The following is a 72089-nucleotide window of genomic DNA, read 5'->3' as shown; positions in this document are numbered from 1 at the left end:
TGGGAATCCTAGGACTCCCTGACTAGGGCCCCAGTTGTCCATCAGCCTCTTCTAGAGCAAGAATGGTCTCCAACATCTTGTGAAAAGAAATCAATGCAGCTACTAAACATATTTAGGTAAAGGCCTCTGGGCAACGGGCTTTATTTACACAAAATAAAATGAGACAATTGAACTACAATCAGAACATTTGTTTGGCAGGATAGGGAGATGCAAGGTGAGAAGACATGTGGATAAGGGGAAGAAAGGAGCAAACAGAGGTTTCTATTATATTTTCCAGATACTGCAGTCAGGGAAAAATGTTAGAAATGGTGCCAATTAAGTTAGGCCTGGGAAGACAGAAGTAAAATCACTTCTAACAAAGAAAACTAAATGTACAAAGATGTGGAGGAGGGCCAGCAGGAGGTGTGGGTAGCAATTATTGATATTACACTTTGTAGTTGTTAAAGGGTCTGCACACACTCCATCATTTGTCCTTTCAAGGAGGGAGGACAAGACAGAGGTCACCTGCTGATGGGTTTTCCTGCACGACTGTTTTCCAACTGTGATGACTGTCAGAAGAATTAAGGTCTGATTCCAGTAAGAACTTCCTCTTTGAATAGAGATGTGGACCTGCAGAAATCAGCCTCTCTTGCCTATAGAAAACTAAGCACTTGGATGGAGGTTAGTGATTTACCCCCTTGCAGTGGTCCAAGAGGCTTTATCAGTAGGTTGAGAGATGCTGGTCCTGGGAGCTCTGGACTCCAGGGGTGGACATAGATCACAAACTCTCCCACGACAGCACGGAACAGTGGAGACCCACACAAGGCTGGTGGATCCTACAGGGGAGGAAAATTTCTTAATAGTGAGGGTTCAAATAATTTAAGCCTTACTTGGGGCTGAGCATGGCACTCAGGGTGTTACAAGGATGCCATGTTTGATTCTTATGACAGATCTACGATGGCGGTTCTTACTTCACCTTGAGAGACTAGACTTCAGAACAGGGAGGAAACATTTCTCAGGTGCTCAGCTGGTCAGGGGTGAAACCAAGGTGCAGCTATAGCTCCAACTCATTACTCTCCTAACCAAAGGGCAAGTGAGGGCTTTCCAGCTATTTGTTTGCCATGAACCTTTTCAGGTATCTAGTAAAGTCTATGGCTCTTCCAAGAAAAATGTTTATAATGCATAAGATAAAGTGTATATGCAGGGGAGGCAAATCAGCTCAATTTCCACCCAACTACCAAAATATTGGGCTGTTGGAAAAGTCACAACACATTTTTATATAAAAAGACATTTAAAAAATATATGCCATGACTTTTCTAACTACCCAGTATAAGCAATACATGGATTTGTAGAATCTCACTGAATAAATTAAACAGTAAAAGGCTGGTATCAGGCTACAACTGAGAATTTGTAGTGACTGTAAAAAGTATTTTAAAGTATCATCCACAACTGTGGTAGTATTGATAATATCTGATTCCCACAGGTGACAGGCTGTTACTATTACTGCTTTGTTCTATTCAAAAATAGAAGAATGTGCTAAATGTCAGTTAAAATGAATGAAAATTAAAATATCATTTCCACTGAATTCATTTTCACTGAATTCATTCCACTGAATTATTTTCAGCAACCTTAGGGCTGGAATTTCCTAGGACTGACTTGACTGTGTTCTACGATCTTGGTTGACTGGCAGAGTCCTTAAAAACCAACATTTCCCTTATCTCCTTTCTATAGCTGCCTTGATTTGGTGGGATTTTAGGACCTTAAAACACCTCTGGATTGGCTGGGAAATAGCTCAGCTGAGGAGGCATTGGACTCATGTGCCTGAGGTTCCTGTTTTGATCCCTGAAGCCCCATGTTCTACAGTGGTGCTCTGGCTTTACTCTCTCTCTGTCTCATGTGAACCTCTCTCATATGTAATTAAATCAATCTCCAAAATAAAAACTTAAGTAAGTAAGTAAGTAAGTAAATAACACCTCATGGAAAAGTGTGATGCATGAAGCCTAGTAGGTCACTCTCTCGTGGAGGACAGGGAACTGAAAAGATTCAGCCCATGGGACCAGGACCAGGACTAGATCAAATTGCTAAAAGGATAAACATAGGAGAGTGAGATTAGGCCTTGGGGCAAGGGCCTCCCAATGAAGGTTTAGTGGGTGCTACAGGGTTGGGGAGTGAGAGTTCAAGGGCTCCATACTAGAATCTTTCACAGCAGGAATACCTGGTACCCAGAGGTAAAGTGGGGCCAGGAAAAGGGAGGTTGAAAGAACTGAGGGAACAGACTGACAGATTGCTCTGCTTCTGTGCTAGGGAAACAGCATAATGGTTCTGCAAGAATCTTGCATGCCCGGGCTCTGAGGTCCCAAGTTTAGTCCCCAGCACCAGCAAAAGCCAGACCTGAGCAGTGCTCTGGTCTCTCTACATTTCTTGCTCTATTTTCCCCCCCTCTCTGATAAAAATAATGAATGAATTAATTAAGTAAGTAATAATCAGATTTTTCTGCTTTCTCTCCACTGCAGAATAGTAAACAAGAAGTGTACAAACTGCCTGGAAGACAGTGCAATAGTTAGAGCTTTGCACCTAAGGACTCAAAACCCTAAGTTTGGTCCTTAGCATTGCATGTGCCAGAATGATGCTCTGGCTCTTTCTCCTCTTAATAGATCATCTTAAAGGAAGAATGAAAACAGAGAATATAGAGTAAGATCAAGTTGGTCCACTCCTGATAACCTTCCTGTGGTCTTAGATCAATCACATCCTCTCTCTGAGCAACACACACGCACACGCACGCGCACACACACACACACACACACACACACACACACACACACACACACACACGTGTGCCTTATCTATACTGAAGGAACTGAGACATGTTGAACTCAGGACATATGAAGTGGTGATCCACTGATGGCACTTGGCAGAATTCCTGAAACAGGACTACCACTCGATATTTTATTTATTTATTTATACCAGAACACTATTCAGCTCTAGCTTATGATGGTGTGGGGGGGATTGAACTGGCACTTTGGAGCTTCAGGCATGAGAGTCTCTTTGCATAACCACTATGAGATGATTGCCTTGAAAGTTATCGATAATATAATAGTTTCATATGATTTCAGCTATAGTTCCTGCAGACAGGAGGCAATTATGAGAATACCAAGGTATATTTGATAGGTGCAGTGACCCTTCCACTCCCACTCGTTGTCCTTTGGAGGAAGAGATGCTGCTGAGAAAATCCTTTCCCACCTTTCTTCTAATGATCCAACATCAATACTGTAAAGCAGCACTATCTCTGTTGTTCCAGTGAGTGATGAAGTGTGCGTCACAATGTGGCATAAAAAGACTCTTGTAGGGGGCTGGGGGCTGGTCCACCCCAGTTAAGTGCACACATATTACCATGCACAAGGACCTGGGTTCAAGCTCTCACTCTCCACCTGCAGAGAGGAAGCTTCACAAGCAGTAAAGTAGTGCTACAGGTGTCTCTATTTCTCTTTCCTTCTCTATCTCCCCTTTCCTTCTCAAATTCTTTCTGTCTTTACCCAAATAAACCAAACATTTTAAAATCTATCTAAAATTTTTAGACAAAGAAGATTCCTGTGACATGCCAGTTGATGAAGAGGTGCCAGTTGATGAAGAGGTGAAAAAAGGTCTTTACTGTTACAAGTACTGAACAAACCGGCAGAAAAAAATCCAGAGTGCTAAGTCGGAAAAGCTTAGAGATTAGACCATGCACACTCTAGTTCTTATGTTCTGTCTTCTATACAGTTGATTGTGTATGAGATTTGGAGTCATCTCAGCCACCCTGAGCTCCAGTCTCTACATCTGGAAGAAGCTTTTGCTTTACTAAAGTGTTTCCGGGATGCTGCCTCTGGGTGACTTTGGGACTGTGGCAATGGAGATACTGGCTTGCTTCTCAGCACTGCACTAGCTTGCCACAAGTTCACTGTGGGTCTTGGTGTAGTCATCAGCTCAGCAGTACAACAACATGTCAACCAGTGAACTAAGGCTTAGTTCTTCCACAGAGCTGAACAGATGTCTGGAGACTCTTTTAGAGGGAAAGACCATGCTTATGATGAAGCAAAGTGATAGCCAGCAGAATTATGTGGGGTCAGTGAGGCAAGACAGAGGAGTATTCAGGTTGGTTTTAAAGTATAGTTTTCAAAAAGCTCATTTCATATTAAATCGTAAGAACCACTTAAAAAGGTGGTTATAAGCTCTCTTTTGAGAGTCGGGTGATAGTGCAGCAGGTTAAGCGCATATGGCACAAAGCATAAGGACTGGTGTAAAGATCCCGGTTCGAACCCCCGGCTGCTCACCTACAGGGGAGTCGCTTCATAGGCGATGAAGCAGGTCTGCAGGTGTCTGTCTTTCTCTCCCTTTCTCTGTCTCCCCCTCCTCTCTCCATTTCTGTCTGTCCTATCCAACAATGATGGCATCAATAACAACAATAATAACTACAACAACAATAAAAAACAAGGGCAACAAAAAGGAATAAATAAATATTTAAACAATAAAAATAAGCTCTCATGCTCTTTCTCCTTCTCCTCCTCCTCCTCCTCCTCCTTCTTCTTCTTCACTCTCTCTCTCTCTCTCTCTCTCTCTCTCTCCCCCCCCCTCTCTATTTCCCTCCCTCGCTCCCTCCCTCCCTCCCTCCCTCTCTTTTGCGTGTAATAAAACAGCCCTTGGGGCAAAGAAACACTAAGGCTGAATGCATCTAAAAATATATTTTTCTACAACTTGATTGAAGCTGATGTAGGTGTGCTTGGCATTTGACTTGGGGAGGTCGTGCCTTTTTTTTTTCTTCTTCTTTTAATAATACTGTTTGGCAGCCTTTCACTCTATCTTACCACAGATCTTTGCCAAAACTTGAATTTACTTCCGTCAGATTAACTGTCTCCAAAAACAAACTGGCATTTCTTCTAAGGGCTCCGATTAAAAGGATAAGCTTGAGTGACACTCCCTTAAATGGCTGGATGTTCTCACAGGGCTAGGAAATCAGAATTGGAAAAGTAGCAGGGCTGAATTTAATCACCAGGCTGCACAGGCTTTTTTGGGGGGGGGCTGCAGTTTCCACAGTGTGTGTTTTGAAACTATGGTGAATTGTGACCTTGAATTAATGCCCCTCAAAAAAAAAAGAATAAAAATAAATTCTTTTCTTCTAAATCCTGACCTCCCTTTTTTGTTTGTTTGCTTGTTTTAAATATTAGTTTTAATAATTTTCCTGGTCAGATTCTGCGAATTTCCCTAAACCACTGGTGAAACAAGAGAGCTTTTTGGTTCTACAGCTGAGTGCATATGGAATTTGAATGAGTCAATGATGTACGGGCCAAAGGACTTTCTTTCTTTAACATTCCAGCAGACTGTGGAGAGAAGTCTAGGAAAGAGAGGATGCAAGAAAAAGATGAAGAAACAGTTGCCAGTTCCTCCTCACTCCTATGTATAACGTTACCACTAAAGAGTAATTGTAAAGGTGACAATAATTTTCCAAGCAGGTATTTTTTTTCTTTTTTAACTTTATTTTCAAAGTATTTATGTGAGAAAAAAAAAAGTGAGGGATAGGTGAGGAGAGAAGTAAATAGGGCTGCTGATTTTCTTAACAGGTTAAAAATTTGAATGTCCCACCAACACAAAAATAAAAATCCAGATGATGTAACATGTTAAGAATTGCACTGAAATGAGGCAGCTCCTGAGCCTTCTTGAATTCTCTCTCTCCCTTCCCTCCCCCACCCCCACCACTTCCCCTCACAATAGCCTGTCTTCTTCAAAATAACAGGACCTTGTATGAAAAGGCATTTTGAGAAAATTGGAAAACTCTCAGATGTTAGGATATATTAAACTCTTTAATCCCAATCCCATATTGATAATGGCAGCACCAAAATAGAAGACTGATAACTATTATTGACCCCTTCCCCAACTTTTGTTCTTCAATCAGAAAAGAGATAAGATCAGTACATGAGACTTTCAATTAATTCAGGGAAAAATATTTTTTTAACTCAGGTTTCCAAATTTCTCTGAGTTAAAATCAACTTGGTTTATCTAACTATGGATATGTTATTTATTTTATCATTGCCATCTCTTTGAGTCCTGGAAATAAGATTGTCATCACTCCTGTGGATAAATTATGCTGAACAGAGGTTTTAGAAGTAGACAATCGGGCCAGGTGGTGGCACACCTGGTTGGGTGTACATGTTACAATGTGCAAGGACCTGGGTTCAAGTCCCACCCTCATCTATAGAAGGGAAGCTTCATAAGCAGTATAGCAGTGCTGCAGGTGTCTCTCTTTTCTTTCCCTTTCCTTTCAATTTCTGTTTCTATCCAATCAATAATAAATAAATTAAATATTTGTTAAAAGTAGACAATCATCAACTTCAAGCCCACTGAGTCACTAAGACTGTTCCTAATCTCTTTCTTTACAAGGACAAAACACCTATGGGTCACTAGGAAACTTTTCAGGTGCACTCAAGTATGATTTAAATTGTTAGGACCGGCAAAATAGCTCACCTGCTGTGCCACGGTGCCCTTTCTCTTCCTTGGGATCCCTCCTACGCTATCTAGGAGCCCTATGTATTCTTAGAGGACCTCAGAGTCAGTCCATTCATCAAGTATGGAAGTTGGCAGAATTCTATATTAATAAATGGGCCTGTATTTAACATCACATTGTATTGTACAGAAATGTGCACGTGTGTACATATATATTAAAAGAAGACTCACATTTTTCTTCTTTTACTTGCTAGGGTGGTTATACGATCACATCTTTTGGAGACCACATCTGAAAGTAGTTTGCTTACCTTGTAAAATCTGTAGTGTTCTTAATAGTATTAATCAGACAAATCAAACTTAGTCACTGAAGGTCCTAATCAATAACTCCCCATTTCTTTCTATCTTTCTTTCTTTTTACATACACATACACACTTACTTTACCACTTAATTCTTTTTTATTTTTTTTTAATTTGGAGGACTAATGGTTTACAGTCAACAGTAAATACTGTTGTTGGTACCCATATAAGATTTCTCAGTTTTCTGCAAATTCCTCTTATCCCCAGCCTAGGTCCCTCTCCACCATCATGCACCAGGACCTAAACACCTCCCCCCACCACCACCACTCCCAGAGTCTTTTACTTTGGTGCAATACCAAAAATTCTCTTTTTTTGCATTAGCTCTCTCATAATTATTAAAAGGAAATCAAATAAAAATGCAGTCGGGAGGAGAGGAATAGTGAAATAGCTAACCTGTTGTGGCACCGGCCTTACCAGGTGCACGGTGGGGTTCAAATCCCAGCACAGCATATTGGAGTGCTGGGGTGTCTCCGTCTGCCCCTCTCTGTCTCAGAAAAATGGGCCAGAGCTGTGAAACCACACATGTGTGAAGCCACCTTAACACACACACACACAGACACACATGTACACGCGCACACACACAGAGTCGAGCAGAAAATAGTTCATCTGACTGGCCGGGTGCCTTTCTATACTGTAGCTTCCATCCTAACCCAGGTACCACATGAAAGTACAATTGTACTGGGTGTATGGTGGTGGGGGGGGTGCTGGAGCTCTAATGCTGTGGCATCATTCCCTCTCTCTGAAAGAAATGAAAACAAGTTAAGGTGCTGACTCAGAAAAACATACAGCCAGGAACTGAGACACCACCGCTTCTGCTTTCTGTTTTAATCCTATTCTTTAAGATTTGTCTTAAATGGAAAAATAAAGGGTATTTTTGTTGTTGTTGTTGTTGTTGTTATTGTTGTTGTTTCCTTTTGGCTGGGGGAAGAGGAGGCTTGTAACTAATTACTAATCATGATCAGTAAAAGCCAGTGAAGCCTAAACTAGAATCAGTGGGTAATACCCTAATAGTAAAATAGCCACTGCTCAATTATTCCTATTACCTGGTTGTTCTGATTACTTCCCTTCTTTTCATTTCTTCCCTTCATGGGCAGTTTCATATCCAGATCATCCTTTTTTGCAGAACTGCCAGCTAGGAGCAGTCTTCTGTATTGGCACAGAGACAGATTTTTCAGTCTACATGTAAAATAACTTCAGTGAAACGGAAGAATGATTTTAAACATTACTTGAAAATATGACTCAAACACACACTATTCATTTTACACAAAGATTTTCATATTGTGAAAATAATATATACTTCTGGATATACACAATTTGGAGAATATTGAAAAAGGAGGAAAATCTCCAGCATCTAAGATAACCACTGTTACATTTTGCTATATCACCTCCTAATATTTTCCCTTATACAGAGTTATAATCATATTGCATATATAATTTTATACACTGCTTTCTTGCCACCTAACGTAAACACAGGAAGCATCGTCCGTATTTATCAAATCATATAAATATATCCTAGGTCTCTGTAGAGGCATAATAGCTGATCAGCTGATGGCAGCATGCTTTTATATGTACAAAAATCTTTTAGGTCAAAGAAATACAAGATTATGCAGACAAATGAAGTCAATTCTTGATTTCAATTCTAATGGAAACTATAATTAGACTAAGAAATGTTTGCATTTTTTTCCTTTTGGTAGCTAGCTTATCTTCCAATTTTTGCCATGACTACACGAAAATAGTATTTTGTATTTGTTAAACACATATCTTCGCATAGTAAAGGGAATTGATTCAGGAACACACTAACTGGCAGAATTTTTAAAAAGTACAAAAATACATCTGTCGTCTATGTACCTTATGATGCTTCAACTATTATAGACAAAGATTATGAAAGCCATTTATGTGGAGAACATTTTCATTATGAATCATTTTGTTACAGGTTTCTGTTGATTCTAATAATATTACTAGTGTTGTTTTGTAACATGAAAGTTTAGCCAACATTTTTTTAAATGTTACTGTATCAGTGAAAATGATGATCTTAAAAAAAAAAAGGAAGGATAACTCTTAAGAATTTCATAAAGAATGAAGAAACACAAAAAATATTCATGGGCCAATTCTTGAACACAGAATGTTATATGGAGAATGACCATGAAAGAAAAAAAAATGATAATCAACTGTAGAAATAACTCTGTTGATATCATTCCCATTTTCTCACATGTACAGTTTTTCTCACCCATAAATGAAGCTGCTTGCTTTATGGCAAGGTTGTAATTATTTTAAACCAGATAAAGCTTCAAGAATTAAGAGGTGCTCCTAGGGTACATAAATGGATTTGTGCAACTTCCTGTGTTTTATGCATATGAACCACATTCGATTAATTGTATATGTGAAGATAAAATGTCTTTGAAATTTAATTCCATTTAGTCATATGTGTTTAGAAAATTCTATTGCATTTGTTTAAACTATTTGAGGAAAAAAGTTTTGCAATTGCCCTAGAATCTGAATAAAAATTGGTCTTTTTCACTTTGACAGAACAAAATAAGAATCTTAGGTTCTGTGGGGCTGCTATAAGAACTGAGCCTCTTTATCCTGTTAGTTGCATGGTCCACTTCAAATGAGGGGAAGAACTCATTAACCTGATTAATTTCCAGTCTCTTCTCTCTCTCTCTCTCTCTCTCTCTCCCTCTTTTCTTGCTTCTTTCTTTCCTCCTTTTCTTCTTTCTTTCTTCCTTACTTCATTAAAAAAAAATGATCATGGGGCCAGGTGGTGGAGCACCTGGTTAAGCACTCACATTACAGTGCTCAAGGATCCAGGTTCAAGCCCCTGGTCCCCACCTGCAGGGAGAAAACTTTATGAGTGGTGAAACAGGGCTGCAGGTGTGTCTCTCTGTCTCTGTCCCTCTCTATCTCCTCCTCCCCTCTCAGTTTCTCTCTGTCTCTACTCAATAATAATAAACAAAAATATAGTTTAAAAATGTTCATGAAACTTCTTGAATGTTTCAAGGACCTATAATCAAATTATAGGCTGTTTAACATTTTAATCTTTTTGTCCTATGGAAATTTTTATGAGCATACTTAATAGATATTCTAAGACAACACACACACACATATATACATATTTCTCAGGAATTGATAATAAAATAATTGCTTTCTAAGCAAAGTGTTCTTTATTTCCCAGAAAGTATCATATTCTTACTCCAGAATTAGACAGGAGTCAGTTCTCAGTATCTGAAAACACGTGTAACTTCTGATTAACTTAGTTGAGTCTCAGTTTCCTCATCTATAAAGTAAGAGTGTTAGTGATACACCTCTCACTTTTGTACACATAAAGAGAATCAGTTTTTGTATAACCTTTAGCAGAATTACTGATGTATAGTAAGTGCTCAATAAGGAGATGTTTTCAGTATTTTAAGATATTATTTCTATATGTGTAGTACAAATAGAATAGAACTTATGCTAAATGAAATGAAAATTGCCTTGATACATTTTGCTAGGTAACAAGGGACTATTTTAGAATTCAGGGTAACTATATTTAATACTCAGATGTCATGGGTGTTGATGTTAGTATTGATTGTTAATCATATGATATAAATTTTGAAAGAAAGAAGATATGCAATTATGCCTAAAGATTTTGGAGCTTACAGCAAAGACATTTTATGAAACACATTTTCTCTCTTTCTTTCTTTCTTTCTTTCTTTCTTTCTTTCTTTCTTTCTTTCTTTCTTTCTTTCTTTTTTGTTTTTTTCTTTGCCACCAGGGTTATCTCTGAGGCTTAGTGCCTGCATGATTCTACCAACTCTACCAATCCTAAGGTCATTTTGAAGTTTTTCTTTTGATAGACGGTGAGACAAAGAGAAAGACAGAGGAGGAAAGCATTAGAGAGAGAGACACCCGTAGTTTCATCACTCATGAATCTTTCCCCCTCTGCAAGTAAGGGCCAGGGACTTGAACACAGGCCCTAGAGCATGATAACACACGCGCTCTACTATCCCATGAAACACATTTTATATGTTACATGTGTCAGGAAATGAAGATTTTTTAAGCTGATAAACAAATGCACACAAGCACAAAACACTCTAAATATTCTAGATCCTGATATGATGGCATATGAGACTTTTAAATATATATATATGCTTTAAATTTATTTTACTAACTTATAATTTCACTTATACCATAAAAACATAGTAGGAATACCTATTTTAAAAGAGCCTTACAAAATAGCAGATAATGGACTAGTCCTATCTTGTAACTTACAGTATAGTAAAAATTTTTTAAAAATAGAGAGAAAACAGGAAAAAATATCTTTTACTTGACTTTAAAAAAATGAAACAAGACATAATTAACAAGGCTTTTGTGTGTAACTTCAAATTGTTTTATCAAAATAGGTAAATTTATCTGCTGAATATTGACTGACATGACTCTTAACAGAACTCACCAAAATATGATTCAAGAAAAGATTAGAAAGTGAACTGAGAATTAGTGATTGGCAAATGAAAGTCTAGATTAGAGTTATTGTATTGAATAGTTTCTTTAGAGTCATCCAAAAAACATAAACTTCATCTTATTAAAAAAAGAAAATCTATTAATCTGCTTTTCATAAGGGAAAACTATTCCCTCAACAGACATAATTTCCTCACCTTTTGTTTAATAGCTGAGCTTCATGTTTTAATATGGTAAATAAAGATGTGATTGGGAGTGAGGGAAGGTCAAGGCACATAGCTCTCTCTTTCTTTCCCAAAAGATCTTTTGGGGTTTCCAATCAATTCAGTCAAGAGCAAAATGAATTAATTAGTGGAAAGAGATATTTCAAATAAAACAATTAGCACTGCAATCCAATTTTATAGGGGTGGGGACTTCACTAAGTCTCCTGACTTTTGTTGAAATGAATTCAATTTCAAAGTTAATTTTAAAAATTAAAACACAACCTTGAACTTCAACAGAATTATTTAACTATTTACAGTATGTCCATTTTTAACTTACCCCTACTGAGTAAATGTATTTTATTTAGGAAAAGAAAGAAACAGGGAAAGAAAGAAATTAAACAAAGGTGTGAGTGGAGTAGCTAATTCTTTTTTAAAAATATATTTAAATTTATAAGTGATTTATAACATTATAAATTAATAGGAGTATATATTAACTGTTCCCGCCACTAAAGGTCTGTGTCCTTACCCCAGCCCCCTATATGGATGCTAAAAATTTACCCTTTCCCCTACACTTGATAAAATAGATTTAGAGTGACCAATTCTATTGAAATTCTCAGAGATATTCTGAAAACTCTCCTTAGAATTCTACATAAAGCTTGAGTAACAAAGTAGTTATTTATGTAATTACTCTCAAATGATGTGAGGGTTCTTTATTTTATTTTATTTTTTTGAAACCCAGCGTGAATTTCTTTTCTTTTTTTATTGGGAATTAATGTTTTACATTCCACAGTAAACAGAATAGTTTGTACATGCAGAACATTTCCCAGTTTTCCATATAATAATACAACCCCCACTAGGTCCTCTGTCATCCTTTTTGGACCTGTATTCTCTCCTCTACCCACCCCAGTCTTTTACTTTGGTGCAATACACCCATTTCAGTTCTGGTTCTACTTGTGTTTTCTCTTCTGATTTTGATTTTCTTTTTTCTTTTTCTTTTCTTTTTTTTTAACCAGAGCACTGTTCAGCTCTGGCACATGATGGTACGGGGGATTGAACCTGGGACTTTGGCACCTCAGGCATGAGAGTCTGTTTGCATAACCAGTATGCTATCTACCTTCTGATGATTTTGTTTTTCAACTTTTGCCTGAGAGTGACATCATCCCATATTCATCCTTCTGTTTCTGACTTATTTCACTTAACATGAATTTTTCAACCTCCATCCAAGATCAGCTGAAAATGGTGAAGTCGCCATTTTTTATAGAAGAGTAGTATTCCAGTGTGTGTGTGTGTGTGTGTGTGTGTGTGTGTGTGTGTGTGTGTGTGTGTGTGTACCACACCTTGCTCAGCCACTCATCTCTTGTTGGACACCTGGGTTGCTTCCAGGTTTTGACTATTACAAATTGTGCTGCTAAGAACATATGTGTACACAGATCTTTTCGGATGGGTATGTTGGATTCCTTTGGATATATCCCCAGGAGAGGAACTTAAGGATCTAGGGTAAGCCCATTCCTAGACTTCTAAGAGTTCTCCAGACTGTTCTCCACAGAGACTGGACCAATTGCCATTCCCACCAGCAGTGCAGGAGGGTTCCTTTGACTTCACAACCTCTCCAGCATTTGTTGCTGCTACCTTTTTTGATGTATGACATTCTCACAGGAGTGAAGTGGTATCTCATTGTTGTTTTTATTTGAATTTCTCTGACAATCAAAGACTTGGAGCATTTTTTCATGTGTTTCTTGGCCTTTTGGAACTCTAATGTGGTGAATATTCTGTCCATGTCCTCTCCCCATTTCTGGATGGGGTCATTTGTTTTCTTGTTGTTGAGTTTGGCAAGCTCTTTATATATTTTGGTTATTAGCCTCTTGTCTGATGTATGGCATGTAAAGATCTTCTCCCATTCTGTGAGGGGTCTCTTGGTTTGGGTAGTGGTTTCTTTTGCTGTGTAGAAGCTTTTTAATTTGATGTAGTACTATAGGTTTATGCTTGCCTTAAGCTTCTTTGTTATTGGATAAGTTTTATTGAAGATGCCTTTAAAATTTATGTGGAAAAGAGTTCTGCCAATATTTTCCTCTAAGTATCAGATAGTTTGTGGTCTGACATCCAAGTCCTTGATCCACTTGGAATTTAGTGGTTCAGTTTCATTCTTCTGTATGTTTCAACCCATATTTTTCCAAAACCATATGTTGAAGAGACTCTGCTTTTCCCATTTAATAGCCTGGGCACCTTTGTAAAAGATTAGATGTCCATAGGTGTGGGAGCTTACTTTTGGGCTTTCCATTCTATTCCGCTGGTCAGTGTGTCTATTCATGTTCCAGTACCAAGCAGTTTTGATGACAATGGCCCTAAAATACAATTTGAGATCTGGGAGTGTGATGCCTCCAGTTCTGTTCATTCTTCTCAAGATTGTTTTTGGTAATTCTAGGTTTTTTCTGGTTTCAGATAAACATCTATAGCATTTGTTCTATTCTTCTAGAAAATGTGGTTGGGATCTTGATGGGGATACCATTAAATTTGTAGATGGCTTTGGGTAGTATATTCATTTTGATGATGTTAATTCTTCCAACCCATGAATATGAAATATCTTTCCACTTCTTTGTGTCTTTCCCAATTTCCTTGAGTAGTGACACATAATGTTCAGTATACAAGTCTTTCACTTCTTTAGTTAGACTTATTCCTAAATATTTTACTGTTTCTGTTGCTATAGTAAAAGGAATTGATTTCTGTATTTCATCTTCATCTAACAGTGTTTGCATAGAGGAATGTCACTGACTTTTGAATGTTAATTTTGTAGCCTGACACCTTACTGTATTGCCCGATGATATCCAAAAGCTGGATTCCTTAGGTTTTTCTATGTATACTATCATGTCATCTGCAAATAGGGAGAGTTTGACTTCTTCTCTTCCAATCTGTGTTCCTTGAATTCCTTGCTCCTGCCTGATTGCTATGGCAAGAACTTCCAACACTATGTTGAATAATAATGGTGATAGTGGGCAGCCCTGTCTACTTCCTGATCTGAGAGGAAATGCTTCTAGTTTTTCACCATTGAGTATGATGTTGGCTGTAGGTTTGCTATATATAGACTCACTATCTTCAGGAATTTTCCATCTATTCCCATTTTTGTAGCATTTTGATCATAAATGGATGTTGTATTTTGTCAAAGGCTTTCTCTGTATCTATTGATATGACCATGTGGTTTTTGGTCTTGCTTTTATTGATGTGGTAGATCACATTGATTGGTTTATGTATATTAAACCAACCTTGAATCCCTGGGATAAACCCCACTTGGTCATGATGAACAATCTTTTTAATATACTGATATATCCAGTTGACTAGAATTTTGTTCAATATTTCAGAATCTGTGTTCATCAGAGATATTGGTCTGTAGTTTTCTTTTTTGGTTGTGTCCCTGTCTGCTTTTGATATCAAAGTGATGTTGGCTTCATAGAAGTTGGAAAGGTGTATTCCAGTGTCTTCAGTCTTCTGGAAGACTTTTAAAAGTAGAGGTATTCATTCTTCTTTGAAGGTTATGTAGAATGCATTTGTAAAAGCATCTGGCCCAGGACTTTTATTTTTGGGAAGGTTTTTGATAACTGTTTCAATTTCATTAGCTGTGATGGGCCTGTTCATATTATCTAGTTCCTCCTTACTTAATTTTGGAAGTTCTTAGGAATCTAAGAAATTGTCCATTTTTTCCAGGTTCTCTAGCTTCGTGGCATATAGTTGATTATAGATGTCTCACATGATATGCTGAATTTCTGCGGTGTCTGTTGTGATATCTCCTCTTCCATTTATTATCTGATTTATTTAGATCTTCTCCCTTTTTAGTTTTGTGTGTCTGGGTAAAGGTTTGTCAATCTTGTTCACTCTTTCAAAGAACCAACATTTACTTTCATTGATCTTTTGTATGGTTTTCTTATTTTCAGTGTTATTTATTTCTGCCCTAACTTTAGTGATTTCTGTCTTTCTGGTTACTTTAGGGCTCCTTTGTTCCTCTAGGTCTTTTAGGTGTGTAATCATGCTATTTGTGCTTTTTCTTGTTTCCTAATGTGTGCTGCTTGTATGGCTATGAACTTCCCTCACAGCCTTCTGTGTCCCAAATATACTGATAGCTTGTGCCTTCATTTTCATTGAACTCTTGAAACATTTTGATTTGCTCCTTTACTTCCTCTTTGACCCAGTAGTTGTTAAGTAGTATATTGTTAAGCTTCCACATTTGGGGACTATTACTAATCTTTTGTTCATTGTTAATGTTAGTTTAATTCCACTGTGGTCTGAGAAGATGTTTGAGATGATTTCAATGCTCTTGAATTTGCTGATGCTGTCTTTGTGGCCTAACATATTGTCTATCCTTGAGAATGACCCATGTGGACTTGAGTAGAATGTGTATTCCAGTTTCTTGGGATGAATGACTCTGAAAATGTCTAATAGTTCTAGTATATCTATCTACTCATTTAGCTCCCTCATGTCTTTATTGATTTTCTGCCTGGATGATCTGTCAAGTTGAGAGAGTCAGTTGTTGAAGTCCCCTACTATAACTGTGTTGCTGTTAATATATTGCTGTAGCTCTTTCAGTAGATGTTTGATGTATTTAGATGGCTTCTCATTGGGTGCATAGATGTTAATAATTGTTACGTCCTCCTGATTGACTGATCCTCTGAGCATTAAGTAGTGTCCTCCATCCCTACCTTTTTAAATTGTATTTATTTTATAGTCTGTTGTGTCAGATATGAGAACAGCTGTTCCTGCCCTTTTTTATGGGCCATTGGCTTGTATGATAGTTTTTCATCCTTTCACTTTGAGTCTGTGTTTGTCTTGTTGAGAGTTAGGTGGGTTTCCTGTAGACAGCATATTGTTGGGTTGTGTTTTCTGATCCATCTTCCTATTCTGTGTGTCTTAATAGGTGAATTCAGGCCATTGACACTTATTAATATAAAATATTTAAGATATTTTAACACCATTCTTATAGATTTTTAGAGTGTTCTGATAGATTGCATATTTATGGTGGTCTGACTAAACATATATTTATGGTTTATAGGAGACCTTTCAGCACTTATTTCAGGGCAGGCTTGGTGATAGTTGATTCTCTCAACAGTTTCTAGTCTGAGGAGGTATTTATGCCTCCATCTAGCCTGAATTACAGTCTTGCAGGGTACAGTAGTCTTGGTTGAAAGCCTTTCTCACTGAGCACTCGATAGATATCTTGCCATTCTCTTCTGGCTTGTAGTTTTTGTGTGGAGAAGTCTGTTGTTAATCTTACGGGTTTCCTCTGTAGGTGACTCTTTGTTTTTCTCTTGCAGCCTTCAGGATGCTTTCTTTATCCTTATTTCTTTCATTTCTAAATATGATATGTCTTGGTGTCTTTAAGTCTGGGCTAATTCTGTTTGGGACCCTCTGGGCTTCTTATATCTTTATGTCTTTGATGTTGTCTAGGCTAGAGAAGTTCTCAGCTATTATGTTCTGAAGAATGATTTCTTCCCTTCCCTCTATTTCTTCCTCTGGTAAGCCAATTTTTGTATATTATTTCTTTTGATGTCATCCTATAGATCTCTGTTCTTGTTTTCAGTATCACTTAATCTCTTTTTGAGATCTCTTACTTCTTTTTTAGTTGACTCTAATTTGTCCTCGATCTTTCTAATTTTGTCTTCAGTCTCATTTATTCTATTCTCTCTCCTCTCTACTGTTTTCTGGAGTTCAACTATTTTGTTACCCTGTTCTGATACTATTTTAGCTTGTTCAGCTAGTTGTGTTTTTAGATCAGCTATTTCATCTTTCAGTTCTCTAATAACCTTGAGATAATTAGTGTTTTCTTCCAGAGTCCCATTTATTGTTTCTGCATTTCTGATGACAATTCTTTCAAACTCTTTACTCACTCCTGTGATTATTTCCTTAACTAGTGTTTGGATGTTGACCTCATTATTTTGTGCTTCAACCTTTGTGGGGTTTTTAGCTGGACTCTTGTCCTGGTTCATTTCTCCAATATTTCTTCTTGTTGCTTTTGCCATTTTATATAGTATGTTATGAGGTCCCTCTCTCAGTACTTTTCAAATTACTGATCACTCTTGCCTGGATTGACTTGTGTCTAAGTAAGGTAATTAAGGGTTCACAGTTGTGTAAATTGACAGTTGTTTCAATAGTATTTTAATCCCTGAGTTGGAGCTCAGTGGCTTAAAAGCCTCTTTTGTTCTTTTTCTTCCCTGTATGCTATGGGAGCCTGAGAGCTTTTAAACTATAAGTAGGCTTCTTAGCTTAATCACTGACTCTTGACTAAGATATAAAGCAGGGTGGGGTATTATAATACAGTGGTTATGCAAAGAGACTCTCACAGTCCCACTGCTAGGCTACAGAGTTATAGATCTTCTGCTGAGTTTTCTGGTTAGTTCTCTGTCCCCTGCTGTCAGCACAGGGCCTTCCCCTCACCCCTCCTGTGCTGCTCCAGATTCTGAAGGCAGTAGCAATGGAGACTCACAACTGCATTTGGTGAGTCTTAGGTGAGTCCTCTCCTCCCTTCAGTTGTTTTCTTTCTGATGAAACAGACTGGAGGTGATGTCTTAAGTGGTGAACTGCAGAACTGTTACCAGCCACTTAATCTCTCCCTAGGCTCCTCTCTGTCCATGAGCCACATGTGTTTGCACTCACCAGCGATTTGGTGGGTTCATGAAGTCATTCTAGTCCTGTCTAGTTGTAGTTCCAGGTGGTCTCCTTTGTTATTCCTAGTTGACCCTGGAGAGGAGAGGAGAGAAACACAGCTGCTGCTGCTCTGTAGACCCACCTCCGATTTCTTTAATTTTTTTTTTATGTAAGACAAAAATGAATACAAAATAAGTCCTGTATGTTTGTTTGGTTGCTTGCTTTTTTTGAGAGGAGAGATGGATGGAATGCCTTTTTTAAAGCAATACTTCTTAGGGGGAACAAACACTGAATTTTTGTATCTGACAAAATTAGCTTCCATTCAATTTTTTTTAGTCATGAGATACTTTTACTTATTTATTTTTTCCAAATCATTTTACTTGGAGTGTATGTGTGTGAGGGGGGAATTAGTGGTATACAGCAGAGTGGTACATAGTATAACTAAACAAAGTTATTATTATTTTTTTTAACAAACCTATAGTTTATTGTATTGAGGGATTTAGACTAAAAATTTTAAGCCTTGGGCATGAGACTCTTTTTGCATAACTATTATGCTATCTACCCCACCCTTAGATAAAACTCTTAAAAATTTTAAGCTTAATGGAAAAGTGCCATTAAGTATTATTGATCTTTTAAAGGAAGCCAAGGTTGCAAACATAAGCAAAACAGAAGAGTTGGTATCAACAACAGATGGGAAACCCAACCAAACCAGCCAGCATTAGACCTAATGAATAGCTGGTGAGGATGAACTGCAGAGAAATGCACATTTTGATAAAGAGTTGCATGTGGGTTCTGGTTTAAATCTGATTGGTGGCCGGATCTTGGGCAGCCATTCCTAGTTTGCAGACTATCACAGGGAGATGGGCGATTGATTATTCCTGTATCAATATTTGTACTGTAATTCATTAACCTCAACCCTCATCCCTGATAAAGAACAAGAAAAAGGAATATGACAAGACTGTTAGATCAAAAACCTAAGCAATACAGTACTTACCCTCCCCTTATACATACCCATAACCATTAACAAATAAAGAACAATTTTAGTTTTTAGTGAATGCAAACTTCCCTACTCTGGAGTTATTTCTGACCATGCTGGTTTCAGTTTTTTCTGATGGACTGACAGGAGTATTCCTAACAACACCACTAACTGGTCTATTAGTACTTTTTACTTTAATTTAAAACCAAAGGGAGGGAGGGCAGTTTTAAAAGCACCTACAATCTGCTATGTGTGAGCAGAACTGAATTTTTCCCCCAAAATTGGATTAATTAGCATTATCAGAAAAACAAAAGGAACAAAGCCACCAGTAAGTAGTGCATTAATCATATTGCTAGTAATTAGTGCCACAACAGAAATACAAGACAAAACAAAGAAGTTGGAAATAATTCTGAAACTAATCATATTTTGTCGGTATCACTGACTGAAAGTGGGCAAACTTGCTCATGTACAAAAAGGGCAAGAGGAAAATACATTCTTGAAAGTCACATAAAATTGAAAGGCTCAACCACATTAATCTAGAACCCCAGAGAAAAGGAGAGATTGCTATATTTATAGAATCCAACAGTCAGCATTATTATTTATTTTAAGGCAGCAAAGGAAGAAGGTGACAGAGAGAACAAGAGAGAATTTGAGGAACAGATTGTATTTTCATGTTTCAAAAAGAACTTATGCTATTATAAAAAAACTAGTGCTAGGTCTAGCCAAACTTCTAATACGCAGGATTATTTTGAAACACAGAAATAGTGATAGCTTATGGTATTGGGGAGGCTTAAGCTTGAATTTTAAGCCTCAAGCATCAGTCTTTTTGCATAACCATTATGCTATCTACCCCACCCTCAAATAAAACTCTTTAGTTTTATTTAAGTTCTTAGTGATATTCTCTTTTGGCTTAAATATAGGATTGAATGACACTAGAGAAACCTATCTCAGGATGACAAAAACATTAAACTAATCATAATTTTGAAAGAGTGGAACAAGTCATAAGGTCGATTTCTTGGCCTTTGGTATTTCTGTATCAGCTTCTATTCCAAGAATCCTTTATAAAAGCATTTCCTATAAAAGTGCTGATTCACTTAGCAATTTAAAATTGAGTGCAGTGGATTCTTAAAGAATAAGGATGCTAGGAAGACTGAAATCTTACTTCTGGTTCTAAATAGCCCACATAATGTCATTTACTTCCTGTGCTTCGATTTTCTTACTCCTTACCTCCCCACCCCAACCCCCCCCCCAAAAAAAAAAGAAGAAAAGAAAGGAAAAGAAAAATCAGCAAAATAAGTATCTAGTCTGAGTGTTATCTACCAATATTCTCAAAAATGTCTCTGGAGTGTGTTATGTTGGTGAGGGGGTAGAAAGGAGGGTGGACAAAGAGTTTAATGTTTCTCTATTATTTTTTTTAATAAGAAAAAACTTGGGCTAGATGTGGTCTGTTGAATCATGACCACGGACATGGAAGAAGGGTATTGAGTGGGCACCAGGGACCCAATGCAGAATGGTGTACATATACCTAAAGTGGTGGTAGAATTAGTGGCAATATCTATCACAGAAGGATGAGAGATAGATGATGATGGATATATGGATAGATAGATAGATAGATAGATAAGTAAATAAATTAATACAGTAGAGTTACGCACTGGAAGTGGTGGCTGATCATGCTGACTAGCAGATTTTCATCTTAGGGTCTCTTAAGTCTAGAGAAAGAAGATAGAATTTCTCAATGACTTAACAGAAGTGAAGAAGCTGCCTGAGGACTTCCAATCTTATATTTCTCCTCAACTTCCCACCCTCCTACTCAAGCTTCTCTAAATATATATACTGTCTTGGACCTTTTCATTTTCACTTCTCCTGCCTTATTCTCACCATACTTCTATCCCCACTGGATTATCTCTTTCTATTCTTTGCCTATCCCTGAAATGTATTTTCTCTTCACAAACCTTGTGTACTTTCCCACTGTATTTCTTAGACCTCTAGCAAATGAGTCTGGGGTGCAGCTACCATCCAGTGCCCTCTTCCTCTCATTTTAATCAAGTTACTTTTCAGTTCATTGATTTTTTCCCATTTATATGATAAGAATAGTAACATTTACTATCTTAGATAGTCTAAACCTTTCAGGTAAAAGAAAATATATTTAACAGAACACATTCTTGCTTAATGTGACCAATTACAAATAGCCAAAATGTTATTATAATGATCTCTGCCATGTTAAAAAAAAAGAAGCTTTAGACACGAAGTTCCATGATAAACCATATGCAAAATATTAATGTGATAATAGAAATCTAGAAATTATAAAGGAAAGCATCAATATCTCAAATAAAATAATAAGTCATAAATGCTAGTATAAACAAAAAAATAAGTAAAGTTAGACTATCACAACATACCAGGGAGAATTTTGCCCACTAAATGTCAGGATAAGTCCGATTTACTAAGTATACAAATAACCCTTCAAAATTAGTTTAAAATACAAAACACTCAATATCAATTTGGCAAAGGACACATAGACAATTTTTAGAAAATAACATTAAGTGACCAGTAAATGGGCTTTTAAAAAATGTTCAATTCTCCCAATTATAGAAATGCAGATCAGAATAACATTTTATTTTCATTAACCAGATAAACATTTAAATATTCACCAATGCTATTGTTGTTATGAACACAAAGACATAAATATTCACTCACATATACATTAAGCAAAATATTTATTGAATTCTACTCTGAGCACTGACAATGGAAAGACAAATTTAAGATAACTTTTAGGAAAGCAATTTAGAAATATCTAACAAGTTTAAAATGCAAACATCTTAGACTTAAATCTATGCTTCTAAAACTCATGTTACTCATGATAAGAATGGAGATCATTATTGAAAGGGAATCCAGGTCTCTTGAGTGTCTTTGCTCTGGGAAATTATTTGGGGTAAATTGAGGCAAAATAAGGGTGTATTTACACAATTAATATACTATTGGAATATTTATAATAAAAAGACTACAGATAGCAAGATTATTTTCAGACTCTTTCTTATAGGAAAGATTGGTGTAGTATACCATATTGTTTTTATATTTATCATAGTACAATTCATAACATTTTGCAGGTCATAAAAAGTAATATATGACCAAATTAGACGGGCAGCTAAGACACACCACTCCTGGGTCTTATTTTTAGCAACAAACAAAAAGACAGATGAAAGGCGGGGGGGGGGGGGGGGGGGGTGTCGGGCTGTACCGCAGCAGGTTAAGCGCAGGTGGCGCAAAGCACAAGGACCGGCATAAGGATCCCGGTTCGAACCCCCGCTCCCCACCTGCAGGGGAGTCGCTTCACAAGCGGTGAAGCAGGTCTGCAGGTGTCTATCTTTCTCTCCTCCTCTCCGTCTTCCCCTCCTCTCTTCATTTCTCTCTGTCCTATCCAACAACAACAACAATAAAACAACAAGGGCAACAAAAGGGAATAAATAAAATAATAAAATAAATATAAAAAAATTAAAAAAAAAAAAAAAAGAAAGGCGGGGCGGGGATCACCTAAAAACTCACCAATTTACAACAATGACTTCGCGAGTCTCCATTGCTTTTGCCCCTGAGAGGTTGGAACAGCAGTAGGGAGATTCTATATTGTCATCAAGAGCACAGGACTGGCCTAGTGACTCAGGATAAAAATCTACCCTCCCAGTGGTCTAGAGCTATGACTATGGAGTAGGAACTTTTTCATGTTGCTCTCCTGATAAATGAAGAAAAACAATGAAAAGTCACCTGGAATCTCAACAAAATAGAGTCAATATTTCTTCAGAAACTCACTAAGCCACAGGTGAGTATATACTGTGGCCAATGGGTGGAAAAGGAGTGAGGAAGAAACTGTTGGAATTCAAGAAGCCAAATTTGGTGAGGGCTGGCTCCAGACTGGAAGTGAAACAGCCTAACACTTTCCCAGGGGTAAGAAAGAACAAGGATAGCATTCCAGTTCTTCATTGGAGCTCATCTCTTCCACACCAGTGTCTATTAATTCAATGTTTGGAAGAATCTACACTTAGTGACTAAGTGGGGAGAACTGGGGGGGGGGTCCAACCCTAATTTGTGTAACCAAAATGTTTCCTTTTCTGAGTCTCTGTTTTCCTGTTTTCATTCCTTACTTCTGTTTTCTCTCTTGTCACTCCTATCTTGTCTTTCTTCTATTATTATTATTATTATTATTATTATTATTATTATTATTATTATTATTTTCCAGAGTACTGCTCAGTTCTGGTTCATGGTGGTGAGAAGGATTGAGCCTGGGATTTTTGAAGCCTCAGGAATGAGTGTCTCTTTGCATAATCATTGTATTATCTATACTTCACCTTGTTTTATCTCTTTCTAAAATTTTTTATATTTATTTATTTTCACTTTTGTTACTCTCATTTTTTTAATTGTTGTTGTAGTTGTTGTTGTTATTGATGTTGTCATTGTTAGACAGGACAGAGAGAAATAGAGAGAGAAGGGGAAGACGGAGAGAGGGAAAGAAAGATAGACACTTACAGACCTGCTTCACCGCCTGCCTGTGAAGGGACTCCCCTGCAGGTGTGGAGCCAAGGGGCTTGAACTGGGATCTTTATGCCGGTCCTTGCACTTCACTCCATGTGCGCTTAACCCGCTGTGCTACTGTCAAACTCCCTATTTTATCTCTTAACCATAAGTGAGTGATTAAACTTTAAAAAAAAAAATCTATTATAGTTAAAAAAAAAAAAAGCTTCTAATTGGCTCAGGCTCTCATAGCTCACAGGGAAGATGAATCACAAGACAAATCACCAGCAGCATAACAAGGGTTAACAGCCACTGTACTTCACCTCAGGGATTGAGTCAAAACAAAAACAAGATATGAAATTTATAACTGTGAACTCTTAAGTACCTTCCTTAGACACAAGTCAGTCCAAGCAAGTGTGATCTGCAGATTGTAAATTAATGAGGGAGGGTCCCTTCAAGAGTAGAAGCTGTATGCAACATAAGAAGGGGCCATCTTGTTGTTTTGTTCATCCACTTCTTTCTTCAATTTGAATGCAGAGACCGTACCTCCCATCTTCCAAAAGTAGTTGTGTTACCATTAGACTAACAGCTCCAACCATTCCTGAAACACACCAGAAGCCACCATATATAAACAACAATGCCCAGGACACAAATTTCAAAAGACATCCAATAAAATGAATGGTCAAACTGAAAAGTAAACATTGCAGAAAAATCAATATGTGTATGAGTATGTATGTATCATGCATATTATAAACAAATATATGCTGATAATAAAGCTAAGATATACTGAGAATAACTTAAATATATAGCATATAGATATATGCCATCTAGAATTATACCAACTTACAAAAATAAGAACTACATATTTATTTTTATATAAATGTCAATGATTAAAAATTTTTAGAAGGGCTTGGGAGAAATAGCTACCACTTGTCACCTTTGAAGAATGTTAATAAGGGTGGGGCAAGGCAGTGGTGCAGCTGGTGAAGTGCACAAGTTACAGTGTGCAAGGACCCACATTCAAGCCCCTGGTCCCCACCTAGAGGGGGAAAGCTTCATGGGTGGTGAAGCTAGGCTGCTGGTATCTCTCTGTCTCCTCCTCCATCTCAATTTATCTCTTTCTCTATCCCATAAAATAAAAGAATGTTAATAAGGTTTAAGAAAAATAGGATATTCCATGTTTTCAATATATATATACTCTGCCCTGTTGAATTTTTACAGTGCTATTAGAATCTTAAAACATATTTACAAAATATACAACAGAAATGAACATTCCATCTTTGTAAAAATTCATTTCAAAAATGGATAAAGAAATTTATTGGTTTATGTAGTTTCTAGAAAAAATCATAAGAAAAATTGGAAATCATTTCTCATAATCCCACTATATATTTTGTACTGAAATACAAAATTCTAGAAATAATTAAAAGGAGTTGTAAATGGAGACTCATCAAGTTTGGGGAAATTTTCTTGTTTATATGTTTGAATTTGTGAAATTAAAATTGAGAGCTAATTATAATTATGTTTTTAAAAATAAGATTGAAAAAAGATAATAGGTTCCTAGTCTTAGCAAAGCTGAGGAACTCTTTGTAAAGTACCTTACCATTTTAACAACAAAAGGTTGTGTTTTTCAATTGCTTTAAATACGACCCAGAGGCCATAAAATATTAAACAAAGGGCAGGTGACTTCTGTAGCCTGGGATCCCTTCGGGGGCAGTCAAGTGGATTAGAAAGAGTATGGGCTGTGAATACAGACCTAGTTTCATTGGAGGTGAGTCACCTGAAGCAGAATATGTTATCTCTCTGAGTTTCATTTTCTTTTTTTTTTTTTTTCTGTCTTTCTTTCTTCCTTCCCTTCTTTATTTTATTTTATCTGAAATGAAAAGGGAAGGAAATTATGACTTTTCCTATCTGGGTTTATAAAGACTTCTCTGAATAGAGCTAGGATAAACACTTATAACTTGTTTTGCATGTCTACTTGAGTCAAGATAGAGTAAAAGGAACTAGATATTCTTTCTTAGTTGAAAGAACCAAAACAAAAAAAGATAAAGTACATGAAAAAATAGTTTTCAGTATTCTGACTTCAGACACAGCACAGCAATCCAGTAAAGCAAAGCTCTACTACTGCCCCATGGTACTGCATCTCTACCTGTAGGGGGAACTTCACAAGTGGTAAAGCAGTACTGCAGATGTCACTCTCTGTCCTTCTCTCCTCATTTCCCCTCATTTTCCCTGTCTCTATACAGTAAATAGATAAATATTTAAGACATTAAAAAAGAGAAGCATGACTTGACATTATATTTAGTGTAAGACACACCATTTAAAATATAGAGATAAAAAATAAATGAACAAATTTGAAAGATATTGAAAAATCGATACCATGCTAACATTAGTAAAAGGAAAACAGCCAATATTAATGTCAATTATTTCTGGCACAGAGCAAATAAATAATAAATTGAGAACTCTCAATCTTCTGATCCAAAGTTAGAAGCCTTATCCGTTAGGCCATGTGGTCTTGCCTGTATTTTCTCTTTATAAAGAAATTTGTCTCATAATGGTAAAAAGGATTAACTCAAGGAGGCACCACACACTATCCTAAGTATTTATACATTTGAAAATTCCTTTATTATTACCTACAGCTACCTCCTTCACAAATCACATCTCTTGTGATTATACATATGTGAATATGCCTTACTATACATTCATTCATTCATTCATCCTTTAATATATGTCTACTGAGTTAAAGTGTGAGTCAAAGTTGTGTGCTAGAAACATATTTTGCCTCCTCCACAATCATGTGAGATTTCACAGGTTCTTAATACTATTTTCGTTTAACTATGAATGCACTGGCTCACTGTTTTAGGAGTTTGCTTAAAGTTGTTTTTAGCTGAAGTGTAAGATCTAGACTCTAGTTCAATAATTTACATGAATCTTATTGGGAGAACTCTGATCCACTGTAAGTTCTTTACATATGTCCATTCAATTAACACTTTCATCAGTCACTCTGAAAGTAGTCATTGAACTTTTATGATCTTGGGGTAATACTCTTGATGATCTAAAACCCAGAAGCCCCAATTCCTGTCCCCCTATGCTGTCACAACTGAGATAATTCTGGACAAGAGAACAAACTAACTGTCATGCTTCTCTGTCAACATGTCAAGGAGCACAGTCAGGTATGCAATGTTCACCATACTTAACAGTTATGTTGAAAAAGATAGCAATAATAGTAAGAATTCAATGATGAATTATAGTTTACAAAGGGTTTCAGTTATATGATTAAAAATGAGATTTTTACAACAAACTCTTTTGCTAAATTTTATCAACACCTCCACTTGATAGACAAGAACCACACTTAGAAAGTGAAAGAAGTGGGCCAGGTGCCTGGTTGAGTGCACACGTTACCATGCCCAAGGACTTGGGTTCTAGTCCTTGATCCCAACCTGTAGGGTGGAAGCTTCAGAAGCAGTGAAGTATGTTGTAGGTGTCTCTCATTCTCTTTCCCTCTCTATCTCCCATATCCCTCTCAATTTCTCTGTCTCTATCCAATGAAATAAAAATAAAAATATGAAAGGAAGGAAGGTAAGAAAGAAGAAAGAAGGCCACGTAGTGGCACATGCAGTTAAGTGCACACATTATCATTCACTAAGACTGAGGTTCAAGGTCCTGGCCCCCACCCGCAGTGGGGAGGGGGTTATTTCTGAACAGTGGAACAGTATTACAACTCTTTCTCTGTCTCTCTCCCTCTCAATTTCCCCTTCTTTATTTTTTATAATTAATTTTTTAATTTATAAAATGGAAATATTGACAAGACTATAGGATAAGAGGGGTACAATTCCATACAATTCCCACCACCATACTTGTGTATCCCATCCCCTCCCTTGAAAGCTTTCCTATTCTTTATCCATCTGGGAGTACGGACCCAAGGTCATTATGAGGTACAGAAGGTAGAAGGTCTGGCTTCTGTAATTACTTCCCCGCTGAACATGGGCATTGGCAGATCGATCCATACTCCCAGCCTGCCTCTCTCTTTCCCTAGTAGGGCAGGGCACTGAGGGAAGTGGAGCTCCAGGAAACACTGGTAGGGTCATCTGCCCAGGGAAGTCAGGCTGGCATCATGATAGCATCTGGAACCTGGCAGCTCAAAAAGAGTTAAGATACAAAGTGGAACAAATTGTTGATTAATCATGAACCTAATGGCAAGAATATTGCAGAGTAAGATTTGGGGTCTCCATTTTGGAAAAAGTTAGTAGGTCTATTTTAGGTATATTCCAAGGGGCCCATGACTTTATTAGTTTTTGCCTCATCTTTCTCCATTTCTTTCCGTACTATCACATATAGAAGAAAAATTTTAAGTTAAATGATTTTTTTAAAAGAAAGCTAAAGGAATCTCTTGATGTATGCTTGCCCATTTCTCAGAGAAAACTCAGTAACCGTTGATTCTATAAGCTATGGTCAGGAAGTAATCTCTGTTAGTTGTGGATTTTTTTTTTTACCTCAGTAAATATGTCTTCATGTTTTCTCCAGATAAATACAGATTTGGAAATTGCTTGGCTGTTACTTTTTTAAGGCTTTATAAAGTCACAATTCTGTTTATGAAGCCAAATAGACTGTAAAATTATAAAGAACAGAAACAAGACTTAGAAGTATAAATGCTATCCATTTCTAATCCAAAGCATGACTCACGGCAAAAGAAAGGAAACAAAAATTACTCTTTCTTTAAATATGTTGCTTTGTTTGCTCTGTAGCCGTCTTTCCTATAGTTGGCAGGCAAGAAATCAGAATCACAAGATTAAGGACACAGAATAGAAGGAAATTCATAGTAAGGTAATGGTGTTGAAGAAAAAAAGATGTTTTGTAGAGGATTCTTTGCTTCCTACTCATCTCCTACCATATGTCCTCTCCCATCAGCTATGGAGATGTGTGTGTTTTTCCAAGTGTTATTGTGTTCTTCCCCATTGTGTGTTTAGAGTTTATTGGGCTATTAGAAACAGAAAGCAGTGGATTTAGAATCAAGCCTATGAGTCTCTCCAACTAGCTATATGGAAAGTTAGGCCAAAATTGTTACAAGTGACACTTCCCTTTTAATATCATGCAAATCCAATTTCTTTCACATTGAAAAGTGTTTTATATAAAATGAGAGAGAACTTCATCCTAAGCTTTCTGGGCCACGCTTTGGAATATAATATAATCAAAAGACTTAATTTTCACCATGAATGATATCAATGCAAAGACGCACAGTAGACCCTGCTATGCACTCAAAGAAGTGACTAACCCGGGAGCCTGATTTCGGTTCTGTGCTGTGTCACACCGTCCTCAGAATGGCACATCCATTGCTGGGCTCGGTGTTCCCATTTGTAAGCTGATGGAACTGGCCTACATAACTCCATGTTATGTCTAAGATGAATATTGCAATAGATAAACCGGAAGTGATTCTGTCACTAGTTTTTCTTCTTCAGTAGGGAAGGGGGAAGAAAACACCTCAGAATTTTGTGTACACTCACCTCTCAGTGGGGAACACGACCTAACTTTTCGCTTTTGTTTTTCTGCTTTTATGAGTCACTGATCTTCTAGACCCAACTAGGAGAAAGCATCTTCTAAAATGGTACAACATTTGAGGGAATGAACACTGCAGTTCAACGAAAGAGTTGCTCTATTTCTTGCCAGTAGTAGCAGCTCCTTTGTAATAGTGTCTACAAAAAACTGCTAATCCAAACCTGCACTTCCTCAAGCAGCATTCTGAAGAACAAGTCTTTCTGGAGATTACAGAGTCAGTTATTGAATTTCTAAAACATAGATTAAAATAACACTGCGTTCCTTATATTTACAGTTTCTCTTGGGATTCAAAGATGTTTTAATGTGTTTACCTTTTATCCTCTAAAACCACATCCCTGACTGCTGTTGCCACCTACTCTTATCTTATCTCACAGCATCTTACCTTTCCTTGCCTTATCTCCTGCTCTGAAGTCACTGCACTAATATTAAGGCACCTTTGTAACAAAAGGCTTTTGTTCTGAATGGGACCTTTCTCAGTCCTCTTTTCTCTACCCTGACATAAAGTATGTGCCATGGCTCTCTTTTTTCCTTCTAAATTAAATGTTTAGATAGAAGTGACACACACAAATAAAAGGAACTCAGTAGATATTTTGTGGAACATAAGCAGATACACGTGCACATGCACCCAACCTCAAACCAATGAGAAAGAACACACTACTACCGTGAATAGTATGGGAGACCAGGGGAGCTCATGCCTTTTGTTTAAGCAGGTGGTTGGGAACAAGGAGACATCAGCCAGATTTAGAGCATCATGTGAAGATCTGGCTTCACTCAACACTTGTTATTGAGCCTTGGGAGCAAGAAAAATGTAGCTAATAATAGAAAGAAGATCTATCTGAAAGATCTGGATGCAGAAACTAATCCAGGCAAGTATGACTTGTGTCTGTAGTTTTTATTAAGGTAGATGCCTTTGGCATTTAATTAGTGAATGGGTGAATCTGCACATTGACGTATAGAAGAAAGCATTTCATTTTATTGTACTTAAGAAGCCAGAAACAGTCCAGGAGAGATGTTGAATTCCTTGAGGCAATTGTTGCTAGCAGTCGCAGCAGATTTGGAGATACTTCTTGAAAAGCACACATTGAAGTGCTCCAAAAGGAAGGTGGCATTTGGACATAACTGTGTTCAGATTATAAATATAAATTATATATGTGTGTGTGTCTGTGTATATACATACATACATCTTTCATGTATTATAAAAATTTATATAAATTATATTTATTTTGTGAGTGTAGGAGAAAATTTAAAAAATCGGGGGCTGGGCATTAGCACACCTGGTTCAGCACACTCGTTCCCTAAATTGTCACAGTCTAAAATCACACTAACCAAGCTCGAGCCTCTTCTGCAGATCACTTAAGATCTGTGGTACTTATGTTACATACACATCAAGGGAAATGGGAGAGAGGGGAATCAAGAAGGCAATTTCAAACATGCAAAATGGAGTCATTGGTATGAAAATTCAATATCTAGTTCTCTCAGGAATGTCACTATGTAGGTATGTAAGTGGATAGAATCTTGTCAAAGGAGCCAGGCAGCAGCGCACCCGGTAAAGTGCACATGTTAACATGCACAAGGGCCCAGACTCAAGCCTTTCATCCCTACCTGCAAGGGAAAAGATTTGTGAGCAGTGAAGCAGTGCTGCAGGTATCTCTCTGTCTTTCTCCAACCTTATCTCCCCCTTCTATCTTGACTCCTCTGTCTTTGTCCTGTAGATGAATAAAAATAATATTAATATGATAATAAAAGACAAATAGTTTCAACCTTAAAAAAAGAAATTTGTCAAAATATTTCTCAATATTACCAATTACCGTTGTGTGTGTGTGTGCCACAAATTTTAATTAGAACTTCACACCTGTACAATTTCACTCATTCTGGTTGACTTCTTTTTTATTTTCCCTTTTGTTGCCCTTGTTTTCTTGTTGTAGTTATTGTTGTTGTTGGATAGGACAGAAAGAAATGAAGAGAGAAGGGGAAGACAGAGACGGGGAGAGAAAGACAGACACCTGTAGATCTGCTTCACTGTCTGTGAAGTGACTCCCTTACAGGTGGGGAGCCAGGGGCTCAAACTGGTATCCTTATGCTGGTCCTTGCGCTTGGCGCCATGTGCATTTAACCTGCTGCGCTACCGCCCAGCTCCCTCTGGTGGACTTTTTTAGAGTGTGAAAGAGACAGAGTAAGAAGGGGACACCACAGCACTGCTCCAATGTTAATGAAACTTTCCTTACGTGTAGTGGCTGGAGGATTAGACCCAGAGCCTCACACATTACCACTTCATTCCTTTGAGAAGATACAAAAAATTATGGGGCAGTCATACAGTAGAATTTTGTCCAGCAATGCAAACAAGTGAATGTTCGTTTTAACATAAATGAATCTTTTTTAAAAATTAAAAAAATTATTTTTTTATTGGGTAGAGGCAGCCAGAAGTTGAGAAGAATGGGGAGATAGGGAGAGAGACAGAGAGACACCTGCAGCCCTGCTTCACCACTCATGAAGCTTTCCCTCTGCAGGTGGGGACCAGGGGCTTGAACCCAGGACCCTGAGCACTGTAACATGTGTGCTTAACTAGGTGCACCACCACCCAGCCCCACATGGCTGAATCTTAACAAACTTTAAGTTTAATGAAAGAAGCCAGACACGAAAAGACGCATATGGATCAGAGAGACAGATTATAATATCTACATGCGTATCACAGGTTCAGTCCCAGGCCTCACTTTGTGCCAGAGCTGAACAGTGCTTTACCTTTCTCTGTCTCCACTACCACCACCACCATTTTATTTCAGGATTCATTTACTTATAATGCATGTATATGGGCTGGGGAAATAGTTCACCTGGATAGTTCACTTCTACTCTTTGGCTATTTTGAATAATGCAGCTATGAATATCAGAGTGCATATATACCTTTAAATTACTGTTGAGTGTCCACTGGGTAAATGCTAAAGAGTGGTCTGAATCATGTTAAGTGACATCAGCCAGAGAGAGAAGGAAGAATATGAGATGATCTCACTCATAGACAGAACTTGAAAAATAAGAACAGAAGGGAAAACACAAAGCAGAATTTGGACTGGAGTTGGTGGATTGCACCAAAATAAAAGACTCTGGGGTGGGGATGGGGGGAGAGGGTTCAGGTCCTGGAAGACAGAGGAGGACCTAGTGGGGTTTGAACTGTTACATGGAAAACTGAGAAATGTTACACATATACAAACTATTGTGTTTTATTTTACTGTTGACTGTAAACCATTAATTCCATAATAAAGATTTTTTTTTTTAAAAAGTAAGTGGTATTGCTGGATCATAAGGTAATTCCATTTTTATTTTAAGACTATATGGAGATACAGTCTTCTTTTTTTAATTTTTAAAGTATTTTATTTATGTTATTTTCAAGAGAGATGCAGAAAGAGAAAGACAGAGAGAAATACCAGAGTACTGCACAGCTCTGGCTTACGGTGGTGCTGGGGACTGAACCTGGGACTTCAGAGCTTCAGGCATGACAGTCTCTTTGCATAACCATTATACTATCTACCCCTGCCCAGAGATACAGTCTTCTATAGGAGCTGCACCAGTTTGCATTCCCACCAGCAATATGGCAGACAGAGTCCCCTTCTCTCCACAACCGAACAACTGTCATTTCCTGGCTTGTAGATGGAAGCTCTTCTCCCAGGTGTGGGATGGTAGCTCAGTGTTACCATTGCATTTTGAAGAATACAGTTGCGTTGGGGGGAGGGGGATTTGGTGTTGAGAATGCCTGTTGGTAACTGTCATCCTAATTAGCCTGACTTTATAAATCCCAAACCTCTAGAAGTTTCTAGGGGCACTCCTGGGTTTGTGATGTGAAATTAACAATGAAATGCACAACATTTGGGCACAAACGGTGCATGGAGGGAGCTAGCATCATAAAAGGTGAGCCGTGAGATTCTGGAAGTTGTGTTTTGGCAGTCTCTCTGCCCTTCTCATCTATTTTTGCAGGTAAGAAAACTGAGGCTTAAAGTCATTTATTACTCAAGTTCACAGTCATCATAACTTTACTAAGTATTACTTTTTAATCAGGTTGGCAGGTTCTATTATAATAATTAGTCTCTGGACAGGTTACTAGCTTCCAAATCCACTAATTTTTTTTTTTAATTTCACTACCTTAAGTTTATAAACCAGGGAAATCAAAGTGTTAGCAATAACACTGACACTGGTATCAATTAGGAACAGTTAACCTTTATATCATAATTTTTTTTCTAAGTTTATAATGTGTGTGAGAGGCCTTAGATATTCATTCACTACTTATTTATAGTCAGAAATTTTCTCAAGTCATTCAACCGAGGGCACACTTGACTGAGTGCACACATTACAGTGTGCAGTTACTGTGTTCAAGCCCCCAATTTTCATCTGAAGGGGGAAGTCTTATATGTGGTGAAGCAGTGCTACAGGTTTCTTTCTCTTTCCCTCTCTCTCCCTGTTTTCTCAATTTCTCTGTTTCTGTGAAGAAGAGAAAAGAAAGAACAGTGGCCTGGGAGATGGCTCAGTGGATGAAGCACTGAACTATCAAGCATGAGGTCCTGAGTTCAAGCCCCAGCAGCACATGTACCAGGGTGTTGTCTGGTTCTTTCTCTCTCTTCCTATCTCTCCCATTAATAAATAAACAAAATCTTTAAAAAAGAAAAGAAAGAACAGAGAAGAAAAGAAAGGAAAAGACAGAGAAAAGATATAGCTGTCAGTAGACATGGATTTATAGTGCAGGCTCCTAGTCCCAGAAATAACCCCGGTGGCAAAGAAGGAAGGAAGGAAGGAAGGAAGGAAGGAAGGAAGGAAGGAAGGAAGGAAGGAAGGAAGGAAGGAAGGAAGGAAGGAAGGAAGGAAAGAAGGAAGGAAGGAAGGAAGGAAAAGAAAGTAAGGAAAAAAGAAAGAGAAGCTAGCGAAGCAGATTAAGCACAGGTGGCGCAAAGCACAAGGACCGCCATAACGATCTGGGTTCAAGCCCTTGGCTCCCCACCTGCAGGGGGTTTGCTTCACAAGAGGTGAAGGAGGTCTGCAGGTGTTTATCTTTCTCTCCCCCCCCATCTTCCCCTCCTCTCTCCTTACATTTCTCTCTGTCCTATCCAACAATGATGACAGCAATAACAACCACAATAACAATAACTACAACAAGGGGGCAACAAAAGGGAATAAATAAACATTTTAAAAAAGAAAGAGAAGCAAAAAAAAAAAAATTCAACCTATAGTTTCTTTTCAATCCAATCCTTTGAATAATCAAAGGATTATTAACATTTGCTTTTGGTTAGGAAAATTAGATTTTAAGCTTTTGGTGTAGATTTTCAATCCCATATTTTACATCTAAACTAGTTCAGTTTTATGTCTCTGCAAATACCAGGGTCTTTGGTGGCCTCTACCTCACCTTCCATATTCCTGCCTGTCTAGCCTGCGCCTCATCCTCAGGAGATCGAGTCCTTTTTCCACCACAACCAGGTCTGTTAGAGGCTGCTTGTCTCACACCCAGTGGAAAGCTGAGACTAGTAGTCATGCCAATTAACATCCCATACCTCCACTGCCCCTGGGCCTTTTCTCAGGATGATCTATCTATTCCCATTTACCTACCATGCATTTTTTTTTCAGGTGATTAATAGATATTTTCTTAAATTCTTTGTTTTACCTTTGAGGAAATCAACATTTTGATTTTTTTTTTCAGTGATCAATGTTAGCAAATAAAAGGTGATTCAAAGAAAATGGTGGCCACACACTACACTCTCCTGCAACCAGCAGTGAACACTGTTGGGTTCTCCTCACCCCAGTCATACTGGAACATCAACTCAGCCCATGTTCTAACATTCACCTGTATGTTTACTTGGTGTTGTGTTCAATTTATTCACACAGGTTAAAAGAAATAATTGTATATTTGTATCTGTTTTTTCCCAAAAAATGAACGTTGCTCTAGCAATTTTCTGAACCACATTTTTCATTTGAATGCTATGTTCACTTGATAAGAGATCATTCTCCTGTTTTCATATCTCACTGCCAAAGGGGACTCTCTGGTTATCTCTGATTGCAGGCAATTCGAACTTTAAGTAAGCCTGTCTTTATCAACTCCTGTTTTAACAGCTGATTAATTAGCACTGTGGAGATCAGGGGAGGCCTTTATCTGAAGAGCATTTCAACCATTAGCAAAGGAAACTTCCTTGTGCACCAGCAGCTCAGATAAGAAGGTAAGATAATAGTTCACAGTCCTTCTCTGGCTCATGCAAACAGGACTCCCTCTTAGCCCAGCAGAGGGGATACCAAGGAATGCCCAGCCAAATTCTCAAAATACTATGATCTTCACTGGCAAGAACTGGTCATTTTTATGGGTATTTGCTAAAAGAACACCTTGCAATTATGCAGAGCAGCTGGCACTTGGAAGCTCTAGTGACTCTGGATAGCTAGCAGCTATTCACAGGAGGAGCTCAAGCCCCCATAGGACTCAGCAATGACCACTGTGGAATTTGTTCTATCAGTTGAGAATGAATCTGCAGGCCTGGAGCCAGCCCTCTTATTAGTTACTAACTCTTCAACAGGCCACTTACTCTTTTTCTAACTCTGTTGCTTTCTCTGTAAAATGGAACCAGTGAGGGGGCCAGATAGTGTAGCGCTGGGCTGAGTGCACCTGTTACAATGTTCAAGTCCCCAGTCCCCATCTTCAACGGGATGTATCGCAGACAGTGAAGGCTGGCGCTCATATGTGTTGTCCTTTGTGGACACTTCAGAAAAGAGCTGCTTTACCCAAAATCCAAGTTTAACGATGGTCAAATCATGACTTAGATCAATCAACATCTTCCCCAACTGTTCTCCTGGTCTCTTCACAGTAGAGAAGTGGGTGCTCAGGATTAAGAAACAAAGTGGTCAGAGACCCAGGAATGTAGATTGATTTATTAGACTTTCTATCTGTTTCAAAGACTCAGTCTTGTTCTGCACCACCATTTCCTATGTTGCGCAGATAGAATCAGGAGTCACCATCACTGGTCACTTCCATCAGGAACATCATCATAAGCCCTCTTGCAGGCATTCACCTTGCCCTCACTATAAAGTAGCAATGGTAAGGACTGCCCCACTTCCCAAAGGTAGGCTCGGTCATTCTGCCCTGCCACTAGAGGAAGACTGGTTTTGAAATGAGTACAGCCTTGAATGTTCCCAGCTGTGACTATGAACTGTGAGCTCAGACTGACAGGGACTTAGAGATTACACAGGCTCCTGTGCTAAATCTAAATATATGTGAGCTCTGGGTCAGGTGGATGGGTAATTTAATTACAGTTTATTTTATTCACTTTTTTTTTTTTCAAAATTGGGAGCTACTCTCCACCTTAATCTAACATTCTAGCCTTTTTCTCTACTTTGGCACCTTTTTCCCAGACAATAATTTTGTCCAACTCCAATGTTAGATATCAAACTCAAGCAAAAATTATGATAGGCATGTACCCCTAAGAACATGCCTAAAATGGACTTCCTAGCATCTTTGCACCCTAAGATCCTTAGTCTCATCTGTTCTGCTCCTACTTTTTGGTTCCTATTCATTAATCGTTTTGTCTCACTTTATATCTTGCCACTTTTCAGTCATCAAGTTGCAGATGCTATTATGATTCCATCCTGGCTTCCCTGGACAGATGACCTCACCAATGTGTCTCAGAACCTCATCTCTCCAGAGCTCTAACCCACTAGGGAAAGATAGAAACAGGCTGGGGGTCCATGTCCAGTGGAGAAGCAACTACAGAAGCCAGAATTCCTACCTTCTGCACCCCTAAAAGAATTTTGATCCATACTCCTAGAGGTATAAAGAATAGGGAAGCTTCCAGTGAAGGAGATGGGACACAGAACTCTGGTCATGGGAACTGTATGGAATTGTATCCCTGTAATCTTACAATCTTGTTAGTCACTATTAAGCCACTGATAAAAAAAAAATTTTTTAAAGTTAACCTTTGCTTTCCTCAGATTGGGGGCTTGAACCAGGTCCTTGCAGACTCTAACATGTATGCTTAACCAGGTGTGCCATGACCCAACTCCTCTCCAGGAAATTTTAAACCACTCTTTCTGCTAAATTTCTCAAAAGACCCTCCTCTGGTAAGCTGGTGGCAGATGCATCAAAGGATCTAACTAATACCCTTAGGCCATATCCCCAAACCTCAATCCCTCAGCTGAGAAGGAAATGTCATCCCTTACAAAGAGAGGAAAATTGGCAGGGGACTCGAGCTAGACCTGGCCTACAGCACCTGAGAAACTTGTTCAGCCATTGCATACGCAGTTTTGGAGTACCCAGTGCAGACCCAGGGCCCTGGAGGACGCAGAGAAGACTCTCATGAGCCCTTTACCTTAAGGAGTATCCTGTTACAGCATAAACGACAAGAAGGTAAAGGGTGTTAAGTGCTACTGAAGACATGCAGGTGAGTGCTGGGGAAATGTCGGAGAGACAGAGAAAGTACTCTGTCCAGATTCTGTGGCACTATCAGTCACGCATTTTTCTTGGGCATTTCCCAAGAGTGGGAACAGAACGTGTCACAGCAGGTGAAGATGTGTTAGAGCGATACCAGGAGTCAATGACTTGTGCCTGAAAACGGAAATCTGTGGAAAAGATGTTTATATTATATTAGCTTTATATGTAAATACCAAAAAAGATACCTGATGTAGAGGACTTATTAGGTCAGTTACTATGCAGCTATTTAAGAAGTCCCAGAAAATAATCTTCAACAAAGGCAAGCTGATACATTGTTAAGGTTTTAGTGTTTGAAAATATGTGTGTGTGTGTGTGTGTGTGTGTGTGTGTGTGTGTGTGTGTGTGTGTGTGTGTGATGTGTGATGTGTGGTGAGTGAAGGTATGAATGTGTGTTACTGTGTATTGAAAGGTCAAATGAGCAACATTATGACTGAGTGGTAAAATTATTATTTTTTCACTATAATTCACTGATTCTCATATTTTCTGGGGTAGTATGTATGGCTTTTGTGTTAGTATGAAAGTATATACCTCTTGATAAAAGCCATTGGCTAGGCCCGTCCTCTTCCTCAGTTGCATTTATCAGAGCCCACAAGCTTTGGTGAGTTGATGGAAGCATGACTCTAGATTGATATCAAATGTTTGTAAGACAGCTTCTTTCTTTAGACGGGCCTGTTCTCTTAGCTAAGACCGTGTCAGACACTGAGGCTGGAAAAGTCCTGTTTTGTTGGTTCTGCCTTTGCGTAACTTGAGTTTTTACCACTAAAGATCTGTTATTTGATTTCTCATGGGAATTTCTTCCCTGTCAATCTGTTTAAATATTTGACTGTGTCATAGTTGCCTATCTTGTTTCCCCAGGCCACCTGTCTCGGGGATAACCAGGGTGTGGATGGTGATAGTCATGGAGCCTACCTCCAGAAGTGCTCAGCACTACCTCTGAGATGATAAGCGCTTAGGCCCCTCCCACTAGAGCCCATCCCCAGTGTCTAGGGTTCCTGGAAGGCATAGAGGTAGTAATCTGGGGGCTGAGCAGTAATACACTTGGTTGAATGCACATGTTAGTATGCTCAAGGAACCCAGATTCAAGTCCCCACTCTCCACCTGCAGGGGGACTAACTTAGCCAGCAGGTCTGCAGGTGTTACTCTTTATCTCTCCTTCCCTGTTTCCCTCGTCTCTCTTAATCTATCTCTGTCCTTTCAAATAAAAGAAAATTAGAAAGAAAAAATCAGGGAGTTGGGCGGTAGCACAGCAGATTAAGCGCACGTGGCGCAAAGTGCATGGACCGGCATAAGAATCCCGGTTCAAGCCTCCAGCTCCCCACCTGCAGGGGAGTCCTTCACAGGCGGTGAAGCAGGTCTGCAGGTGTCTGTCTTTCTCTCTCCCTCTCTGTCTTCCCCATCTCTCTCCATTTCTCTCTGTCCTATCTAACAACGACGACAACAATAATAACTACAACAACAATAAAAAAAAATAAGGGCAACAAAAGGGAAAATAAATAAATAAAATTTAAAAAAAGAAAGAAAGAAAAAAGCAAAAAAATGGCTGCCAAGAGCTGTGGGTTTGTAGTGCAGGCACCAATCCCCAGTAATGACCCTGCTGGCACTGAAGGAGGAAAAAGAGGAGGAGGAGGAGGAAGTAGAAGAGGAGGAGGAAACTGCTTCACTCCTCTGGTCATTCCCTCATGTCTCTTCCTGTGCCATTGGCCTTGGCTCTGTCTCACCACCACAGTCATCATTTCTTTATCACGGTCAAGCTCTAACCATTGGAAATTCTAAGGGATCCTCAGAACTAGTAACGAGTAGCTATGTCTTAGCTGTTTGGTCCTTCTTTGCCCACCAGCTTCATGAAGCTATGATCTGTATATATGACACCTCACACTTTGAAGAGCCTCCTGCTTGACTTTGAAGAGCCTCCTACTTGACTTATTGTGTTGCCCTTGCTGTCTTAGGATTCCCTGTAATTTAAATAAGGGACCTGTATTTTCATTTATATCAAACCCTGTAAATGTGATAGTTGGCCTGATGGTTTGATCTTGGGTTGAAGCCTTTTTTGAGAGGTGGATATTTGGAAAGAGCTGCAGATTAGGTATGTTGACACCTGCTTTATAGAGCCTGTGCCAAAGACAAACATATATGAAAATTCTCCTATGCATTAGACAATAAGCGATAGTAATTTCTTATCACTATTATGCAGTATTAACTAGTGGTGTCTTTAAAACATTCCTCTCCCCAAATGTAAACTTACTCTTTGAATTTACCTTTCACTTGATTAAGGAAACTTAAATTAGTTTTCCTAATGCCCACGCTGGACAGTCCAGGGTATCATTAGTACAATCATATGCCAAAATGAAGGAACTGGATTGAGCTGTCTTGACTCAGTGCTTCTCACTGCCATCCTCCCCATCAAGACTCTTCCCAGTTGTGATATTTCAACCCAGGGCTACCTGAAGTTTCTAATTTCCCTTACTCCCTTCCCTTGCTTACACGGGGCATCTCTCTGCTAATGAAACTCTTGATGGGTGACTCTGACAAGTTAGCATTCCTGCAGTTGGTATTTCAGCTCCCTGTCTGAGCTCCATAGCTGCTTTCAGATCACACACTTCATCTCAGATCTGATTTCCCTCCATCTCCTGCAGCCTTGGTAGTAGGAATATTTTCTGGCACAGTGGCTTTCATTTTAATAGATTATCATCATTTTCACAACATTCATGTCCTTTTCCACTATTTGAGCTTTATAACTATATGTTCAGAAGGGACCAAAATGATATCATCATTTTCTCAAAGGAAAGAAGGAATATTAGGATAATAGCATGATTTAGTCAAGTGTACACACCAAGATGGTGTCTTATTCACTCATTAATTCATTAATCTTTACTGGGCTTTGCACTGGGAATGCATTGGTAGTAAAAGTAGATAATATGTCTACCCTTTGTTTACAATCTATTTGGAAGAGACAGATCTTAAACAAATAATTAGAATAATAAATGTAAACTGTCAATTTTGCAGAGTACTGAGAAGAAGAGGCAGCCAGGATTAACTTCTGACTAGTTTAGAGCCTCCCAGACAAGTGCTTTCTCTGGAAAAAAAGCAAGCAAGATACAGTTATATGTGTGGAGACTTTTGTTTATATGCCTATTTATGTGGTATATTAATACCCAATGGATTTCCCTGAAATAAAAACAAATTCTCTCATTGTGTAGTTATAAACAATTTCAGAGTCTTTTAGCCATTGTCTACACTAATCTGAGCTATGTGGGTCTACCTAGGTAACAAAGAATTGAGTATTTCAGGGAGTCAGGCTGTAGTACAGCGGGCTAAGCGCAGGTGGCGCAAAGCACAAAGACCGGCGTAAGGATCCCGGTTTGAACCCCGGCTCCCCACCTGCAGGGGAGTCGCTTCACAGGCGGTGAAGCAGGTCTGCAGGTGTCTATCTTTCTCTCCTCCTCTCTGTCTTCCCCTCCCTCTCTCCATTTCTCTCTGTCCTATCCAACAACAATAATAAATACAACAATAAAACAACAAGGGCAACAAAAGGGAAAAAATAAATAAAATAAATATAAAAAAAACCTAAAAAAAAAAAGAATTGAGTATTTCAATCTCTGGAAATTATTTGTCATGAGGTAAAGGTCCCATCATAACCCTACTTTCTCTGTGTAGAGCATAATGCCCAAAACACCCACTGACTTAGCATAAAATGTAAGGGGTGGCACTGCTGGGTTGTAAGGTAATCCCATTATTATTTGTTTAAGGTCTCTCCATACAGTCTGCTTAGCAAAATAAGTAAAGAAATGAAAGACTACTACCAGATAGTTTCACTCATACATCATGGAATCTAAAGAACTGATACACATGAACTTGTGAAGAAGAATGAGGAGAAGGAGGAGGAGGAGAAAAAGAAGGAAGAGGAGGAGGAGAAAAAAGACAAGAAGGAAGGAGGGAAGGAAGCAGTGAAGGAGGAAGAAAGAAAGAAAGAAAGAAAGAAAGAAAGAAAGAAAGAAAGAAAGAAAGAAAAAGAGAGAAAGAAAGAAAAGAGAGAGGGGGAGAGAGAAACAGAAGCAAAGAAACTGTTGCCAAGACCCGTGAGAACTCTAGTAGTTATCTTTGGGAGATGGGAGAGCGAGCACACAGAACTTTGGTGGTGAGTGTGGTGTGGACCTATACATGCTAATCTTACAGGCTTGTAACCCATTATCATAAATTTAAAAAAAAATGGAAGGAAAAAAAGGTAAGGATGGGCACCTACCAGAATTCCACTTAGTGCTGAGGGCACTATTTGATGATGACCGGTCTGATATCATTCTAAGACTCATTTTCTTGTCAAAAACTATTTCTTCAGGGACTTAAGAGACAGCTAACAGGGTAAAGCATGTGCCTTGCCATGTGCATAGTGAGTCTAGAGCCTCAGCATCACCCTGGGGCTGTCATGGCAACGGTGGGAGCTTTGATGCCAAGGTATTCATTCCTCTTTCCCTTCTCTGTTTCTGTATCTGAATGGAAGCAGTGGCCCTGGGAGTGGTGAAATTACACGCATGAGGCCTCACCTCCTCAAATACATAAATGAAATAAATAAATAGAAAAAATTGTTCTTTAGGTTTCACCCAGGACAGTGGAGAAAGAGCAGGAAGCATGATGAATGAGGTCCCGATTCAAAACTTACTGGAGGAGTGGGGAGATAGCATCATGGCGATGCAAAATATTTCCATGCTTGAGGTTAATAAAAGTTCCAGGTTCAATATTTAGCACCACTATAAGTCAGAGCTGAGCCTTGCACTGGTAAAATAAACAAACGAGCAGACAATAAACAGAGTAGCTAGATGGTGGTGCTCTGGTTAAGCACAGGCATTACCATGCACAAGGATGCAGGTTCAAGTCCTGGCTCACCCCCTACAAAGGGGAAGCTTCACGAGCAGTGGAGCAATGGAGCAGTGCTTCAGGTATTATTCTTTCCCTCTCTGTCTCTACCCCATCTCCTCTCTTGATTTATCTGTGTCTATCCAATAAATAAATAAATGTTTTAAAAAACAAGCACTAAGCAAACTCAAGTGAAAGGAAAATTGTACCAAAGTAAAGGACTCTGGGGGGGGGGGGGAGGGAGGAAAGGAAGAAAATTTGGGGGGTCTAATACTATAATGAAATTGTATGCATATGTCAGTGACTGCACTGTAAAGCATTAACCTCCTCAATAAAAAAGGAAGAAAGAAAAGAAAAGAAAATTGCAAAATGTGGTAAATTATAAAAGTAAATACAGATGGAGTTCACACAGGTAAGTCTAAAGAAAACAAGTTTGTTAGGCAGAGGGAGAGAGAAAAATGAGGAGGCTGGAGAAACAGTTATACAGTTTATTAGAAATTACATTTATTAGTGTTTCACAGAAGCTTAAATGGAATGCCAACTAAATATATAAGTCCTAACCGTACATCTTGGATATTTAATGGCCGATAGTACTACAAAAATCAGAGTGTCTATTTGCTTGGTATTGCTCCCATTGATATGTTCAGTAGTTTAAATGTTGAAGGTTACTCTCTCTCCACATTTGATCCGTATTTATTTTCTTTAATTGATTTAATAATGATCAGCAAGACCACAGGATAAGAGGGGTACAATTCCACACAATTCCAACTACCAGAGTTCAGCATCCCAGCCCCTCCATCAGAAGCTTTCCTATTCTTTATCCCTCTGGGCGCATGGACTCGGGATCATTATGGGGTGCAGAAGACTGAAGGTCTGGCTTTTGTAACTGTCTCTCCACTGTTTTTTTTTTTTAATCAGTTTTTTTGTTTTTAATCAGTTCACTGCTCAGCTCTGGTTTATGCAGGTAGGGGGATTGAACACAGGACCTGGGAGCCTCAGACAGGTGAGTCTGTTTGCATAACCATTATGCTGTCTCCCCTTGCCTCACTTTTGACCTATCTTTGCCCTCAACCCAGCTTCAATTCCAATCTCATGCTTTTTATTAGCAGCAGCACTGGCCTTTGAAAGGAACTTGTCCTTCCTGTCACTGCCTCACCTCAAGAGAGAACAGTTCATCTTGGCTCCCTTGATTGTCTGAAAGCTCTCTGTCTGCACCAAGTGGTAACGTCTTTCTCTTGACAAATGTGTGCTACAGAGGGCATGTGACCCTGAAAGCAGTTTTATAATCTGAAGAATAAACAGGCAACTTGTAGAATTCTCTGCCTCTCCCCCACTGTGACCTATTAGCATTTCCACTTCGCAAATGGCTGGGTTGTTGACATCAACTGTTTCCATTGACTGTGCTGGCCTTCAGGCAAAGGCGTGGCACTCTCACCTCAAGGCCACATCCAGCCCAAGACAGTAGGCCTCAAGGTCCAGCAGTTCTCTACAATTCTGAATCTAAAATAGAACATCCCCGGAAAGAATGGATGCACAGATGAGGCTTATCATCTACCTATCTCTATTTATAAACCTGCTTTTCTAAAGCTATTGTTTTGGAGCCCATTTTTCTTTTTCCTCCTTTGTATTTGGATAGACTATGAATATGCATTTCTAAGAATCCATAATTTTTTTTCCATCACTGAAGTCATGGAAATGGAGAAGTATGTCTCAGTGATAAAGAAAAGGGGTTCACAGAAAACTTTATGGTGGAGCTGAGAGGTCATGTAGTGCCTTCCTTCCCTGCTCAATAAACAGCTCCAGTCACAGGAATCTTCCAGCAACAGCCCATTGCTTCCTTGGACAGCTCAAATCATTAGGAAATTCTCAACAGGAGTCCAGAATCCACCTTTATTGTTTCTCTGTTGACTGCATTTTGCCTCTGCACCAGGCACCACGAAGATGTAATCTACTGAAATATTCTCCAGGACAGAAAAAGGAACTCGATTTCTTTAGGCATCTGGTTTGAATCATCTATTTTACAAACCCTTCTAACTGGCACCAACTTTCTTTACAATAAAAACAGAACAAAACAAAAACCAACAGAAACAAACCACATTTTCACCTTATAAACCAAAATTGCAAACTTCTCAACTTAGAAAATGTTCCAATGACTTCTTATTCTGAGGAGGCAGGCTTTCTTCCTATGGTTTCCAGTAGAAAATTAACATTTTCAGACTGAGGAGACAGCATAATAGTTCTGCAAAAGACTTTCATGCCTGAGGCTCTAAGGTCCCAGGTTCAATCCCTAGCACTACCATAAACCAGAGCTGAGCAGTGTTCTGGTCTTTCTCTCTTGCTTTGCTCTCTCTATCTCTTTCTTTAAAAATAAATAAATAAATAAAATTTTAAAAGAAAATTAATATTTTTCTGAACATAGTACTTTCTACTATTTTTTTTCTATTCATGAGAACATACTAGAAAATATTGTGATGTGATAGAATGTGTGCTGGCATCAGTGGCAAAAGCTGGGGATCTCTGCTCCCTAAAGACTGGATGCCACCACAGTTTGCCCCTTCCCAAAGTCTGCAAGCTCAGCCCCTCTCCAAGGAACTGGTAGTGACTGCTGGTCCAAATAAATGCTGGGCTTAGCTGCCTGATTCATTCAGAAATTGCTGGTATTGTCCTCTGTAAAATGATCTCTGTCTCTCTCACTCTCTCTTTTCAGCAAACCAGAGTCCAGGATATAATTTGATCTTCATTATGGAGAGAGAAGCTAAATCAGATAATAAGAGACCTGAAGAGTTTAAGTAACAGAGGATCAGCCTCTCACACTCCATCCGGCTCACTTCAACTCCCCACCCCCATCCCCACCCAGCTAAGGGCATTGTTTATGCTTCAAGTTAAATTGATAGAAACCACGCAGAGAATAACTCAGAGTCCACGACCGAAGGCCAAGGACTTTCGCACAAAATCTACCCCAAATCTTAGCTTTACGTCTCACAAAGGGAGATGCCAAGGCTGCTTCTTTGCTTAAGCAATGCACCTCTCCTGCCTGCCTCCAGAGCCTATAGGTAGCAATTTGCCACATCCTCTGCCTTTGACTGAGGGCTAGGAATTAGAGGAGGGGTTTTACTCCTCTGTCACTTGTCTTCTCACAGTATAATTATCTGAGTTCCTAGGTGCTGCTGTGATATGTGAAGAAATCCATAGTAGAAATCCAATATGACTTTATTGTCTTTTGTCATTAGCCCTTGATTAAATATTTCTGACCAGGACTAAGGTAGCAGGGCATGGAACAAGCCAAAGGCTGAAAGCCAGAAGAGGTGACACACATGTACTAGCTGTGTGTTTTGAATCAAGTTACTTAGCTTCTCTCAAGCTTGGTATTTTCTTCTGTAAAGGGGATACACTGAGTCATTTCTGAAATTCCTCCAGGGACTGCTTTTTTTTTTTTTGATCCCATGACTACAATTTCTACTTGAAATCTTGACAGAAGAAATACTCTTAAATACCAAGTGCAGCAGCAGAACTGGGCAGTGGTACACCTGGTAGAGCACATACATTATAGTGCACAGGGACCTTGGCTCAAGCCTTCAGTCCCCATCTGCAGGGAGGAAGCTTCACAAATTGGGAAAACATGTTGCAGATGTCTCTATGTCTCTCTCTCTCTCTCTTTTCTATACCCTCCTCCCCTCTCAATTTATTTTTCTATTCTAAATAAATATATAAAATAGTTTTAAAACGACAAGTACAGGTGATTAGGATCAGTAAATAGTTCATCTGATGAGGTCATCTCTCATTTTTGCCAACACATTTGGAAGCAGTGGGCAATGTGAGTGACCTGGCAGGAATTCAGGCAATACTGTTAAGTGTGGTGGTGTTTTAAAATTGAAGACACCTCTGCAGAAATATTTTTGAACCAACTCAGACATTTCACAGTTTTTGAAATCAAATTCTGAGAAATGCCCTAGCATCATGTCCATATTTATGATACCAAAAGTATAATAAGATACAGCGAGACTTGCTCTTCTTCCCATAGTAAGTTCCTGTTTTAAGCATGAACAGAATCCACTTGGTCACTTGTTCTGTAGACCCCAGTCCTTTTGTCATCTATGGAAAAAATAGGTAAAAATCAAAACAAACCACCCCTCCAGTCCTTTATCATTAAATCCAGATCCTAAGTAATAATCACTGTATTTGAATCGAGCTTTTATATTCTTTAGTGGATTGCCACATAAACGGTTTTATTGCTTTCTTCTATTACTGAAGTAGAGAGGAGAATAACATTATCCCAATTCTACAAGTGAAGGAACAAAAGCTGGGCGGTGAAATTTAAAAAGAAAGGAGAAAGGAGACACGGCCCCTGGGATTTTGTGCTGAGACCGACAGCCAACAAACAGGATTTTCTTTGGAGCAGACACTCAGGAAGGCATTGCACTGGCCTTATTTATTCTCAAGTGAAAAGGCATCAAGCAAGTCTTTTTTTTTTTTTAACAGTCCTTTTTAAAATAAATTTTATCTTTTTATTTATTTATTGGATAGAGACAGCCAGAAATTGAGGAAGGGAGGAATAGAGAGGGAGTGAGACAGAGAGACATCTGCAGCCCTGCTTCACCACTTGTGAAGCTTCCTCCCTGAAGGTGAGGACCAGGGGCTTAAACTGGGTCCTTGTTGCACCATCACCCACACCCCTCAAAAAAGTCTTGAAGGCAGACTCCTTGAGAGCTTGTTTGGAAGTTCTAGCAGGGGAGCGCAGCTACCCCTATACCCTTGACTGAAGACCAGTCCGTCTCTATTGGACCGTCCTCTTTGACCTCTGCGTCCTCTTGGTCCTCTTTGACAGAGCGTGCATCTTCAGGAGAAATACACATGGAGTGGTGAGGGAAGAAGGGGACACCCGCCTAGCCAGCCAGATCAGCTAAATCAACCCTGGTGATCAATGGGGTGATAGATGTCACAGCCAGATCACCCTCACATCCAAAGGCAGACTCCTTGGGCCTCAGGTGGCTTGTGTTTTCCCACGGTATCAGCCCTGCATTGCCTTTCTATGTAAGGGGTGCTGAGGTGGATGCTTTGGATGCTGATTCCTTCTAACAGCTGCATTCTGTGGTTCCCATGTAAGGAAATGTGCAAAGCTCTGAATGGACTCCTAGACAGTTCGTGAAACCAGCCCTGCAGATTTTCCAGACTGTAATGTCAAAGCACTCTATATTCCCTCAAATCGAAATTCGGCTCTACAAAATATGGCTTTGATAGACTCAAATGCCCTGAAAGTTTATGTTTGTTTGCTTGTTTTTGTTTGTTTGTTTGTTTCATTTGTGTGTGTGTTTGAGAATGGGTCATCTTTTCTGCCTGGATTTCCAACTGGTATATAGTAAGATCACTCGGCTTGAATGGCCGTGGTGGTGTGTGTGTGTGTGTGGGGGGGGGGGGTGAGTTGAGAATCTCTTTGCTGTCGATTGAGATCCCTGGACTTGAGAAGCAGGGAGGTCAGAGTTTCAGTCACATTTTAAGAGCTCACAAGTGTAATCCAACAGCCTGAAGAGACATCTCATCTCATTTGACCCCTGCACACCTCCCGCAGGTCACCTTACACTTCCTAGCTTGAGGCCTTTGCAGAATCCGTACAAGCTGTGAAATGATGCCTTTCCATGAAGCCCAGGAACAAAGAGGCTCACTCTGCTTTCTGGTAAGCCTTGCTGAGCTATCTAGAATTGTGGTTTAGCTCCACACCCTTGGACCTTTTGCAAACAATATCATTTCTTTCAAACGAAGATAACAGCAAACCAGGCTACTATCGTTATTACTTTCACTTTCACTCTTCTTTTTTTCCCTCTCTGAATGTTTCAAAGTTTTTGGAGGCAGAAAAAAATATATCTATATATCTATATCCAGGTTTGCAGGTCAGTAGTAACAACTTTGGACAAAACTTCTCTTCAATAAAGCTTTACACTATTTGATTTAGCCTACTTGAAAGTCATAACTTGCAGAGGCAAGTAACATCTTGCAAAACCTGTTGGTTGTTCAGCTTTGTCATCTGATTTCTTAAGGAAAATAGCAAGTAGTTATGGATTTTAACACCCTCTGTTTCGTGGTGCTGCAGTAAAGTAAAATATTTCAGAAAAGTTAGGTCCTGGGAGAATCCAGTCTTAAAAATTGATTTAGTGAAAGGAAATATAATTGATAGGGCAGAGCTATGAGCCCAGGGATGGGCTCATAGCTCACCACTAAGAATCACTCTTTCAGAACCCCTTCAATATCTTTGACTGGGAACGATCTGGATTGATTTAATTTCTTGGAATGCTTCAAAGCAGACACAGACTTTTAGTAGGCGTGAGCATAGTCTTTCAGAGTCCAGAAGGCCATTCAGTATCTCCTAGTGCCCCCTACTATATGACACAGGCACCCCTCTGTAAGAGCACAGCCGTTGTCTGCTTTGATATCTTCAGTGATGGGTAGCGTGTTCATCTCTTCACTAGCCACATAGCCTCACATTGCGTTGTCTTGTTCTTAGAAATTTCTCACTTGAGCTAAACATTTCTTTCCTTTTAGTTCCTATCTAGTTCTTGTCTTTAAAATATGGGATTCGAACTCATTACCTCTTCTACTTAACAATCCTATTCAGAGGCAATATAATAATAACCTTACTTGCTTCTCCAAATAAATATTCCTCTAAAAAAGAAAAGAAAACAGAGTGAGAAAGAAAAAAAGAAGAAAGAAAAGGAAAAGAAAGAAAATGCTTTCCCAGAATGGGGCTAATAGAACTTTAATTTAAAAAATTAAATATCTGGATAATTGGAAAGATATTTTGTGTTCTTGGTCAGGATTGAATGTCTTGGGGTATCCTATAACCTACAAATTCCATATGATTGAAATCAGTCAATATATACATTCTACAGAAAATTCTTTTTGTAGCACCAACACACTCACAGACAATATTCAGCTTGCTCTGGGGTTTATAATATATCAGACACGATACTAATCACTGTGTATACACTACTATGACAAAGAATCACTTACTTATGAGGTATATATTCTTGTGGGGGAAGACAGAAAAATGGTATTATAATTTAACAAAACTTTAGGTGAGATGGAATAATACAATAGGGTGCAAGGGTGGAGAATGATTGGAGTGTGGGCGTACAGACAGGTGTGTCTAGGGAGGGAGGATGGGGAAACTTCTTGCAGAGATGACATTTGAGCAAAAGCTTAATGATGATTAACAGTCAGCTCTACAATCAACAAGCAGATGAATCCTTTCAACACAAGAAACAGCAAAAGTAAAGACCCTGAAATAGCCTGGTGTGCTCAAACGTCTGCAAAGAGGTCAGGAGGCTGATCAATCATTGGGATAGGGTCCGTACAGCACATGGCTTTCATAAGAGAAAGGTAAGTCAAGCGAGCAGTGGTGGAACCTGATTTGAGACGATCATTCTGTTTACCGTATAAAAAGACAACAGACCGGACCGGGTGGTGGCACACCTGGTTGAGCGCACATGTTACAGTGTTCAAGGACCCAGGCTCAAGCCCTGGGTCCCCATCTGCAGGAGGAAAACTTCACAAGTGGTGAAGCAGGGCTGCAGGTAGCTAGCTCTCTGTCTCTCTCCCTCTCTAGTCCCCCTTCCTCTAAATTTCTGGTTGTCTCTATCCAATAAATAAATACATACATACATACATACATGCATACATAAATAGACAAACAAAAATAAAAAGACCAACAGTATAGGAATTGAGGGGCAAGGACAAAGATAATGTTACAGCAGTAGGCATTCAAGTTCAGGACTTGCATGTGCAAGGCTTCAAAGGCTCCAGGTTTAACCCCTGTCTCATCATATGTCATGACAGAGCGCTGCTCTTTCAGGCCTCTTTCTCACTCAAAACTGAAATGAATATATCTTTAAAATTTAGTGGCTTTTGTTTTCAAAATAAGGCAGTAAAAGCAGGGATGATGATGATGAGATATGACTTTTGGTTCTGTTTCAGGAGTAGCATGACAGCTCTTGCTGAAGGATTGAATAAGGAGTGTAAGGGGAAGAAAAGAAGTGAGAACAATGGCCACATTTATGGCCTTTACCATGGGGAGAAAGTACTGCTGCCATTTGCACCTCTGATTAAGACTGAGAAGCAGCAAGTAGAAGTTGGGTGCCAAAAACCAAAGTTCTGTCTTGGATATATTAAATGTTCAGGGTTTATCAAAGTATAAACAATGTTAAAATACTGGAGAGAAAAGTAGCTCTCCGAGGAGATATCTACATTGGAGAAACATTACAAAATGTAGGGTAGTCGGGTTAAGCGCACGTGGTGCAAAGCACAAGGACCGGAGTAAGGATCTGGGTTTGAGCCCCCGGCTCCCCACCTGCAGGGGAGTCACTTCACAAGCGGTGAAGTAGGTCTGCAGGTGTCTGTCTTTTTCTCCCCCTCTCTGTCTTCCCTTACTCTGTCCGTTTCTCTCTGTCCTATCCAACAACAACTACATCAATAACAACAACAATAATAACTATGACAATAAAACAAGGGCAACAAAAAGGAATAAAAAATATAAATAAATTTAAAAAATGTAGGACTGGAGAAGATCAGATAGATGGGGCCAAGTAAGGAGTAGAGTATGAGAGAGGGAGTAAAGGGAAGTGAGGAGAGGAGGGAAAATAATGAGCAAAGGAGAGGAGAGGCCCAAGGAAGTTTTTAAATATTTAAAGGTTAGGTTTATGAGATTGAACAGAGGAAATATTAGAGAAGTGGTTACTGGGATATAGCTAATACGCAAAAGCAGGAGAATGTGGTAAGCCCAAAGACTCAAGAGAAAACAGCACAACAAAGAGTGACACCACTTGTGTCGAACAATACTGAAAATCACCTATGCTAGAGAACTGACTAGGGGTTTCTAAAATGAAAGACAGGGCCGACAATGATAAAATCTGAAAGAGACAACTGGGAAGGTGTAAATGGGATGTGAAAGCAAATGCAGACAACTCAAAGTGAATAGAGAAGCAGGGGGAAGGAGTGGGAAGGAGAGTCCAGGGGAATTTCTTTTTAGTGTTCCTCTGGAACTAATACCAACAGTTGATTTAGACACATAGTTAGCAAGTAACTAATGACAGATGAGAAGAGGTTGATGCCCAAGGGGATGTGGTTCAGGACTTTACGTGGGATGAGGCATCGCTTTGGTATGACAGAAAGAAAAGTCAAACATAAGGCAGAGGCTGGCATTTTTAGTGAAGGGATGGTGCTATTCAAATCTGATCACATTAATTAATATCATTTCATCTGGAAAAAAAATAAATAAACATGCCCAAGCAACCAGGAAAAACATTTAGCAGAAAGAGAATAGTGGTGGCAGTATAGAAATTTACCTGAAATTAAAATGTTAAATATTATGTAAGAACTAACTTGAAAATTCAGAAATAGAGCTCAATATATATGTAAACTTAGTGCCTGGTAAAAGTAGCCTTTTAAATCATCAAGGTGAAGGTAGATTCATCAGTAAATGACACTGAGATACATGTCTAGCTTTCCAGGGGACTGAGAATATTAAGTTTTATCGCTGTTTTATCCTTTAAAACCAATGTCAATTCTAGATGTCAGCCATAAAAATAAAAGGGGAGAGTCCGGCAGCGCAGCGGGTTAAGCGCAAGTGGCGCAAAACACAAGGATGGGCGTAAGCATCCTGGTTGGAGCCCCCTGCTCCCCACCTGCAGGGGAGTCGTTTCACAGGTTGTGAAGTAGGTCTGCAGGTGTCTATCTTTCTCTCCCCCTCTCTGTCTTCCCCTACTCTCTCTATTATTATCCAACAACGATGACATCAATAACAACAATAATAACTACAAGGGCAACAAAAGGGAAAATAAATAAATATTTAATAAAGAAAAAAACAAATAAAAGGGACAGCAAAATAGTGTAACTACCTTATATATGCAACCCTGTTAAAACCTGGCACCTAGCACACTGGAGTAGGATATGTTTCCTTTTCTCTGTATTTTTTTTATCTAAAAACTGTTGCTCCAGAGTGGTAAGGCCCTGATGACATAAGGAGAAATGCCATAAAAATATCTTTTAATTGGAGACATACAGATGTGTGTGTGTTGTGTGTGTGTGTGTGTGTGTGTGTGTGTGTGTGTGTGTGTGTGTGTGGTGGTAGTGGTGGTGGTGGTGGTTGTAATAGTAGCAGTCGTAGTAGCAGTAGGCGGCTTGACCTCAGGAAAGCAGGGCACAAACCTCAGAATCATAAAGAAAGAAAATAAATTAAATCTAATTAAATGAAAACTACAAAATAGTAGGCCATTACCAAGGCTTTTTTCAGAATGTGGATCTTATTTACTGTGGACATGACCATAAAATAATTTCCACTAGAGACAGATACTTGTAGAAATAATAGTTCACCCATATTTGCAACCTTAGGAGAACCACTGTAGCTTCTAATGCAGGGAATGGGGATGCAGAACTCTGGTGGTGGGAATGGTGTAGAGTGGTACCCCTGTTGTCTTTAAACTTTGTAAATCAATATTATATCACGACTAAAATAAAAATTCCAGTCCACACTCATGAAAAGTTCCACTGGATTTGCTTTCTGCTACTGTGCTAACTTTAGTGAGTTGGGAATGTTTTAAAATAAATAAATAACAATATAAAAATTAAAAATAAATAAAAGTAAGATTTAAAAGATAAATTCAATGGATTAAAATACTATTATATAAGTATATATCAAAATCAAAAGACATTATGAGCTGGACAATCAAAAGACACTATGAACTGGAAGACACTGTTTTTAATTATAACAAAGGATATTTTTTAATATTTATTTCATTTATTTATTCCCCTTTTGTTGCCCTTGTTTTTTTATTGTTGCATTTATTATTGATGTTGTTGTTGTTGCTGTTGGATAGGACAGAGAGAAATGGAAAGAAGAGGGGAAGACAGAGAGGGGGAGAGAAAGACACCCGCAAACCTGCTTCACTACCTGTGAAGCGACTCCCCTGCAGGTGGAGAGCCAGGGGCTCGAACCTGGATCCTTACGCCAGTCCTTGAGCTTTGTGCCACTTGCATTTAACCCACTGTGCTACCACCTGACTCCCAACAAAGGATAATTTTTAAGATTCACATGATTTTTGGAGATAAGTAAGACAAAGATAATAATAACACAACTATAATAATAATACATAACTATAATAATAATACACAACTATAATAATACATAACTATAATAATAATACACAACTATAATAATAATACATAAGCAAGTATGTTATAGACAAAGTGAAGCCAATTGTCAAGAGATATACTAATTCACAACCTCACTCAAAAAGTAGAAATGTTAATTTAAACAGTATGCAGATACAATATTTTACCTACAAATTATTTGAAAATACCCAGAGTTGGTTAAAGGGTAAATGAATCAATGATTCAGTGCATTCATTTGGAGATAGTTGATAGGAAGAGTAGGAAGTGTGCATGTACCCTTTGATCCAGGCATCCCATGTAGGATTTGAGTTGAATTTTCATGTGTAAATATACAGTGAATGATCAAAAATGCCTGGTGCACAATTATCTATCTGAAAATAATGTAAATCAACCTAATTTTTTTTCAAAAAAATCTTATTATACATTTCAGAGATGTTAACCGAGAATTATTAGTCAAATCATGATAAATTCACACTATAGAATATTATGCAGTAATTGATAAGAATGGGGGATATGTGGATAATATCAGAATATAATCAAAAGTATTTTTATGTCAAACTGTGAAAACATGGTCCTGTCATGCTTAAAACATATAATGTTCCTTGTTAGCATATGCATAGAGAAAAATTCTGGAGTTGTTCATATTAGTTTTCTCTAAGAAAATGGGATTAGGGTTTTGCTATGATAATAAGACTTTATATTTAACCCCACACCTATCACAGTATTTAGTTTATCTTTACTGTGGCAATCTATTATTTTATAGAAAGAAACCTCATTTATCAATTATATCTAGACCCAAACACAAAAATCTGTATATTGTCTAGAGTGTGCAGGGTGCAGTTTGTGGCTTCTATTTCCCTTGATCTGGTCCCTCTCCATTTTTCTTTCAGTCTAAGCCCTCTTATCTGTCCTCAAGTCTTGATCTTCACTAGATAACTCGGGTTTATTTCATCTCCATTCAGATGACAGGCTCTGAGACACATCAGCATTCTCAGTTATGCACCCAGTGGGTACGAATATGAGCTACACCCACCTGCAGGGACACTTTGTTTTAACTTAAAAATAAATATTGATAAAACACACATTAAAAAATTATGATCATATCTAAACATGATATTCCATCAAAGTAGGAAAGCAAGTGGGGAAAAAAAGGACCTTATTTTAACACTGTGCTTTGAATAATGCACTAAACTTGCATCTCTCGCAAAACCATGACATGCTGTTAACTTACTAAATTTAAAGTTGAACAAATTCTTCACTTTTTGAACAGCATTTGTTATGTTATATGCTACGTATTTAAAATACATTATGTATATATATTTTATTGGGGGAGTAACGGATTGCAATACAGTTGCAGATACATATGCTCAATTTCTCATGTCCCTGTGACAGGTATCTGCAAAACATGCCCACCCTAACATAGGTCTTCTGTATCTCTCTCATTAAGATAAATTAAGACAAATAAGATATATATTTTTTAAAATGGAATTCCACACAGATTTATTCTAGAGCCAGAATCATTTCCAATATTTTATTCATATCTTTGAGCAAATAATGCCTAGAAGAGCTAATCAAATATAAATGTACTTCACTTAAATTTACAGAGTTGTGAAAACATCATTTTGTTATAAATTTGTTAGCACGACAGAGAGACCCAGGGTTTAATAATCTTCCTTATGGCTGGAGAGTTAGTACTGTGGTTTTGCAAAAGACTTTCATGCCTGAAACTTCAACTCCTAGGTTCAATCCCCACTATCATCATATAACAGAGCTGAACAAAGAATCCCCCCCCAGAAATGCTACAGAAACTGAAAAGAAAGGAAAATGCAAGAATCCTAAAAAGCACATTCTTTCAAAGGGGATTTAACAGTAAGAATTGCCAAGAAGCCGAGAGCTGAACAGAGCATCAAAAATCACCAGGCCCAGCATCCTCATTTCATGACAACAGCTATCATGATGATATAAGAAACTGTATTCAGGTTTTAGCTATTACAAATTATGCTGCGATAAGCATAGATACACATAGTTCTTTTTTTTAATTTCTTTATTGGGGAATTAATGTTTTACATTTGACAGTAAATACAATAGCTTGTACATGCATAACATTTCCCAGTTTTCCATATAACAATATAACTCCCACTAGGTCCTCTGTCATCCTTTTTGGACCTGTATTCTCCCCCCACCCCCACGTACCCCAGAGTCTTTTACTTTGGTGCAATATGCCAATTCCAGTTCAGGTTCTACCTGTGTTTTCTCTTCTGATCTTGTTTTTCAACTTAGGCACACATAGTTCTTTCTGATGGATGTGGTTGGTTCCTTAGGGTATATCCTCAGGAGAGGAATAATAGGCGAGCTGCCCAACAACAGATGAGTGGCTGAGAAAATTGTGGTCTATCTATATAACGGGCTACTCAGCTATTAAAAATGATGAAGTCACCTTCTTCATTTCATCTTGGATGGAGCTTGAAGGAATCATGTTAAGTGAGATAATCCAGAAAGAGAAGAATGTATATGGGATGATCTCACTTATAGAGAGAAGTTGAGAAATAAGAACAGAAGGGGAAACACATAGCAGAACTTGGACTGAATTTGGTATATTGCACAAAAGTGGACTCTGGGGACTTGGAAAGGTATGGAACTTTCAGGTCCTGGTGGAAAAGGAACTAGGCAGGGGGTGAGAACATTTCACAGAAAACTGAGAAATCATCCATGTACCAACAACTGTATTTGCTGTTGACTATAAACCATTAATACCTTAGATAAAAAAAATAAAATAAACTGTAATCATGTATCAACAACTGTCCTAGAAACCATTATTTCCCCCCAGTAAAGTAGTTTGGAAACAAGTTAGAAATGAGAAGATCAGGGAGTTTGAACACTTGCTTCCTGACATATGCTGCTGGTGGCAGAAGTGAAGCCAGCACTTAACCCTCCCTATTGGATTCCAGTTTGTTCCTTCACGTGTTCCTCGAGACTCATGGAGGGTCTCCCAGTCATGAGCAAAGCAGACCCAACTTCTGTGTGGAGTGTTGCTGGCCATCATTCTGCTGTAGCAGTGGGTCAAGAGCTACTCCCCAGATCATTGCACAAGAACCTGACCAACCCGCAGGACATGCCCATGAACAAACATCCCTGATTAATTGTGATCAGTGGCATGCTTAGTGGAAGCTTAGCTAATAGCTGACACAAATATTTTCTCACCACAAATTTCAGAGGAATTTCAATGCACACATGTCTGACTCATGGGAGTTGAAAATACCCATTGGGCTGTTATGACAGGAAGACAGGGTATCCAAGATTCCTCTGTCATAGCTGTACTGGTAAGTATAAAGACCCTCACATGTCACCCACAATGCATGGAGATGGACAGTTCGAAAATAGAAGAAAGGGAAACTAGTAGAGCTAACACTTTCTAAATAGATACTATACACCAGACTAGTCATCTACAGTTATATAATGAATAGCAAGACTAACATCTCAACCCCAGTCTCCAAATCCCAAACTTCAAACCTTCTAACCGTTCTGTGCTGTCAGTGGGGTTAAGTTAAATAAATAGCATGAGCCTAGGCCTAGTTCTAAAAGGCAGGTTTTAGAAATTGAGGGTGATAAAACCTGCCTTTCAGAATTGTGGTAAGAATTCCATTTATTTTGTTCGAGAGAGACTAGCTCCAAACTTGGTATATAGTATCTATTTAGAAAGTGTTAATTCTACTAGTTTCCCTTTCACCTATTTCCAAACTGTTCATCTCCATGTGGATCCAGAAGCCTACCTTGTGATCTAGTTTGGATTGCTTTACTCTCCTTCAGTATCATACAGCTCAAAGCCTTTATCTACCGGGAAGCTTGAAGACCTAGTCAGTCTAAGGTATTTTCTGGCTTGCCAACTCACTCCTCCTCCTTCTCTTGCTCCTTAGAAGGATGCTCCTATTTTTAAAATATCTGAGTTTATTATATATGTCAGCGAGGAAATTAGCATCTCCTGGGTGGTGGCAAGGTTTATACGTGAGTAGCAAGCATAGCAATGCAGGCACCCTACTCAGTGAGCGCTCTCTATAGCCTCTAGGACTTTCTTCCAATCACATCTGGAAAAGCAACTTACCCACAGTCAGTATAAAGACAAAGATGGAGCACGAAGCGCAAGGACCAGCGCAAGGGTCCCGGTTCGAGCCCCCAGCTCCACATCTGTAGGGGAGTTGCTTCACAAGCGGTGAAGCAGGTCTGCAGGTGTCTGTCTTTCTCTCCCCCTCTCTGTCTTCCCCTTCTCTCTCCATTTCTTTCTGTCTTTTCCAACAGCAGGAGCAATAACAACAATAACAAGGGCAACAAAAATGGGGGTGGGTGGAAAAAAAGGCCTCTAGAAACAGTGGATTCACTGAGCCCCAGTGATAACCCTAGAAGCAAAAAAAAAAAAAAAGACAGAGAAAGAAAAACACTATATGATTAAAAAAAAAAAAAACTCACCTATGGTATTCAGAGAAAACAAACAAATGAGCTAAATGAAACCTTGCACTGAAAGGCTGACTAGGGGTTGGCAGGAGGAGAAAAAGGGTGGATAAGTCAAGGCAAAGGGGACAACCATGTGGTAAAGGCTAGAGTTGGACCTGCAAGGGTTGAACTGAATGTAGAGCAAACCCAGGCTGATTCTCGGTCACACACAGCTGAGACTTCCATACTGCTGTAGGGCAATAATGCCTCCTTTCATACAAGATTTATTCTATTTAATTTAATTCACGTGAGAAATGCAGGGAGGGAGAAAGGGAGAGAAACCAGAGCACCTCAGGTACTGCAGCTCTGGAAAATCAGTCAGACAAGGAGCCTCAGGCCTGTAAGCCCTGCACTCCTCCAGTGGAGCTACTTCCCCAGCTATGATATACTATTATTTTGTTGTTGCTGTTGTTGCTGCTGGGGATTCACTACTCTAGGCTGACTTTTTCAGAGAGGGAAAGGCACCGCAGTACCAAAGCTTCCACTAGAGCTGTGGGGTCCTTGCTCAAACCTGGATCGTTCACATGACAGGGAGGACAAACTATCTAGATGAGCTACTTACTGACCAGGAAATAGTGTATATTTAGCCTTACTTCCAGGTAGGAAAGCAGGTTCCTTAGAGACACAGTGACATGCTCAGGGTCACTCAGACAGAATACTCAAGCCAAGACTCTTAGCTCTGTACCTCTGTGACTCACAGACTTCCCTGTGTGCTCTCGGTGCTGGTGGAGACACTCTGGTTGACTAGTGATTTAGCAAAACCACACAAGAAACAAGTGGAACAGAATGGAGTCAAGTAGCACATTTTCCCCTAAGGTGGCCATCCTCATCCCCCACTATCCCTTACCCCCACAAAGTCAAAAATACTCTTGGAGTCGAGTGGTGGCATACCCAGATGAGTGTACACATTACAAACAAACAAGGGCCCAGGTTCAAGACCCCAGTCCCCACCTACAGGAGGGGATTTCTCTCTTATCTTTTTATTTTTATTTTTTTTGCCTCCAAAGTTATCGCTGGGGCTGGGTGCCTGCACTACGAATCCACTGTTCCTGGAGGGCATTTTTCCATTTTGTTGTCCTTGTTGATGTTGTTATTGTCATTATTGCTGCTGTTGGATAGGACAAAGAGAAACTGAGAGAGGAGGGGAAGACAAAGGGTGAGTGGGACAGAAAGATAGACACCTGCAGACCAGCTTCACCGCTTGTGAAGTGCCCCTCCCCCTGTAGGTGGGGAGCTGGGAGCTCAAACCTGGATCCTTACCCTGGTCCCTGCACTTTGTGCTATGTGCACTTAACCCACTGTGCTACTGAAGGCTCCCGCGATTGCTCTTTTTATCCCTCCCTAATGCTTTTCCCCCTCTCAATTTCTCTCTGTCCTGTCAAATAAATAAATATTTAAAAAATATTTTTTTTCTTCAGTCCATGCAGTTATTCCTCAAAATTGTGTTTGCTATGCCATAAAAGCCAAAGATGAGAAGAAGCCTTTTCAGAAACTGGGAGGCAATGGTGGCAGTGTCCTCTTCAGTGAATTATTTGACTTAAATCAGAATTTGCCTGGCTGCTTTGTAGCAAAACAAAGCCTGCATCTTATTGTAAGTAATGGCACTTATTTATACTTGATATCATCTGAAAAGTGGTGGCATTTCAGCAACTCATGCAGAAAGCCATCCCAAATTCTCATAGGCAAAGTGACACCCAGTTATCAGATAGTGGCATGTTCATCCTTCAATATGAGTGGGAACCTGTTTATTTCCAAACCTGTCTGATAACCACCATGGGGAGGGGAGTGCTAGGGGGATGTGTGTGTGTATGTGTGTGTGTGTGTGTGTGTGTGTGTGTGTGTGTCTTTATGCAGCCTTGTGATATTGGAGTACATGCCTCCTGACAGAGGATCACCTCAGAACCAGACCCTGCACCACCAGTTCCATTCCTGTGAGTCTGTAACGAGTTTACAGTTGTGCATGACTTTTCTCACTGCCAGCATCTTTCTTGCTTGTCATTCTTCATTCCTGCCTTTGCCATTTGGGTGAGTCATTGCCATATTTGTCACCCAGGCTTCCTAAGGTGAAACCCTCCATCTCTTCTTCTGTCATTCCCGGACTATTTTATTGGGTGAGTCTACCTTTAATTAAGCTGTTTGTTTTGATTAGCTTGTGGATACCATAGATATAGCAGTCCTAAAATGTAAACTCTATCTTCCTTTTAATAAACTCTCAACTATACAGAAATCCTAATTTGGGAGGATATGATTGACAAAATTTACATGTGAGCTTTAAAGCCACCTTTAATTCTTCACTTCCAATACATGCACAGTCTATGATTAGTCTTGGGTTCAAGCCGTTGACCTGATCCTCATGTAATATTGACGACTGTCTTCCCTGGAAAATGAGGATGCAGGTCTGTCAGAGGTATGCTTCTTGTCACTGCCTTTCCTATGCAGTGGGGAAAATTTCACTAGTGGGGTGTGGTGGTGACATACCTGGTTGAGCATACACATTATAGTGCACAAGGACCCAGATTAGAGCCCTCATTCCCTACCTACAAGAGCAAAGCTTCATGAGCAGTGAAGCAGGTCTGGAGGTGTTTTTCTTTCCCTCTCCTTCTCTATTTTCCCTTCACCTCTCAATTTCTCTCAGTCCTATCCAATAAAATAAAAAGAAATAAATTTTTTTTAAAAAGAATTTTACTGGTTGAATAACTCTTTTCTGATGACCTCTAGGAATTGGGAATTTCTCAGTGCAACATTCTTAATATACACACATACTAAGTACATCATTTAGTGGTCTGGGAGGTGGTTCAGTGGATAAAACACTGGACTCTAAAGCATGAGATCCTGAGTTTAATCCCCAGCAGCATTTGTATCAGAGTGATGTCTGTTCCCCTCCCGCTTTCTCTTTCCTCCTATCTTCTTCATGAATAAACAAAATACTTTTAAAAAGAAAAATACATCATTTAGATACCTTGAGGGAGGGGATAAAAATAAAAATATCTTAAGAGTCAGTCATACCATTCTTAGCCATATACCCAAAGGACATGAAAACACTAGTTCAAAAGAACATGAGCATCCTGTGTTCATGGCTGCACTATTCACAACAACCAAAATATGGAAGCAACCTAAATACCCATCAACAAACAACTGGATAAAGAAGTTGTGCCAGAATTTTATTCTTCAAATAAAAAAGATAAGCTTGTATTATTTGGAACACAGTGAATGGAAAGGGAGGTGATTATGCTGATAAATAAGCAGAGATGAAAGACAGCTATGGGACAGCTCCACTCATATGTAGAATATGTATAACTAAAGCAAAGAAACTTGGAAGAAGAAAGAGGAAGAGAAAGAGAAAAGGAAGGAAGGGCGGAAGGGAGGGAAAGAAGGAAGAAAGGAAGGGAGGGAAGGAGGGAGGGAGGAAGGAAAGAAGGAAGGAAGGGAGGAAGGAAGGAAGGAAGGAAGGAAGGGAGATTGTAACCAAACTATCTCTTGGGCTTTGTGAGAACTATGATGGCTATCAGGATGTGGGGGAACAGGACATTTTGGTAGAGGATGCAGTGACTTACACACATCACATATGTGTGTGCACGCTACCCCTGGGACCTCATAATTTTGTAAACTATTGATGAATAACTTGGGTAGGGCTAATATTTTCCTTCTCAAAACATCTCTATCCATATTAGATCCTTTGGGGTGATATATGTATTTCATAGTTCGATTTCTAGAGGAAAATAAGGAAGCAATAATAATTGACACTCTTTCTCCAGTGGCTTAGACTTGTGCCAGTTATTCTGGTGGAATTTTCAAAGATAGTCAAATATTCAAAATTTTCTATATTTTTATAATATTGTCCTGGAAATACTTTCCTGGAGTGTTGATTGGAGCAAGGGAGTCACCTTGCTATTTTATTGCACAAGTGAGTGTTATTTGGGATCATTTTGCTAATTTGGTTAAGAAATATTGTTAACACTTACCAAGTATTATACTCTCTCCTAATATCATTGAAAAATAATTCACTTACTCATTGCAATGACCTTATGGTGTTGGTCCTATGAATACACTCATCTTACAGATGATGAAACCAGGGCTCAGGCTGGTTGTGCAATTTCCTTACAGTCATACAGATGTTTAAAGATGGAATTGGGATTTAAATTCATAATTCCATTCTTGGATAAAGTACTTGAGCACTATGCTTTCCCCATTTTTTACTTGTGATTAATAGTAGATTAAAAAAAGGATTGTAAGATTATAGGGTATAGAAAATTCCACACCACACCCGGCACCAAAGTTCTGTGTCCCAGCTCTCTCTCCAACCAAAGATAACCACCACAGTTCTTACAAAGTTTTGGAATCAGTTTTTTTGATAAGCACTACATTTCCCCTACATTTTAATGGTAGAAAATTTATGAGAGCTGCTATGTCTGGGTGGAAGGGAAGTTCTTGAAAAAGCAAGATATTGCCTTTAATCAATACTACCCGTATACACTGTGTACTATGTACAAAATATCTAACACACTGGTAGGTGTTTAATCCATGTTCCTCTCTTCTACTCTGCAGTTTCTTCTATTAAAGTTTGCAAATATGTGAATTTAGGAGAAACTCAAAGAAAAATGTTTTCTTTGAATTTATTCCATATAAATATTTTAATATTGTTCTGCCAGTATAGAGATCAAATTAATGATCAGACTCATGATTTAAATAATGGAGAAATTATTCATTGTTTATGAAAACACAGTGGGGCACATTATATACTTTTTCCCCTATGGTAATATTCTAAAGGCACCGATTCAATGACTTTACTGTATAAGGAATGGAACGTACTCCCACCCTCTTCACTACTCTAGAGACGTAGAAACACTGAAATCCATTTTTATCTGACCTGATCAGATATTTATCAAGGGTCTTCTCACTTCAAAACACTATTTCATTCATCTCTTTCTTGAAAGGCAGCACTGGAGGTTTAAGAGTTCAGAGGATCTCCTGACAACTAGGGAAGTTGTTCCCGAATTCATTCCAACCATGCCTTTCACTTAAATGCTGTTGAAGGTACTTAGCAGTTCAGTCCTTGGATGGTATCATCTATTGATTGGGTTTCCTTTGTAAGTGGTCCTACTGAACACAAGACATCTTAATAATGCCCATTTCAGTTTGAAAGAGTTAAAGAAGGATTTATAGAGGAGGCTTGCTGAAGAGTGGTATTTTGAATGAGGGGAGAAATCTGAATTGTAAAGGCATGACAGTGTGCTGGGCTGGGCTGGGAGAACAGAAATAAGGGTAAAAAGAGGGTAACTAGTTTGTCCTTTCAGGGAGATAAAGTTTGATTTTTTTTATTTTGTATAAAACAGTGATGTGTCTGTTAAGCTGTCTGGGTTACAAATGACAGAAGACCAAATTAATATTAGTTTAAATTATGGGAAAAAAGAAGATTGGGAATGTTAATGGTGACGCAACTCAAAAGTCTATACAAAAGCTTAATTTGGGTCTCATTTGGTGTTCCAACATTCCCCTTGGGCCCATGCAGTGATAGCCTTTGTGTTGGTCAAGAGTTGAAATTTATTCTACAGGATTAGTTATAGAGATAGATTTGAAGCTGGGTTAGAGATAGAAAGTTAGAAGGCTAGTTATCAGAAGAGCTACTGCTATAGTCTTGCAAAGAATAAATGACTAGACTAAGGATGAGGTAGGAGATAATGGAAAGAACATTTATGAAATCCAGTGACTGAGCATCATCATGTAGGGAAGGAAAAGACGGAAATGATCTCTAGGTAGAGGGGGAAAGAACAAGACAGCTAAATAAGAGGGATTGTGCATATTAAAAATAGCAAGAGAAATGCAAAGAGCCATATAGAAGGTAAACTCCATGAGACTATCAACTGATTACTCAGCAGAAACTCTAAAGGCCAGGAAGAACTGACAAGATATATTAAAAAATTAATTGATGATTTTTTTCTTCCTTTTTGCTTTGAATTGTAACCAGAGACAGCAAGTTTGAGATGTCAGCCTTCCAACTCCAATAATCTGGTGACACCTTTCCTAACACATGGTACTACCCAGTTCTATTTCAAATGGAGCATTCCCTAACAAACTTCTAAATTCTACATGTAGCCTATGGCCTAGGGGACTGGGTACATCTATATAAGTTTCCATAAGTTAGGGGCAACTATATACCACAAAGTAAAAATACTTAATAGTCAGCTGTGATTAGACTTAGACTTAATTAACTCAGCAAGTAAGTAGAAAGGCCTAAAGAAGGCACCATAAATAATCCAATCAAATATTTACTACATAGGTCTAGATACCCTCCTCTCATACCCATACTTCACTTCCTTCACACTATCTACTTAACTAACTACACAAAAGAAAGTCAGATATATCTTCTAATCTCTTCTACAGCATCAGCATTATTGTTACCCCTTGATAATATTTAGAAAAACACTGTATAATGTTTTTCCAAGTGAGATGATATATATATATATATATATATATATATATATATATATATATATATATATATATATATGGTGTACTGGTTTGGAAACAACAAATAAAACCCAACACTTTATAACTGGGAGAAAGTCTAAACTTGTCAGACAAAGAAAGGACTACAAAAGCTGGAAAAAGGCAAGAGACTGAATTACTTAATAATGGCCTTTTTGGCCAATACCATGCCATCCCATCATCTGGGAGCCCTAGTATAGAATCCTTGAATCCCCACGTAGATATGATAGGCCTAGACCTTTAATAGTTACCTTTCTCCACCATCACTAGTCATTTCCATCAGGAACATCAGTATAAGCCCTTTTGTGGGCCTCTGCAGGACCTTGCCTTCACTATAAAGTAGCAATGGTAGGGATTGCCCCAGTCTCCAAAGGGAGACTGGGTCATCCTATCCTGGAACTTGAGGAAGACTGGTCCTGAAATGAGTGCAACCTAGAATGTTCCCAGCTGTGACCAGGACTGTGATCTCAAACTGATAGGGACTCAGAAGAAAGTATTCATATACTTTCTTCAAGTTTGAGAGCTATTCTCTGTCCTAATCTAGCTTTTGAGTCCTGTTCTCAACTCTGACATCTTATCAGACAATATTTTAATCCACTTGCATGTTAGCTACCAAGCTTATGCAAAGATTACTAAAATTGTGGGCTTCAAGGAACATACCTAAAATAAACTTGCTAGCTTCTTTCCACCCTAAGATCCCTATTTTCATCTGCTCTGTTACTACTTTTTGGTTCCTGTTTATTAATCAGTTTGTCCTGCTGTGTATCTTACAGCCTTTCAGCCAACAAGTTGCATTTACTATCATAATTCCATCTTGACTTCCCTGGGCAGGTGACCTCACCAATATGTCTGGAACTTCATCTCTCCAGAGCCCTACCCCACTAGGGAAAGATAGAAACAGGCTAGCGGTATGGATAAACCTGACAATATCCATGTCCAGCAGAAAAGCAGTTATAGAAGCCAGAACTTCTACCTCTGCTCCTCCAAAAGAATGTTGGTCTATACTCCCATAGAGGCAGAAATGTTAAGGGAAGATGACCAGAGGGCTCTAAATTCCAATTCCATCAATACATAGAGAGAGAAGAGGGAAAAAGGAGGACATTCAGAAGTAGCAATAGGTGTAGATGTGACTGAGAAAGGAAAAGAAGGCAGGACCATTAAAAAATGGGCAAATATATATAAATATAGATAGTTCTGGAAATAATAATGAACCCATATCTGTGACCTTGGGAGAACTACTGCAGTTTCCAATGGAAGGGATGGGGACACAGAACTCTGGTAGTGGGAATGGTGTGGAATTATACCCCTGTTGTCTCGTACTTTTGTAAATTAATATTAAATCACTAATAAAAATAAATTTTAAAAGAATAAACAATTAAAAATAGTAATTGAAAGAAGCTCTGTCAAGAATAGTCTACACCTAGCTAAATTATCACTCAATTCTGAAGTGACAGATTTTCAGATAAACATCAGTTAAAGGAATTGATTATCAATAAACTGGACTGGTAGGCAATGTTAAAGGGATTTATATGTAAGAACTATACTGAATTATGTCACTTGTAGGGGGGCATATAAAGAAACCAAATGAGGAAATGAAGTCAAAAGCAAGCAGACTTTTAGACTCAGAGCACAGAACTATGATTTTTAATGGTTTGCTTTTGGAAAGGAAGAGTAGGCTGCAAAGTTGGAGAGCATCTAGTAGACTTTAGTGGAGGGTGTGTAATATTGACTTATTTTGAAGATGTGTCACATTACTTTTATAGAAGGTAACACAGCTATAGAATACAGAACTTGCAAGCATGAAGTTCAGATATCAATCTTTAGCAGTGCATATGGCATAGTGATGCTCTCTCTGTCTCATTAAGAAAGTAGCTAATTAATTATTTCTTAAAATAAAATAGGGGATGAGGAAACAGCGTAAAAATTATGCAAAGAAACTTTCCTGCCTGTGGCTCTGAGGTCCCAAATTCAATCCCCAGAACCACTGTGAGCCAGGACTGAACAGTGCTCTAGTACTCCTCCCCCCACTTCTCTCTTCCTCTGTTGGTATTTCTCTTGTTAAATAGTTAAATAAATATTCAGTGAAAGAGTCTTATAAACTAAGACTGTCCTCAAAACAAATACAATGTACCAATTTAAAAATAGTAGAATGTACAAATGTGGGTCTTTTTTCACGTCTGATAGTGATTTGCCTCTGGGACATGCAGGTGTAAATACTTAAGAGGATGTGTCCATGATGAGGTCATAAAACTGCTTGGGTAGAGATAAGGAGTTAAAGTTCATCCGAATATAGTGCCCCACATAGAAGGAACATTAAAATATTAGGAAGCTAAGTAAAAAGACCTGCAAAACAAAAACCTAAGGAGCAAAGTCAGAGAGATGCAAGAAGAAAGAGTAAATAATGACAACAGAATTAAAGGAAGAAACAAAAACAATGTAAAAATTATAATGCAATTAATTAAAATATCTACATGATATAACAAACTGAAAGATTATTATCTAGCTAAGTAACAAATGTAATTTCCATGCCTTCAATAATCAGATGTCGAAAAGAGTCACAAGTACTGGTTAAATCAAGTAAATCAACATATTTATTGATCACCTGCTTGGAGAGATACAGCATATCAAGCACAGTGGAGAAATCACAATAAAAATCATGCTGTAATTCCTAAGCACCAAGAACATAAATGTATTATTTCATGTTTCATATGAATTCAATCTGGCATTTTAACTTAATTTGAATCATGAACTGAATTGATTCACAGGAGACTAAGCCTTGTAAAGAAAAAAAAAAGTATGATTTTTTTTATGGTTTATATACCAAAGAATGTAATTAAGATCAGAGGATTCCATTTAAAAAAAATCAATCATGTGTGATTACACTCATCAAAATAATTCCTCGTTATCTTTGTTTAGACCCTAATAACTACTGCAACATTATCCGTTTTCTGGAGTATTCTTGCCACAAGAACAACTTTCAACTTTTCCTGCTCAGTGGTTTGATTTAAAGGAGGCTTTTCCTCAATAGCAGTTGCCACTTAATGACTCCAGCCCCAATGCTGTTGAAAGCACTTCTTCAGTTTCTCCCTCTATTCTCTCTTCCTTTGAATCAAGCATCCTAATGGCATCTATCTGAAAGATGGTCACTTCACCCTGCTTGTCTGTCTTTTAGCTCTTGAACTCCACTGTTTCATCTTAATCCCTCTTGTAATGCAATATGACTGAATTTTACTGCAGACCTTCCCAGGTTCTTTGGAAGGAAGTGAAAAGTCTACCAACGACAATGACAGTAGAATCTGAAATTCCCATGCCCTTGAAGGTAGCAGCTGACATTGTGGAGTTGCCTGGGTAAATGCTTTGAGCAGATTGGGTCCCAGGGGATCCTAATCTCTATCCATGTGCATCTTTTCACCAGATTTTTTCTGGAGGTAACAGACTTTCTTGACTAAATTCACAACTTTTCAGAATTCTCAGGAGGAACATGGAGACCAAAATCAAAGGTATCTGTGGTTCACTCAACAGATATGAAATTCACAAGACGAGTCTTTTCCTGAATGGCAAACAGATATGAATGCTTAAGTGTTTATTGCTTCCCATTCTTGCTGCCTATGTGCCCCTGCATTGGTGAGGAACCATCAATGGCCAGTTGTTTCAGTGTAGTATGCATGTGTGATTGGCACTCCCTGCAATTACCCTTTCCACAGCCTCTGCCCCCAAGCAGTGAGGCTTCTTGGCTTCTTGGGTTACTGATGCCCTCACAACAAACCTGACTTTGTTCTTTTAACCACCTTCTCTCAATGCCATCTCATTAAAGTATATTGCCAGTGAAAGCAGCCTTGACAAATATCTTTCCACTTGTAACCTGGTCTCGGACAGCCTGTCTGACTTTTCTTGTTGAATGGGTTAAACATGCTAAACTCATATAGTAGACAAACATGAAAAACACTAATGTTGTCACCTGTATCTTTTGACCTGTGTTGTGCTAAGCACAGAGCATGAATCTTTTCTATTGTGATCCTATGCAACTGAGACAAATGTCATTTTATTTTGTATTATGTGAATGTACATAATAGAGTGCAAGACTGTCATAAAAGAAACAAAGGGTGACTGAAAAATACAAGGGCAGTAAGTCAGCCCCTACTCCCAAAAAGGTTGAATTTCGTGTATAATCTTTGGAAAATTAAAGCTTTTTTTGATCATTTATATTAAAAAAAGAAAAACTGATAATGAGTTTTGGAGGGGAAGCTGTCAATTAAAAAGGTTATTAATGTAAGAATAATTAAGTAGCTTATAATTTCATATAGAGTAAACAGTATCACTGAAGATACAGCACAGTGCATTCCTGCCAAACAGTCCCTTCCTTAGCCCCTGCTTTATTCTCTTGAGAATCGGTGGTGACACGAAAGTTGAGCAGAGGAATAGAACTGGCACTCCCTAATGTATGATACAATTCTATTAATAGTTATGGAAAGGCAAGGGATATTTCTGTTAGATTTCTTGTGGTCCTATCCCCTTCCTGGTTATCTGAAAAGAAGTGCTTTAAAAGTGGAGACAAGGGAGTCGGGCTGTAGTGCAGCGGGTTAAGCGCAGGTGGCACAAAGCACAAGGACCGGCATAAGGATCCCGGTTCGAACCCCGGCTCCCCACCTGCAGGGGAGTCGCTTCACAAGCGGTGAAGCAGGTCTGCAGGTGTCTGTCTTTCTCTCCTCCTCTCTGTCTTCCCCTCCTCTCTCCATTTCTCTCTGTCCTATCCAACAACGACAACAACAATAATAACTACAACAATAAAACAACAAGGGCAACAAAAGTGAATAAATAAATAAAATAAAATAAAAATGTTAAAAAATATCTTTAATTAAAAAAAGAAGAAAAATAAATAAATAAAAAAATAAAAGTGGAGACAAGAGTGCAAGTAAAGGAAAATGTAACTAATTACTGTTAAAGGGTAAAAGAAAAAGCAGAGGAGCTTAAGAATATATTCCTTATCACAAACACAAACTAGAGTATTCATTAATTGATTTACTTGGAAGGATATATAAAGACATTTAAATACAGCAGTAACATATGTCAGCTCTAAAGGAACTTTATGTGTGTACTTACAACATATGTGAAAGACTCATATGCACTTAAATCCCTTGAGGGGAGCTGATGTGAATTGTGAAAGGGCTTAAAATTTGAAGAAAGGAACCACCTAATAAGAATCCTTTCTAAATATGTGCATTACCTGAGTGAATAGCTAACTAACTAGATAGCTTATTTCATGGCATAGATATGATACATAAATTACATATGACATATATATATATATACTTCTGTGTTCAGCATATATATTTCAATACACACACATATAGTCTCATTCATTTCATTGGATTAGAATCTGGCTTTACTTACCTCAAACCGAACTCTAAGAATGTATAGATAACTTCCTCTGACTTGAATTGTACATGTTAGTGAGGCAATTTTACAGAATTATTTCTCTTTACTCTGCATTCTGCACCATGTATTCTATTTCTATAGCATGTTATAATTATGTGTATATTACTTATTTATGATATGAAAACTGACACACAGAAAAATGAAGTGTGAGCTCAGACCCACATTATCACATCAGCTACGGGGCAGAAGTATCCCCGCCTTGATTGGGAAAAAGCAGGTTTTTTCCAGCAATTCATAGACTTAATCCACATGACTCTTCCACTGATAAATATTGAACTTGTTTGCAGATCTCAGGCTTGATCCCTAGCACTGTTAGAGCAAAGGAATTCTCTGGTATAAAAAAGAATAAGAAAAAATAGTGTCATTGTATTTTATGTTAATATTGTTTGAGAGAATAAATATGTCATACACTCAGCAGCAGTGACTTTAATATTTAAACCAAGAAGCTGTACACAAGTGTTGTAAATCATTATTTCTCCCAACAAAGTGATAATAAAGGATTTAAGCCAAGAGCTTGCTGATGTGAAGTCCCATGATGTTAGAGATACTTATGTTTTCCTGGTTTATACGTGTGGGTAATATGCATGTGATAAAAAAGGATAAGTTAAAAAAAAAAAGAACAACTGTTAGCATGCTGGGGAGCTAGCAGAGTGGTTTATACAACACTTCTCAAGCCTGAGGAACTATAGGTCTCAGGCTCAGTCCCCAGCACAACCATAAGCCAGAGATGAGCAGTGCTCTGGTCCAAAAAATGGAAAAACTAAACAAAACATTAAAGACTTGTTTTTTTAAATCTCATACCAGCTAAGCAAGCTTATGCTTTAGTAAATGGAAGCTTGAAATTCAAACCAGAAGATTCAACTCAGCTAGAAGGATGTATTTGAGCAATGCTTTTGCCAGATCTTTTTCCATAACCTGCTAAGTTTGTCTCAAGAAACATTTCTGTGAATAAAATCAAACAGGTATGAAAAACTGTTGCTAAAAATTCAGAAGATTAAATTGTGTCCATAAACATTTAATGTTTACTTTTTTGTTACTTTAGAAAATTTTTACCTGAACTTAGAAAAAGTTTGTCTGAAGAGAAGTGAACACTTGGAGGTCAGGCAGTAGCGCAGCGGGTTAAGCTCAAGTGGCACAAAGCATAAGGACCAGCGTTAAGAATCCTGGTTCCAGCCCCTGGCTCCCCACCTGCAGGGGAGTCGCTTCACAAGCGGTGAAGCAGGTCTGCAGGTGTCTGTCTTTCTCTCCCCCTCTCTGTCTTCCCCTCCTCTCTTAATTTCTCTCTGTCCTACCCAACAACGAATGACATCAACAATAACAATAATAACCACAACAAGGCTACAACAAGGGCAACAAAAGGGGGGAAAATGACCTCCAGGAGCAGTGGATTTACGGTGCAGGCACTGAGCCCTAGCAATAACCCTGGAGGCAAAGAGAGAGAGAGAGAGAGAAGTGGACACTCGCAAATTTAACGGAAAAGGGAAATGAATGCAAGTTCTTTGGAGAGGTGGGAAAAAGAGCTAAGAGTAGGGGCTGGGTGGTGGTGTACCCAGTTGAGCACCCATGTTACTGTGCATATAAGGGTCTGGGTTCAGGTCTCCAGTCTTTACCTGCAGGAGGCGTGGGGGTAGTTTCACGTCTGGTGAAGCAGTGTTGTAGGTGTTTCTTTGTCTCTTTCCCTACCTATCACTTCCATCTCAGTTTCTTTCTAGCTAATAAATGAATAAATAAATATAATGTAAGAGAGAGAGAGAGAACACACACACAAAGACCAGTGTAAGGATCCCTGTTTGAGCCCCCAGCTCCCCACCTGCAGGGGGGGTCACTTCACAAGCAGTGAAGCAGGTCTGCTCTCCCCTCTGTCTTCCTCTCCTCTCTCGACCTCTCTCTGCCCTATCCAACAACCACAACAGCAACAACAACAATAATATTAACAACAACAATAATAAACAACAAGGGCAACAAAAGGAAAAAAATAGCCTCCAGGAGTAGTAGATTCATAGTGCAGGCACCAAGTCCCAGAAATAACCCTGGAAGCAACAGAGAGAGAGAGAGAGAGAGAGAGAGGGAGAGAGAGAGGGAGGTTGATAAGAGCTTATCACAACACCAGCAAATTCTCATCAGCACTCAAATCTGTG

The sequence above is a fragment of the Erinaceus europaeus genome, chromosome 14 (assembly GCF_950295315.1).
Source record: "Erinaceus europaeus chromosome 14, mEriEur2.1, whole genome shotgun sequence".
NCBI lineage: Eukaryota > Metazoa > Chordata > Mammalia > Eulipotyphla > Erinaceidae > Erinaceus > Erinaceus europaeus.
This window is presented reverse-complemented; position numbering follows the sequence as displayed.